The sequence below is a fragment of the Gossypium raimondii genome, chromosome 3, assembly GCF_025698545.1.
Source record: "Gossypium raimondii isolate GPD5lz chromosome 3, ASM2569854v1, whole genome shotgun sequence".
NCBI lineage: Eukaryota > Viridiplantae > Streptophyta > Magnoliopsida > Malvales > Malvaceae > Gossypium > Gossypium raimondii.
Genome location: NC_068567.1, coordinates 55,683,786 through 55,755,874, shown reverse-complemented (window position 1 = coordinate 55,755,874; position 72,089 = coordinate 55,683,786). Strand labels below are relative to the sequence as shown.

Below are 72,089 nucleotides of genomic sequence, written 5' to 3'. Positions count from 1 at the left end.
CAGTACATGAATACACCACAGGATACACATTGGTAGGCAGTGAAACGTGTGCTACGATATCTTAATAGTACTTTGGATCATGGACTATACTTCACTAAAGGTTTTTTTGAGTTAACCTGTTATTCTGATGCTGACTAGGAATCTACAATTGAAGACAGACGATCCACCACTGGTTACTGCATTTTTCCTGGTTCTAATCCAGTTGCATGGTGCTTCAAGAAACAGGCTGTTGTTTCTCATTCTTCAAGAAACTATTTTTCTGAGCTACTATGGTTAAAGTAGTTGTTGACTGAAATTGGCATCAATCTCCAGCATATACTAATAGTGTGGTGTGACAACACCTCCACAATATCGATGGAAGTTAATCCGACTCATCATGCCAATGTTAAGTACGTAGAGATTGATCATCATTTTATTCGAGAAAAGGTTTACGAAGGTATTCTCCATGTAATTTTTATGCTCTCGGCAAGTCAAGTTGTAGAAGTTCTCGCCAAGCCTATTACTCTAAAAAAATTTCCTTCTTTCAAGATGCATTACGTGTACTTCCTCTCAGTAGTGATCAACAAAACAATCAACACAAGACAGAAAACCCGGAAAATGTTAGCAGTTGAATAATTAGTTATGAAGCTAAACTGTTAAAGAAGTTAACTGTTAAAAAGCTGTTAAAGAAGTTAGGGTACGTTTGGTTCATTGTAATAGAATAGAGCTGTAATTGGATAGAGTTGTAATGGAATAAAACTATAATCAATAATTCAATTGTTTGGTTGAATGGAATGGAATAGAATTATAATAGTATTCTTGTGTTTGGTTGAATGGAATGATGTTGTAATAGCATAAGGAAAAACTAAAATGACTAGAATACCCTTAGCAAAATTTTTTAGGTAGATGATTATTGTTATTGTTATTGTTATTGTTATTAAATTTTAATAAGATTGTTATTAAAATAATATAATAAAAATAATAAATAATTTAACCATATTTTAAAATAATTATTATTAAATATAATTTAATAAAATAGTATATAATTTAATAAAATTCTTAATATAATTATTATATGAATTAAAAATCATAATAGATAATACTATAAAAATAATATATAATCTACTTTATTATTTTTAAACGCAATACATATTTAATGTGCTAAAATATCATTAGTGAAACAAATAATTTAATTATTCTACAATAAAAACAAAATATTAGAAATAATAAATAACTTGAGAATTATATTTCACATTCAAACATAATATTCATATATTAACAAAAGTTGCATGATTTCATTAGTTTATATGTCATAATCCATATGTTATAAAATTTTACAACATTAAAAAAGTAACAACATTGTAATGACATTCTATCATGTCATTATACCATCCAAATATTACAAACACAAAAAGTTACCAAAATATCATCAACACAACCATGATTTTTAATGGTCAGCAAGAAATCTTCTGACCTATTCAAATCGCACAGAAGAAGGTAAACTAAAGAAAATGAGCATTTGCGTTGGATGATTTAGAATTTTGCTCAATGCGCGATAGCGCTCATCCTTAGTTAAACCTTCTACTTCACATAATGTTGGATATAATGTTAGAGCTCTTTCTTGAATGGTCATTTCTGACTTGAATTAGCACTTCGGAGGCAATACTCCTACTGATTTCAACACCAATGGTTTGTATGTTTTCTGCCAATAAAGTGGCAGCATCATGAAATGAAGTAGAAGAAATATGATCACTTGCATCAGAAATCTTTTTCTTCTTCTTCTTTGAAAATGTGGGATCACCTTTGTTTCTAGCTGGTTGCGTTTGTGTAGCTGAAAGATCATGTCATCCAAAGAAACATCAGCTTCTCATCCATAGAAATCGTTTCTTTCTTCATGGGTATTTGTAGTAGCTACATCCTCAACATCTATTTCTTCAATAACATCAGCGGCTATTTGAGCATCTTTCCCAGTGGCTCGATCTTTTGCGTAGATGGCAGTAAGTTGGTCATAATAAGGGAAACTACGATGTTTGAATTGACCAGCTTCTTTATGACTCTATAAAAATGAGGAATTCATATTAGATATAAGTTTGGTCAAAATAAGATAATAAATACTTGAAATAATTTTTACATTTATATATGAGTTTCACACCGCATCTTCAGTAACAACAAGCTGCCTATGCTCATCCCAACCAAAACCGCTATTGTTTTTTCCACTAAACATGTCATAAACGATTGACCAATCCCTTTTCAATGTCCTAATCCTCGATTCAAGATTAGGTTTATCCTTCAACATGGCATTGGGTAAAACTTTTTCCAACATTTTTTTCAACTCATTTAAATAACCGGCTTTGAATCCCGTATCAACATTAAAGGTTCCAACATTGTGCAAGTCGACCATACTGGCAACCAACGCAGCATCTTCTTTTGGAACCCATTTCCTTTTGGTTCCTCGAGAATTTTGGGAAGAAACACTTGATTGTGAAAAACCTGACATAACTATCTTAAGAAAAAAAAATTTAAAATTAAGTTCAATATTATGAATCAAAAGGTCAACACTTTATAAAATTATAACTCATGATGAATCAAAACAAAATAAATTATAATTCAACAAATCTAGTACAATACTAGAGCTGCTCATGGGCCGTCGGGCCGGGCCGGAGCCTGAAATATGGGAGGGTTCGGGTAAAAATATAGGCTCGAAATATGGGTTTAGGCAAAAAATGAGGCCCGTTTAGAAAATGGGCCGGGCCTCGGGCACCACTTTTTTGGCCCGGGCCCGACCCCGCCTGAATATAATGAATTTATATTTTTTATTTTTAAAATATTTTTTTATTATTTTTATTTTTAAAATATTTTTAAAATACTTTTTATATTTTTTAAAAAAATTTAGTGTTTATTAAAAAATGGGCTAGGCCGAGCTCGGGCTTAAGAATTTTTTCCCGGGCCAGGCCTGGACAAAATTTCAGGCCCATATTTTGGGTCAGGCTCGGGCCTAGGACACGGGCCGAAAATTTTTTCTGGGCCCGGCCCATGAGCACCTTTATACAATACAAAAAACAATTCAAACACCATCAAATTGTCATAAACTAGATACATGAAATAACATAAACAAATTAACGTTTACTATATTTACCCTAAACCTAACTAATTTCTAGATGCTTGCCATTCATCGAACATTTGGTTGGCTAGTTCCATCCTTCAAGTAGCCCATGCATCTGATGGATGAATATTTACGATATTTGGTTCATCGTCATCTATCACATTACTAGGTAATCCTTCTCCCAACTCCGCTTCAATAGGATCAAGACTCATATAGGTTCAAATAAAATTATGGAGCAAACAACATGCAATAATGATTCTATTGTGCACCCTCACAAGATAGAATGATGCGCTCCTAAGTATTCCTTAATTAAGTTTTAATAACCCAAAGCATTTTTCAATAACATTACGTGCTGAAGCATGTTTCATATTGAAAAATTCTTCCAGAGTACTTGGCTGGTAACCCTGACGCCACTCATTCAAATTATATCTTTGTCCTCTAAAAGGTACAAGAAATCCCTCACAATTTGTGTATCCAACATCAACTAGATAATAACAACCTATAAAAAAATTGTTTTTCATGGTTAATTTCCCAAAAATTATAATCTTAAAGATTAATTCATAGTCCTCTAATTTTGCACTTTACCATGAGGAACTTTTAGTCGATGTCTCCTACTAACGGCATCTCGAAGAACCCGTCCATCAGCAACAGAACCTTCCCAACCAGGAATAACATAAACAAAATGCATATCACGTGTACAAACACTTAACATATTTGTTGCTATGTCACCTTTTCGCATTCGATATCTAGGTTTATCAACTATTGAAACCCTAATCTTGATGTGGGTTCCATCTAAAGCACCTAAGCAATTCTACATCACATGTATGAAACATTGAGTTAGGATACTATGTTTAAATCTAAATCAACTAAATTATATACAAGATATATATAGAACTCATTCCAACACCTTGAACCATTTCCACATTGGGTCTGTAGAATTAGCTGTAATTGGCTCTGTCTTTTTAAATAACACATCTTATAAGCATATGACAGTATTTAAAACATTGTGAAATGATCTACTACGGTTTCCCAAGACCTGTTAAAGTGATGCTTGATAACTCAATTTTTAAGGTGATAAGAAATGATATGTAAAAACATTGTCACTTACTCATCAACAAGCATGTTCCTTGACGACTTCAATTCCCCTAAATTTTATAACATCTCACATAGTTTAAAAAAGGTAATTTTATTCATCCTAACTTGTTTAATACATGTCTCGTCACTAGCATATACAAGTCTTTTCACATAATCTCGTTTTGCATAAAAATCTAAAATATAGGATCTAATCCTTGGTCTACAAGTATGTAGGCTATGAATGGCACCCAATGTAACTAAAAACCAACTCGCAACTGTACACATTTGCAACCATATTGTCAGTGCAAGACCAATTCTTTTATGCGTCACACTTTGTACTATTAAAGGCAGACGAGCCATTACTGCAAGATATTAAAGTGTTACATATATTCAAATTATAGTAAAAGTGACACATTTCTCCAATACTAATTTCAATAATAGTAAAATAAAATCAAAGAATTTAATTGCCAAAGAACTTACAGTGATTCAGTGAATACAAGACGTTCAACTGTGGGTGGAGGAAGCAATCAAACAAGCCAAAGAAGAAGAGGAAGCAATAACACACTATCAAAGAAAAATGAACAATACATATTAAGAATCTTTACAAAGCACAAAATAGAAATTACAACTATCTTTGCAAGTAAAAAACTTGAAATTCATTTCTTTATCAATTACCCAAAAAAAAAAAAAAAGAAAGAAAAGAAAAGAATGTGTTTTTACGGATTTGATTAATTGATGATGACGTTTAATAATTATTTTTAAGAAAAATATTCATTTAATACATCCACATCCAAATAACATAGTTTCAGTTCAACAAAAATATACATGTATTATATGAAAATTTTTAAAATATTCGATCTTTAATTTACCTTTTAAAAGTTTGTATTCATCCTCACATTGTAATTAACTAATGTTTTATTTGAATTAATAATTGTGAATAGAAAAGTATATATTATTTTTATTTAAATAAAATCTAAAACCCCATATACATTACATTCTTACCATAACATGATTTGTTTGTAGTATTTTACTTACTTTTTTTTGTTTCGTTTGTTGAGATAATTTTTGTAGTGTTAATTATAATTTTAATCAAACAATATAAGTAATATAAAATATTGTTTGAAGACCAAAATTTAATATAACATAAATTAAAGATATCGAAAATAAAAATAGTTTAAAATATATTAAAATATTAAAATAGTTTTAAATGAAACATATCAAAAATAAAAACATATCGAAAATTAAATATAACCAAAATGTTCTTGTTTAAAGTAAAAAGATCAAATTTGAATTGTAAATGTAGTTTAACATGTATATATTGTCTTTCCCATATTACTAGAAAAGAGTAATGGTATCATCATTCCAGTGGAGATATTTGTTTGTCCCTTTTCCTTGTTCATTTTTGTTGTTGTTGTTGACTCTTGGCATTTGGCAGCCTACGAGGGTGTGCTGCTCTTTACCTTGGCAGCCTCCTTATCCATTAATAAATTTCATCTTTCCAAAGTTGAACACAAAACCAACTTACAGCAAAGACATTGGGAGGGTATTGTTACCTTAGCACACCCTTGAGTGATATTTTTCCCCTTCTTGTTGCTACATTCCATTATTTCAAGAGGATACACATTTAACACGTAACGGTTCCAACTAAAAAATCCAAATAAAAATAAACTTAACAAAAAACCAAATGCAAAATGAATGGAAAACATGAAACCAATAAAACTAAAAATAACACATAATATTACATAAGGTTGAACAATTAAAGCATACTCATCTAGCATATGACTAAACTAGAATGAGAAAAAGGCTTGCATAGATTACTAGACTAAAATGAGAAACACAATGTTACAAGTTCTATCAAACAGTGAAATACCCATTTTCCCTCAATTTTATGAGCAACCAAACAAGGAAGAATGAGAAACATAATGTTACAAGTTCAAAACCACAATAATTCAATAAATCATGATAAGATACAACATGCACTACTTACAACTGAACATGGCATCAAGAAACAGTGAAAAAAAAGTTTTTAGAAGAGAAACATGAACACTATCAGCTTCTGAAGAAATCAAATAGATGAAACCTGGAAAATGAGAATAGAAATGGATAAAGAACTAATCATTCCAAGAAAATGTCCTTAGCAACCATGTAAATGCCAGATAAAATCTACAACTTTTGAATCAATCAAAATAGATGAAAACCAGTGGAAAAATGAGGGTAATGAATGATTGTCTGCAACTCAATAAAAAAATCTTAATTTAAATTGCATAAAACAGATGAAGATAGGTACAAAATATGATCATGCTTTCATTAGTTTTTAATGAGAATTACTATACAACCTTAGAAAATAGAAACTCAATTATCTATTGCCTTCAAAATGTAGGGACAGACTAATAACAAACAAAATCGGAGAAAGTAACAACAACAAACTTAAACATTAAATATTTGAGATTCATTGTGCCAATTCGATATTAAAAATTGAAACTTTAAAATTATAAATGAATGAAACATACTAGATCAAATTAGATTTAAATTAAATATAATATCATTGACTCACTGTGGTAAGCAATCACCAATGATTTGAGCACACATATATGCATAATATATATTTGAAGTCAATATGGTAAGATGGCCCATCCTCATGCAGATATAGCATTATAGCTTATTATAGAATAATCTAAATTCAACTTACAAAGGGTGGTAAGATGATCTATCTGGTTTGGAACAGAAATAAATCTATCACACCAACTAATTGTCGATCATTGTTCATATACTTTAAGTGGGTAAGCATCGATTTATCTTGTTTTAGTTCATAATTGATACTGCTTATTCTATAATAGAATTTTTTGGTGTTGATTCTTTTGTTTACCTTTTGTTTGTGGAAATGATTTATATTCCACTTTAGAGGTTGATTTGTTTCATATGAATCACCATCACTAGTTAGATTGTTTAGTTTTTAAATAGGTCAATCATTTAGATATGGAAAGTAGTGAGGATGGGAAATTTGTTGATCCAAATGTTATCAATACAAATCAGTAATGATTAAAAAACAGCCCACATTAGCTGCAATCTCAGAGTCAAATCATACAAACAGTTGACTATCAAATGATTAAGATGGACTAAGATTCTTGCTTGTGCTAAGCAAGAATTACAAAAGCACAAAGCCTGAGTAAGTTTTCAAATGCAGAGATACTAGTTAAAAGAAATTGAAATAATAAAGCAGAAAGCTATAAATGTAATGAGTAACTTACTCATCTTCACCAGAAGAATCAACAGATTCCATTGATGGTGTCTTTCTGGCCTGTATGACAAAGCAAATGAATATTCAAGTGAGTATGGTTTTCCTCTATCAACAGAAACTCTAAAAATAAATCAAGCATCTCATTGCATTTCCGCATGAAACCAAAGTACATATACATCCACCAGCAAAATAAGGTACAACATTCAAGATGCATATATGCTTTACCGAGAAGCACAATAATAGTTTGTAGAAATAGGTTTGTTCTATTATATAGTCAAAATATAATAATTTAATTAGTTGATTAACTTTGAAAGAATTTTTTTGCTTACTTAAAGTAAACAACTTCATAAGAATTCAATTTACATCAATTTAATTAATTAAGCTCGGAAAGAAACGAACTGTAAGGTTTCAAATGCAGTTTGATTTTCTTTTCAAATTTCTTAACAGGTAATTAATGACAATAAAGCTCAAAGTCTACACGTTTCATGAGATAGGTATTGACTCAGAAAGAATCAAATTATACCATATTTAGGTTAAATTTTTTATCTTTTCTAGGACTAAGAAAGAAAAATTAAATAATGTTGTTTTAAAGAAAAAGGTTGGAGGTGAGAAAGAGAGCGAGCCAGCGGCGACAAAAGAGGTACTAACTCAGTTTAATCCGCTAGGGGTCATTTGCTGCTCTGACAAGCCAAAACCGTTTTTCTTTTCAGCTTCTTAAGCCAAGGATTAGCCTACTACCGTAACGTCTTACAGTTCAACCTCCTTACAGGGTGTTTTAATTTCAGACCAGGTCTAAAATTTCACCTCCCTCTCACACGCTGAGCCAGCAAGGGCCCACTCAACCCCTTCCCAAGCCAACTGGTTGTTCAATTCTCTCTTGTCCTAAGCCACCTTAATGCCCCCAACTTGGGTTATAAGCTCTCGTTACTTAGTTCGGCACGCAACTTGGGTAAGAAAAAAAGACAGACTGGAAAATGAAAGGAACAGCAGAACGAAAAATGTTTACCTAACCTTGTATGAAGGGGAGGAATACAGGAGTCGAAAGAAGCAAGAAATGGTTGTTAGAGTGTTTTTTAGGTGAGAATTTGGTGAGGATAAAATAGGGTTCTTCAAGCAACGAATGGGTAAACGGTGAAGAGGGAAGGGAATAGAAATCAACAAATATCTCTGTTTAAGCTCGGAATTGAATACACTCGTAATATGGTATTCAATTGAACCAAACATCTGTTTATGTGGGCCTGCAAAATAGGCTTGTAATAGGCTTGTAATGGCATAGTCATTACCTTCAACCAAACATCCCCTTAATTTGTTGAACAGCTTAGCAGTTTTAATATCCTATCCATAAGTATAAACTCATGTGTAATAGGAAAGATAAGATCAAGAAATACGTTTTTCATTTTGTTACTCTGTATTATAATCAAACATTTAAAAGTAGTTTTTAGTAACTTTTACAATTTCAAATATAAAATATTTTTTTATAACATAAAAATAAAAATAAATTATAAATTAAATAAAAATAAATTCAGTGTTGGATTTGTAACAATAATTCGAATTGATTTACGATTTCTTGATTATTATTTTCAGCCTTAGAACCAACCAGGCTGCTTACAATAGAATTAGGAGTTAAATTATGATATTTTGTATCAACATGCAAAAATATTACTACTGATTATGTGGCGGATATATTTGCTATTAGGCATCCAGGGGTTAGTTCTGCTATACTATGTTGTTGACCTCCAAAATTATACAATTTGTTGTGAATTTTTCCTGATAATCATCACACGCATATCCTTGGATATGGAAAGTACTACATCTTTCTGCCTGTAACTAAAGGGCAACAATTAAGGTGACGAAAATGCTTAATAATGCCTTAATTATCTTTCATCACCAATTACTACTGCTCACATTGATAATCATGTACCCTTGAATGTTCTTTCATATTCATCAAATCAAGACATCCGCAATATGAGATTGGTACAAAAGGTTAGATTTGGATAGATAATTGAATTAAGGAAATTAACGGTGACAATTCAATTTGAATCGTTAGATCATAATCAATTAGAAGCAATAGAACTATTAGTTTTGGTCTTGATTTTCGGTCTGTTACCACTTACTCTATTTTCGTTTATATTTGTTCAACCTGATCTAGTTCTAACAATACCATAAAATTGCAATATATCTATGTAGAGCAAAGTTTAGATAAAAACTGTGAAATGGATCCTATTACAAAAAGATAGATTTCATCTTCCTAGAAGTGGTGGGAACTTAATTAGCTTCTAAAATTAGCAAATCCAAAACAAAAATTTCACAAGATAATGGTAACCATCTAAGGGTTGAATCTTTTTCCTTCCTTTTAAAAGGGAAGTGAGCAGCCACGTATGTAAGATATGACGACTTCCTTGCCAAACTCCCCACCCCACCCCACCCCACCAAAAACCATATCAATGGTCCACGCTGCTTCATCGGTCAAGTTTCACTTGTAGGCAAAAAGATATGGAACCTCTTTTGGAAAATTAAATCTATATTTTTGGTCCCATTGCCATTTAATTACTTCATTGATTTGGAATTCGTTTTACGAGGTAGCATTGAGCAACCATGGGTTATGATTTTGTTATTATTTCAACTTTTAGTGTATGTTGAATTCCATGTTTAAGATGTTTAACGAGTTTTTGGATTTGGTTTGTAGTTGATCATACATTTTCTTTCTTTTTGACATAAAGTTTTTTTATTAATTTAACCATACACCCATTACTCTCAAAACAAAAACCAGAAAGGCTAGCGCCAATTAAATTTGGTTAATTTAGTTGCTTTTATTCGGTTTTATAATTTATGTTGGTTAGAGCTTTGTAAAATTGATAACCAAAAATATGGAATCTCTTAATGGTATTTATTATTTTTTAATATTATTGAGGGGATGTTAACTTTCTTAACAAATGTATTTAAAGAGTTGTTCATTCGAAGCTAATAGAACTTCCAACAGTTCGGTATTGTTCATAGTCGAGATTTTGTCTCCCAACACCGTGGAAAGCCCAAGTGCTTAAGATGATGAGTTTAATAGAATAAGCGTCCTATTTGTTGTAAGCCATGAACTCAAACCCTACCAAGGACAAATACTCACATTTTCTTGAGAGGTGGTTCTGTGCCACACACGATCGATCTTAAAGAGGTGCTTCCAATTTGTTGAAACTCCAATCTTTTCAAGCAACCTCAAGCACTCAAACTCTCGTCAGTCGGAAAACAAGATCCTGACAAGAGACAATACCAAACATGTTGAGTAGTATGTAAACTAACGACACTTTGAAGACTTTTTTGAAAGAAGTTAAAAATTCCCTCAATATCAATGTTGACACCATTTTTTTGATGGAAAACGGGGTCGACTTGGGTTTTGAAAAAAGAAACGGGAGTCGCCACCAATCCTTTTTTTGAGGTGTGATTGGGTCACCTTGAAAAATGTTGTTTTTAATAAATAATTTGATTTTATTAAAACAACGGTTTTGGTCCACGAAATTTAAAAAACGGGTTCGGGAGTCGGTTACGCTCGAGGAAGGATTAGCACCCTCGATACGCCCAAAATTGGTACCTAGTTGATTACTTAATGTCTTAATGTCGAAAATCGAAAACTTTAAAGAAATTTAAAAATACGATCCTTGTATTAAAAAGTTGAAAATTTTGGAAAACGGGCACGTTCTCGTTAATCGAGAAAGAAAGCATCATATCCAGTAAGTTAGGACACAATGTCTCGAATTTCCGATACGCGAATGAATGCCAAAATTTATTTATTTAAAAGATATTTTATTATCTCGGGTTTAGGAAATGGATCATGCCCAGTAAGTTAGGACACAATCTTTTCTTAATTCCCGAGATCATTTAAAAACTTAAGTTTGAAAAGATTCGTATATTTAGATTTATTGTGAAAATCGAAACCCAGTGAGTTAGGGTACGATCTTCTCGAATCTAAATACGAAATGCCATTTTTTAAAACAAATTTAGTTATATCGAGTGAAATAAAAACACAAAGTCGTAGTAACATGTGAAAGCAAATTATGTTGTTATGTATGGCAAAACTACGATAAATACCAAAAATGATACGAGCAATAGCAAAATATAAAATAAATAAAAGTCAAATCTATAACATACTAAAATAACCAAGTATATAAACGAATAAAGTTAAACATTCATTCAAAATAATAATGGAAATGAAATAAATAAATAAATAATAAAAACAAACAAAGAAAATATATAAAACTATAAAAATATAAAACATATACATGAGTGTATATACATAAAATTATGAAAATATGAAAATATATGCATGTACATATTTTAAAATTATCATATAATATATATATATAGGTAAGTTAAAATTTTAAAGTATAAAAATGTATGTATGCGTACGTAGGAATATGTATGTATATAAAACTATATGAAAATGTAAAACATACAAGTATGTGTATATATTTAGAAAAAATATGTATATAGATATATAGATACAAATTATAAAATATAAAACAAATACAAAAATAAGTATATACATATATATATATGATAAAATTTGAAATTTTAAAGATATAAATAAACAAATAACAGCAATAATAATTAATGATAACAAGATAACATCAAATTTATTATTTAATAAGAAAACAAACAAAATACAAAAGGACTAAATTAAAACTTTAAACGAACTTGGGCTTAAATATGAAATAAACAAAAGGAATAATACAGACCAAAGTGAAACACGCTTAAAGCGTGAGGGACTTGTGGGAAATATTTCCCGTCCGAAACGCTGCGTTCAACCATGGGCAAGAATTGGTCTAAGGACCAAATCGAATAGAAGCAAAATCCACAGTCAAATCGAGAAAAACAAAAGACCACATTGAAGTAAATTATGAAAGCGGAGGGACCTATTGCATAAATAGCCCATTTCATGAAAACACGCGGATCCCCACAGGCGGGTCGGATCGCATGGTCATGGGGCTTAAAAGGCCGCTTTTGCAATGGTTATTAAAACCCAAATTTTTTAAAAAATCATTTACATCCTTTTTTAAAACAAAAAAAAGAACCCTTCCTTTTTTTAAAACCTTTCCCTCCTCCGCCATGGTCACCACCGTGAGCAGCAGCCACGCAAGAAAGTGGTCGGATCTAGGCAAAGATCACCTTTTAGACCCCACTTTAGATCTAGATCGAGGCCCTATTCTCTTGATCGAAAAAGCCAAGAAATGAGGGATCTTTCACTTCCTTTTCGGTCCGATTCCAACACCGAAAGTCTCCGTGACGGCCGAGACCGTAAGTGCTTCCTTTCCTTCTTTTTCCGTTTTGTTAAAAAAAGTAGAAAACAAACAACAAAATAAAATAAAATAAACAAAAATGCAAGAACAGAAAAGGTAGAAAACAAACACAAAAATAAATAAATAAATAAATAAACAAAAATGCAAGAACAGAAAAAATTTGGAGTCAACCTTTTTTGTTTTTGTTTTTATTATTTGCTTCTGTATTGATCTCGTTAAAAAAATATAAGGGGAAAATCCGGCCTTTTATAGCCGATTTCCTTCTATTTTTTATGCTATTTTTGCTGTGTTTCTTTGCTGCTTGCGTGTACGTTTCCTGTAGATGATTGACGGAGGACAGGGGCGGTGACAGATGCGCGGTGGTGGCGACAGAAGACCAAAGGTCTGCAGCAGGCGGCGCTTAGGGTTTCAGACACTGAAACCCTAAGTTGACTTTGGTTTTCGGGCTTGGGCATTGGTTTGGGCTGAAGGGTATTGGGCTGTTCGGGTTTGGGCTATTCGGGTTTTGCTAGTTGGGCTGGTAGATTAGTTTAATTATTTTGGGTTTGCCCGGGGCCTATAATGTTATTTGGGTATTGGGCTAGTGTTTAGGTGGGTAGTTGGGTTTTGGGTCTGCTGGAAATGGGCTGGGTAAAATTGGTCTGTACAATCAAAGCACCCTTTTTGCACCATGCAAAGTCCATCCCAACAAGATACTTCCACTCTGTTAAACTCATTACCTTTTTAGATAACTTCAGCCACTTGAGCTCCCCTCATAGACAAGAGACAAAAACCACATAGTGCACATGGAGCCCTTTACGTATGACTCTTAAGTTGTTATCCAATCTTGTGTTGATATAAAGAAAATAAAATAAAATAAATTTGCTAGAGATCAAATATGGAAGACTCTTGTACCAACCCTTTTCTGTTCAAGAACAAGTCAATAACACCTTTTAAGTAAAGTTTGGTGAAAGAAAACTTAATATATATATATATACATATATATATATATGTATGTATATGTAGATATAAGCTCAAAGGTTTAAGAGTCCCTAAATTGCAGGAGAAATCATAATTTTTTAGGGTTTAAGATTAAATTATATATTTTTATGAGAGTTAAAATGTAATTTTATTTTTATATGGCTTATATTTTTATGGTTTTCAAAAGGACTAAATAGATATTCTAGTATTTTGAGGAGTCAAACTATAATTTTTACTATATATTAACTTAAGATTTTATAAATTTTGAAAGAAGTAATTCAATAATTGTTATTTTAGAAAGGACAGCCCTGTTTAGGGGTGTTCAAACTTTGGTTAAAATCGGATTAACCGACCAAACCAATCTAATTCGTTTAATGGGTCGGTTAAAGATTTTTTTGAATTTCAAGTAAAGGTTAATTCGGTTTGAAATCAAGTAATTAACCGAATTAAGTGAACTTAATAAATAAAATTATATATTATATGTATTAGGCTACTGCTAATTCAGTTAAATGAACATTATCAAATATTTTATATGTTTTATACTTGTTTTAACAAAAATAAAAAATAAAACATATAAATTTCAGTTAATTTGGTTAACCGACCGAATTAATCGAAACATTTTGATTCGGTTAACTTTTTTTGAAAAAAAATTGATTCAGTTAACGATTAAAAATTAAAAATTTTAATTAATTCAATTAATACAAATTCAGTTGAATTAACCATTTGAGGAACCCTCCTTACCCCTCCCTTGGCCCGTACTAAATTGAGAACATATATTGATAATCCAAGAGTCTCTAAATTTGTATCAAAACAAAGTAAACATTCAATAATTTTTTAAGAGCGAGTCTCTGAGCAAATTTCAACATCAATTCTAAAATTCAATAAGTTTAAAAATTTAACAGAAATATTGCATGTACAGCCACGGAAACCTTTAGTTGGTTTGGGCATATGTCAACCTCAAAATAAAAGATGTGATGCATTTTAGCGGCAGAAAAAACTCTACTTTTTTGCATAGTGGTTGGAAATTAGGTCAAAAAACCATAGGGTGAGGGGTAAAGGGAAAGAGAAAATGCTGGAGACTGGTCTCATACAAAAAGGGAATGGCTTTAAATTGTAGAGAGGTATGGCGTGGGTGGGATCATTCCAAAGCAAAAAGGGGGCCAACTTTCTGTATGGATAATCGCTTTGAATTGCATGTCCCTTACCCTCTCCCACGTCTTACACAATATTCCATCCATTTTTTAATTCTCGGTTTTAATAACACAGATTTATATCTATTATGAATGCAACACTTGTTTTCCTTTCTCTATATATAAACCATGAAATGAAGATCAATTACAGCCTCCTCCTTCCTGACTTTTTTTCCATAATGTACATCATGCCATTAGATTTTATTTTTCATGAATTATTTTAATTATGATTTATAAATTTATTTCAATCCAGTATATTTACTTATTAATAAATAAATTGTCATAATTTATCATAATTTTATAGAATTTGAGACTAAAATATTATTAAAGGAACTAAACTTGTTTAAAAACAAATTTTATAACAATGACAATTGAGTAAAATATGCTTCCAGTTACATTTCTATCACCCAATTATATAAATCTTACATTCATGCCAAATGAACCAAACAAGATAATCTCACATTTCACCTGTAATTTTATATTTTCGTAATCCTATTACGAAACTTAATTTAAAATTCGTCAAACCAAATGCCCTCTTAAAATTTTTGGGCATAATAACTTATTTGGCCCTCTAACTTTAGAAAGAAAAAAAAGTCATTTTAACCCTCTATTTAAATTTTCATCGTTTTTAACCCTTAAGCTAGCATTTTTTTTATTAAATCACCTTAAAAATGAATGAAAAAGTTAGAATTTTTTTAACTTTGGATTGCCACATGGATGACATGCCAGCATTTAATTAACTTTTTTAACATTAAATATTAAAAATTAAAAAAAATTTATAAAAATACATTTTAATATTTTAAAATTTTAAAAAAAAGTTAATTAAATGTTGACATGTCATTTATGTGGCAATCCACGTATATGTTGCATCAGCAAAGTTAACAAATGTTAACTTCTCCATCCATTTTGGAGTGATTTGACAAAAAATACAAGTTCAATGGCTAAAATGATTTATTTGTAAAGTTGGAGAGCCAAAATAGTTATTATGCCAAATTTTTATTGAATTGAATTTGTTATATATAAAAAATTGTTTTTAAAACATAAAACATTAGAAGTTTTGTGAAATTGGGGTGAGTACAAATCACAATTATACAAAAAAAAAACAAGTTTTATAAAATTACTGAAATTTCTTATAAAATTTTCCAAGGTATTTTTTATAATTTTAGAAGGATAAATGTATTTAGAAAGTGTATTTTGTATAAAAATTGGATCAAATTAGTCACTTTACTAATAAATAGATCAATTTAATCAATATATTATTAACAAGAATCAAATTAAATTAAATTAGATCAAAGTTAACATTTATAATTTAATAACTAACATAATTTAGTTAAACTCTAAATAAAATATTTCGATTTATAAAATTTTCTAAACATATTCACTTAAATAGTAAATAGTATTTTTAAAACAAAAAATATTGACTGTATTAAAATTTGATATTATTTAATTTTTTAATAATATAAATATTAAAAAAACTAATTTCATCCGTGAATGAGTAGAGGGTAGGCCTACGTCTCCTCTGAGGGGAAGGGATGGGCCATAAAATTACGTGGGAGGGGGAGGCTGTCGAGGGTCCCACTCTCCTGACTGCGCGTGCAGGCCAGGCGGCCTGGGAGGCTCTCGCCTGCTGCTCGGGTCCCACGCTTAATCAACCGACCTTTTCTTCTTCTTCTTATTTCCCATCATTCTCAACTTTGTCCACCTCATTTATTTTTTAATATAACACTTAAAATACATTTTCATACATTAATACTAATATTTCCAAAATTGATTTGCCTGAATGTGTCACAGAGATCTACTTTCTTCTTTTTACGAAAGTTGACCGGGGAATTGAATTTTGGCCTTTTCTGGATTGATTTGTCATGCTCTCACTCACCTCATCTTTTTTAACTCCAAATATACAGAATAACACTTCATTCATTTTTAAACATATAAAATTAATTTAATATCTTCTCTAATCTCAAACTACATCACAATTCACCCAATTATAAATTTTTTTTTAAACTGACCACTCAAATAATCGAGATTTTTTTTTGTCCATTTCCATTAAGTACTGTTAAGAAGGGTATAATGGGACATAACAGTTAAATTTTTTTAAAAATAACCCTTAAAATCTATAAATAATCTCAATTTAATCCTAATTCCAAAAAATATAAAAGAAATACATAAATAATTTAAAAAATATAAAAATAAAAACCCCTCCTCACTCCGTCCCTTCCTGTTCTTAGTGTTGACTTCCCTTTCGTCTTTCGCTTCCATGCATTTCAATTGAAATTACTTTGTGCTTACCTCAAATCAAGCAACTCATTTAAAAGAAAGATCCAACATTAAATATTAACTAAGCTTGAGTTTATCAACTCTGGTACCTAAGAGTCAAATAACCCATAGGTACCAATTCTCAATAAATTAGATATATAATTCTAATTTTATGCCTTAATTGTTGTTTCAATACTAAAACTTTTAATATAAGTTATTTCTTAAAATATAATCATAATTATTATTGTTTTACGGATGTTCACATAATTAAAAAATGGATTCACATTTATACTATGAATATTGAAGTGGTCACATGTTTTCTTGAAAATTTGGAGATAATTAACGAACTAAATATTTTTAAATATCATAATTGTCAAAAAGAAAAAAGAAATTTAAATATCATAAAGAAAATGATAAATTTCCAATACGTTGGACACCGAGTTACCGACTCCAACATAGGCCTGCCTAGAGACAGACAAAAGGGCTGATTAGAGGTGTTCATGGGCCGGGCCGTGCCGGGTTCGGGCCGGGCCCAGAAAAAATTTTGGCCCGGGTCCTAGGCCCAGCCCGGCCCGAAATATGGGCCTAGAATTTTGCCCATGCCCGGCCCGGGAAAAAATTCATAAGCCCGGGCCCGGCCCGGCCCGGCCCGTTTTTTAAATAAATACCAAAATTTTATTTTAAAAATTAAAATAAAACTTAAAAAAGTATTTTAAAAATATTTTAAAATTAAAAAAATTAAAAAAAAGTATTTTAAAAAAAAGTATTTTAAAAAAATTTTAAAAATATTTTAAAATTAAAAAAATTTAAAAAAAGTATTTTAAAAGTATTTTAAAGTTAAAAAATAAAAAATAAAAATATTTATTATTCGGGCCGGGCCTGGGCCAAAAAAGTGGTGCCCGAGGCCCGGCCCGTTTTTTAATCGGGCCTCGTTTTTTTGCGCTCTAACAAAAATTTTAAGTTTGAGTCTGGCCCGAAAAAGGAGTCTAAAATTTTCTCTAAGCCCAGTCCACCCCGTATTAATTTTTTTATATTATTTTTAAAAATATATATAATACATCAAAAATACTAAAACCATTAAAATAAAGGTTTTCTAACAAATTAAAAATAAATTTAAAAAAACCTTATATATATTTGAATAACACTAGGATAAGTGTAAATTAACAAGCAACTGCCTCTAAAATAGTAACAAAATTAACAATAAAACAAAAGTTATATAATAACAACAAAATAGTAGCAACATAATAGTGAATAAAATAACAAGAAAATAGAAAAAAAAAGATTGCAGCTTTTTTACATAATCGGGCCGAGCCCATGTTGAAAAAGCCTTACCCAAGGCTCGGCTAGTTTTCTAAACAGGCCTTATTTTTTCCCAAGCCCATTTTTCGAGCCTATATTTTTATCCAAACCCTTCCACTTTTTGAGTAGGCCCTAGGCCAAACTGGGTAGCGCGACCCATGAGCAAGTCTGATCTGGTTGTATTTAGACTCATATTTTTTAAAATTATCTTAAATTATTTTTTTTCCTAAAAAAAGGGACATTGATGATTTAACCCCTAGCTTGAAACGATAAATTTGGTAATGCTTTTGGTGTTAATATTAGTTGAATTTAAAATCAAATTTAGGGATTGAATTAGATTAGAGATAGAAATTTGAGACTTTTTGAAAATGCAGGGTTTATTAAATTTAGGGTCTGTTTGATTGACGGAATTGATTTTCCGGAAAATCATTTCCAACTTTTCCAGCGTTTGATTGGCGGAAAACATTTTCCACTTGGAAAATGAACTCCAAAACAAGGGAAAATGGGTTACATTTTAGGGAAAATGTCTTACCCTTTCAATTTCCGTAAGACATTTTCCGTGCTCTCCTCTCTATCGCCTCCTTCATTCCTTCTTTAATTTCCGAGAAAATCGCTTCATTTATCGATTTTTCAAGAATTTGTTTTTTAATTATTCAATACTTGTTTTTTTAACACAATTACAAATAATTTATTTGATATTAGTTTTTTCAATTTATAACGATTAAGATTGTAGCTTAATAATTGAGTATTATTATAAATAAATCATTGCAATATATGTAAAAACAATTTAAAATATAAAAATTTATTAATATGTACTAATATATGTAAAAACAACTTTTTCGGAAAATATTTTCAGAAAATATTTTCTAATAAATCATTTTACAGAAAAGTAAAACATTTTCCAAAAATCATTTTACGGAAAACATTTTACTGGCAATCAAACAGACCCTTAGATTGGAAACTACTGTAAATGGGGTTTAATTGGGTAGTGGAAGTCCATTTTTCATTGTAAAGTTGAGCCCAGAAATGCAATCATTCATTTTCAGTTTTCAAGCCCAATTGTGAGAGGCTGTGTATAAATACTAACATTTAAAAAACAAATTGAAGTCATTTGTTCGAAAAAGATTTTTTAAATCATGCAAGTAAATGTTTATTTAATTTAAACCAAAACCATGTATGTTACATAAATAAGTTTTTTGAAATATGGAAATTCTTAGAAATAGTAGTACAAGAACTTAATTCAAGTTTTTCAAAAATACTATTTTACATATGCAAATTGAAATTAGAACTGAATTGACGAATTTTGTAAACATTGAAGGATAAATTTGTCGAATGTTTAATATCTAGGATCAAAATATTTGATTTTGAAAAATATGATGAATGAATGGTTGAAATTAATAGTTAAGGACCATTTTAGCAGTTTACCCATAATAATGGTGCACTGCGTTTTATTTCGGTTAATAAACGGCGTCGTATTGTCTTGTTAAAATTGGCAAATGGAATCGGCCAATTAGGGTTTTTGCAGTATATATAGTGCGCACTGGTTTTTGGCTGCCTTTTGTTCTCATCAAGTTTCTTCATTATTTTTGGGGGGGTTAACTTTCAACTGTTCTGTATTTTAATTGATCTGAGCAAATGATGAATGATATTAGTGTATGACTGATGTAATGATGCTTTTTAAAACTGATGCTCACTTATCTCTTCGCCTCTCCAAATGATGAAGAAACCTTCATTACTCCATGAATTTGATTTGCTTTAGTGTTGGTCTTTAGTCTTCAATGCCTTTCTAATTTCTGTCACTGCTCTGAGGTTTTAGCCTAAAATTGGGTCTCTTATTTTTATTATTCAGATGTTTGCTAACTGAGCCAACCAGTATAATGTCAAAAACCTACGCATTTTCCGCAACATCATTCCCATTCTTTACCCAAATTCTTCATTAAAGGATTCAATTTCTATTATTTTGTTTTCTTTTTCTTTTCTTCAAAATTAATTTTATCTTCTTTATTTTGTTGTATGTTTGTAGGACCATAATCTAAAGATAATCTCGAGCGCTTTTGGATTCAATTTTTTTTAAATTTTAAATTTTATAAGTAATAATTATTTAATTTTGAAGATAATAATTCATTTTATTTTAATACGATACCAAAGTTATTCAAATTTATCTTTAACAAACATAAATTATATATATTTAATATAAAATCATTTTCTATAAAATAATCAAAATGCTTATTGTATGTAAAATTTATTATTTTATGATATTATCTGAATTAATAAAAGTATCTTTTATTATTTATTATTATATTTGTTACAGTTGTGATCCAATTTCTTATTAAAATAAAATAAAGTGATAAGATAGGGGATTCACGATTTGAATAATATGTTTCAACCTTATTGCATTACTTCTATTAGATATTGATTAGAATAAGATTTTCTAAACCTATAAATAGATGCAATCTATATTTCTTGTAATTATTCGAATTTGGCATAGTAATTTTTTTCTCTTTTGCTCATGGTTTTTTTTCTCAAAAGAGTTTTTGCGTAAAATTTGTTTGTTCTATTTTTTTCTCTTTTCTTACCATTATCGACATTCTATTTTGATAATATTATATTGACAATTGAATAACTTTTTATCTTCCTTATTAAATTTATAAACCTAATGCTCATATTTTAAAATATTTATTTTAAAATCTAAATATATTATAATAAGCTCAAACCCAAACAATATACTTATTATTATGTAAACTTGAAATAAACTATTTATTGCCCAATTCTCAAGCCCAAAATAAAAAGAAATTAAATCTACTTTCGAATACAATTTGTAAAAGTTAAAGCCCAATTCAAAATATAATTTAAAATTAATATTTTATTAAGATGTTAAATTTTAATAATATTTTATGTATTATTAGTTATAATTATAAATATGTACTAAATTACACGTAAATATCAATTTTATATATTTTATTATAATCTATAATATAATAATGTTATTATATTAATACTTATAAAATATAGCAGTACAAAAGATATTAATTATTATCATATATTATTTTTATTATCTTGGTTGAAATATCTTCTAAGTCCCTATACTTTTCACATATTTGAAAATTAGCCCTCCTATTATACTATATAATGGTATATCATATCATATAGTATATAATATATTAATATTTTATATTATAAGCGAAGCCATAAAAATTTTTGGGGCCGAAATTAAATTGTATATTTGCAATTTCACCATTTTAATAGCCTATCTCTTTGCAATTTTTAAAGAATTAAACCAACTTTTTATCATTTTGTGGGTCAAAGTGTAATTTTATCATTACTAATTTAAAATTTTATAAATTATAAAAGGACCTAAATGGAAGATTTTCCATTTCAGGGGGTCGGGACCTTTACCAGCCCCTGGCTTCGCCATTGGTTTATATATATGGTTCAATGATTGAACTTTAAAATAATGTAACATGGTATATTTTATTATATTCTGTAATCTAATAGTAGTACATTATATATTAATTATTAACATATATTATTGTTTATTATTATACTGGTTGAAATATACTCTAAGTCTCTATACTTTTCGTACATTTGAAAGTTAACCTCCTACTATATTATATAATGTTGTATCATATCATATAGTATATAATATATTTTAATAGTTTATACACATATATGCATCAATGTTTAGACATTATAATATCATATAATACTATATATTTTATTATAATCAATAATATAATAATAGTTATATATAATGGTAGTACATTATATATTATTATTTATTATTATATTAGTTGAAATATGCTCTAAGTCCCTATATTTTTCGTACATTTGAAAGTTAACCTCCTACTATATTATATAATGCTATATCATATCGTATATAATATAATATAATAATAGTTTATATATGCATCAATAATTAAACATTATAGTATCATATAATACTATATCTTTTATTATAATCTATAAGATAATAATTATATAAAATAGTAGTACATTATATATTATATATTAATTATTATTGTTTATTATTATCTTGGTTGAAATATGCTCTAAGTCCTTATAGTTTTGTACATATGAAAGGTAGCCATCCTACTATATTATATAATGTTATATCATATCATATAGTATATAATATATTAATAGTTTATATATATGCATCAATGATTAAACATTATAATGTTATGTAATATTATATCTTTTATTATAAATTATAATAATAGTACTAGTACATCATATATTATTGTTTGTTATGGTCCAAGTCTATACTTTTCGTACACTAAAAATTAACCCTCTTACTATATTATATAATATTATATCATATCATATAATATATTAATAATTTATATATATGCATCAATGATTAAAGATTATAATATCATGTAATACTATATTTTTTATTGTAACATATATTATAATAATAGTTATATATGTATTAATACTTTTAGTAATTGCTCTATACTATATTATATTCTTTTGTGTTTTAGTAATGTATTAATTTAGTATATCGATTTAAAGTTAGATTAAGTAACCGATTTTGGTTTCGGTAGTAGTTATATAATATATTATTATATTATCATTTAAGTTTAATTTTATAGATTTTAATAATTATTAATTTTATATATTTATGATGGTTATATAATTATAGTGTTAAAATATATTAAATAAATATTTTAAAAATTATTTAATTTTGCAAAAAGTTATTATTAATTATTTTTATATCAATTATTTATGTCTATTTTGAAACGAATTTATGTTGGGCTCAAATTTTTTAAACCCAAATTAATACGAGCCAGCTTTCCATATTTTATCAGCTCTAGATATTTTGTTATAAAAGAAATCTGGTACACAAAAACAAAATAAATGGTTAGAGCATATTTTTCAATACAAGTTAGTTTTGGTGGACCGACTAGTTTTTAGGATAAAATATATCTAAATTCTTATATTTCTTTCTTTACTTTTATTTATAAGAATTTATTCTCTTAATTTCTTGAATTTAAAATTTAAAATTTAATTATTAAAATAAATAAAAATTTCTATTTAGAAAAACTCATTTTATAATTGTAAAAAAAAGATATTCTAATAAACTTAACGCTCTAATAAACTTAAATTTTTTTTAAAAAAATTAACATTTTATCGATTGGACTTAAATCTAAATACGAAGAATGGGTGGAGTTAGAGCAATTTTTTAATCCTTAATTTATGCCTACGGATTCCAGAAATGAGGCCCAGTGAATAGGCCCGTCATAAAACATATCAATTCTTTGAGCACGTGCCTGTTTTGGTATACCAACCGAGCTTTCGTCTTATTACGAGTGGGGACGATAAAAAGAAGCCACCGGACAAAGGGAAAACAAATTTAGGTCTAAGAGCAATAAAAACACGTGCTTATATTAGAATAGACTTTAAAATGAGAACAGTACTTTCTCTTTTTGTTTTTGTTTTTTTTTTTTGCAAAAGTAGAGAAGAAATGAAACAAGGTATCTTCTTCCAAGAGAAAAGTCAGTACATGTGACCTAAAAATAGAAAAAAAGAATGGCATCCAATCAGACCGTCGAGACAAGCATTAGGAAAGTGGTAGGAAATCAGTCATCCCCATCACCAAAAACGTGCGCCCTCTCAACTTCAAACTTCGAACACCCCGTCCTTCATTATTCAGCCATTCTACTCTCTATATGATTTGTATTTTACATGTCCTAAGGGATAGCTATTAAAAAACTAATATTAGATCAATTAAACTGCCCATCCACTTGGACGGCATCAAAAAACACGGTTTTTAAGGTCTAGCAAGCATATGGAGATGCACAAGTCATCCTGAAAACAAATAAAGAAAAGACACGCGTTATTATTTGACGGATTTTAATTACATAATAATAATTTCATTAATTACTGTGGTCAAATAAAGAAATTGGTTAGGAAACATTTAGTATTAGAGCAGAGTCCTGGTCTCCTCATTCACTACGTGTCTGTGTGCTTTTCCTTTTTCGACTTTCGGTGCAACATTCAAATTTCAAATTTAGAAGTAAACAAATATTTATTTTTAATCATACAGTCTAGAAGACACTATCAAAGGGAAACATTATTTGATTATTTTGCCGACACTGACTCTTTCCATTTTCCATGTGCTTAAATGGAATCAAGCAAAATAGTCTCTGTTAGGTTTGTACTGCACGATTGTTCATACGCCTCTGATTTTCTTTTATATTTTAAATATATTTAATAATTAACCATAAGTAAAATTATACTTTTAAGATCAGATATTGTTCTTGTAGCATGGAAAATAATATAGGCAATGTGGATCGTGAACTAGCGGACTTTAAAAGATTTTGAATTTTCGATAATATGCCTTTCAATTGTTTTTTTTTTTCATTTTTTAAAGTAAGATTTCGTAATTAAAAACAAAACAAAAAATACCTCTCTTTGCGCTTTTCCAGAAATCTCTGCAAAGACTTTCTCCGGGCGATTGGCAAATCTGTATAGAAATTCAAAACAATCGCTTACTTTAGCATAAATTTATTAAGATTAGAAACACTATCAGATTTTTTACACGAATTTAGCAAGTTCATTAAAATATAATATAAGCAAATTAAAAAAAGGAGGAAATTAAGCAGACTCTGACCTCCATTGAGAGTTTCAAGAAGCTGTTGTCGATCGCTAGGAGGACTTGCCACTTTTGAGTCTATTGGTTCAACATTTTTTGAGTTTCCTTCAACTTCAACCGCGAGTTTTAAGATGCTCTCCGCCTAGTCAAAATTTTATAGACAGGTTAATACCATTGAATATTTTAACAAGAAAACAAGTTTTTTTTAAAAAAAATTGGATAATTAACTTATTGTTAAACAAACCTTATCTCGAGGTACATTAAAAACGGAAACCGTTCCGTTGTAGAAAATGGTTAAGGGAGCTGTTTCAGGACCATTCTCGGATGTAGCCCTAAATAAAAGAAGATTCACAATTTTCACGTCAGTGATTTAAAATTTAAATCCGGTTTGTGAAGAACAAAAAGATAATTATATGGAAATTAAGGAACTAATTGAGTACCTGGCAGCAGGGGTAAGAAGAGGTAAAGCTGGAAACAGACTCTGAGTTTCTTTAGGACTGGAAGGGACCGAAAAAGACTTGTTGGAGTCCATCTGATACACATTATCCTGACCCTGCGGGTTCTTCAAACCAGAGGCAATCACGGATTTGATAAGCTCAGGATTCACCTTCGAAAGGGCGCCTTGAAGACCTGTTAAAATTAATCACGATTCAGCCATTGAAAAAACAAAGAACGAAAAGAAAAAGAAAAAAAGAGTAGATTTAGAGGTACCTCGAAAGCTTAGACGGCGATCGAGGGATTTCTGAAACCGAGATTTGCAGCAGTTCTGTTTCTCCATTCCAAAGAAATCAAGCTCGACGCTAGCTCTCGACATATTCTTTAACTATAAATGAGAAAGACGATTTTCCTTCTTTTTTTTTTGGCTCAGTTTCGTAAAGAAAACAGATGTGTAAGGCAAGGATGAGGAGAAAGTTAAATTTAAAGAGGCGGGGGCGGCAAGGAGAGAGAGAGGGGCATTAAAAAAACTTTAAAGCAAAAAAGAAAGAAAGAATGATACACGCCTTCCACGTGGAATCATTCACCCTTTGAAGGCACAAGTCCAAAACTAGATAGCATTGTAAATAGTGTAAGATGGTTTAATGGAAGAAAATAGTGAATTTAGATTTTGTGTTTTAAAATTTAATTTGATTATTTATTATTACTATTATTAACCACAATAAATATATTTTAAAAAAATTACATTCAAGACATTCGAGAGTTGGACTAAAGTGATAATTTTGAAACTATGATAGCTTATATTTAACATATTTTATGAAAATTTTTTTATTATTTTAACTAAATTAATATCTAATTAATTCGTAACATTAACTTAGTGATTGGATACTAAAAGTATAGGAAAAAGTAATCTATCTTTGAGATTTGATTGAAAATGTATGGATTAGAAAAACAGTCATTTATCTGGAGATAAATATATGTCATGTTTTAATACTTGGAATTGATAAATAAGCACAGCTCCTCCTCGTGGACTAACGTGATGATGTGATTGGAGGAGCGATCAAAGATATTCAATTAGTAGCATCTTTGACATGTACTTATAGGAGGTTGAACCATGTTTTTGACGTTTTCTTCTTTCTTTATTTTCATCTAGAAATAATTAGATTTTGCTCCGTCTTGCTTACAGCAATAACTACACACCTAAATCACATGTCTTTTTTCTTCACTTTAATCTTACTATTTTTTTTTATTTATAAACAAAATCTAGTAATTATATAACAAAAAAAATTTCAAGATGTTAATAATTAGACTTGTTTTTCTAAGCTTGAAAAATAGAATTTTAATTTTAATTTAAAATTTACATTTTAATCTTTTATATTCCTATTTTTTGAGGACCATTTTAACATTTTGATTTTAAATATATGTATGGATGGATAGATGAGTAACTATGAAGGAAATGAATTGTGACCATGTATATCCACAGTGGATGACAATAATGTTTTCCCGTCTCGGGATTTTAAGTATTGCTGCTACGTTTAACATTGTGTGTCACTTCTTGTGGCCGATCATCAAGTGCAGCGAGTTGGAGGTTCACATGTTACGTGTGAATTAATTAATTACATCCCATGGACGCCTGTCAGAATGTTTTAAACCACCGCCCGAAACATTCATTGCATGCGTCTTTTGATGGGAAGAAATAGGGTAGGCACATGAAAATGATGTTTGCTAGGATGATGTTTGGTTGTGGGTTTGGGACATAGGGTGTTTCTTAGCCACACTGCCAAGCTAGTGTAGACATTGCTGCCTTATGAGTATCTGCACTCCATCAAAGAAATACTTAAGAAACACGTGCCTCAAACTTTTGAAAATTCAACCACTGATCATATTAAAGACGCAGCCTTATCACGTGCTACAATTTTTCAATCCCTTCAACTTATTAAAACTATTTGCTTAGTACGTATTTTATCACCTACGATGGTTCATTTATGTTAAGACGGCACAGATAGGGAATTCAATGATAATATGTGACAGTCTTTTTGTATGAGGAGGCATAAATTAAAAAAAGAAATTAAAAGTATATGTGAATTAATAAAAATATAATTTTAAAAAAAATCAAGGATGAACTTGGACAAACGAGTGTCCAAACACATCTAAATATAGACACCCATTTATCCAAATTTGTTTATGTATTTTTTTAATAAGTTTAGATTTTTTTTAACAAAATAACATGTTATTTATATTGAGTAAATTACACATAAAAGCCCTATTTTTTTAAAATTTACCAAAATGAGCCCGGTATTTTATTATTTACCGAAATGTGTCATTTTCCTCGAAATCGCGTCCACATCAGCGCGATGTCAGGGGATGTGTCAGCAAATCGCGTCCACGTCAGCGCGATTACTTACGTGGAAGCAATAATTCATGCCATAACTTTTGGCTCGGTTGTCCAATTGAGACAATTTTTTTTATTTCGAATAACTTTTCGAGATCTACGCGCTGACAAACAGCTGAAGGCGGTTTGCCACAGTTTTCGTCAAAAAAGATCCTTTTTTGCCTCTAAATTTTGATTTTTTCGGTTTAAAATTAAATTTTGAAACATTCAAATCATTATTTTCCTTATTTATTTGAAGTAAACACCGGATTTTTTTTACAGAATTGTTGTATTATTTTTTTTGATTTGACACGTGTATAGAATAGGTCCGATAAATCATTAGAACGTAAGTAATATAATTAAGATAATAATAGTATTTTTATAATATGTTAATTAATTAGTTTAGCTTAGTTGGTTAAGATGCTTGCTCTTTTCCTTTAGTACCTTGGCTCAAATCTTGTTGGTAATAATTTTGAATCTTTTTGTACTTGTTGCATTTATTTTTTAATCAATTAACTCTTCAATATTACATTAATATATATTATTAGTACAATAGTATAGACGGATTGACAATTTGAGCTACAATATTATGAATATTAACTACAATACATAATTTAAGCTACATATTACAGTAATACATTAATATGTATTATTAGGGCAAAATACCAAAAAGGGGCAATTACATATAAAGCCCTATTTTTTAAAATTTACGAAATAGGCCGGTATTTTATTATTTACAGGAATGGGCAACTTTCCCCAAAATCGCGTCCACATCAGCGCGATGTCAGGGGACGTGTCAGCAAATCGCGTGGGCGTCAGCGCGTTTTTCTGATGTGTCAGAAAATCGCGTCCTCGTAGGCGCGATTTGTGTCCACGTAAGCAAAGCGCGCTGACGTGGACGCGATTTGCTAACACGTACCCTGACATCGCGCTGACGTGGACGCAATTTTGGAGAAAATGACCCATTCTGGTAAATAATAAAATACCGGGCCCATTTCGGTAAATTTTAAAAAAATAGGGCTTTTTTTAGTATTTTACCCATTTATATTATTATTTTAAAATTTAAAATATATTTTTTCAAAATTTAAAATATATAAATTAATAAAAAACTATAAAAGATTTACTTCAAGAATGAATCTACAGACATAGATGTCTAGATTTAAATGCATCTAGAAAGTTATAAATTTTATAAATTTATAAATTTTAGTTCTTTTATATATTTATTTAAAATTTTAATTTTTATTATTTTATATATTATATTTTTAATTTAGTTTTCAAAATATTATAGGGTTTTTATATATTTGTAATTGTATTTATTTTATATTTTTATAAATATATAATTTTATATTATATATATTTAAAATAATAATAACCTAAAATTTAATATTTTATAAAAATATATAAGTTTACTAAGAATTTATATTTCATCTAAATCGACACCGATTTATCTTGATTCATTCTTGATGTGAAAAAAATTATATTTTATTAATTTATATAATTTTAAATATTTTTTTTGTTTATATCCGCCACATGGTATATTGAGAGGTTGTCAAGTGGTACCGTTCAATGCTCGTGAGCACAAACTTAGTGTTAGTACAGAGATAGTAAATTTAAACACCAACTAAATCCAAAAAAAAATTTGTAAGTACCAAAATTTGTCTTGCCTGCCCAACATTTATACAACTCCGATTTAATAAGTTATTTGGTTAAATAAATTCAAAATTTATTTGTTAAAGAATTAATTATAGAGCTTAATTACAAGGTATGAAAATATAGAGTTTAGGTTACAATGATAATTTATGATATGGTATTATAATTTATGTTGTATAGTATGATTGATTGATTGAATTAATGTTATGAGTCAATTAAATATAAATTTGGTTAATAAAATTAATTAAAATAATTAAAAACTAAATATACAAGAATTAAACTTGAGACCAATAATATAAGTATCTTATCAATATATTTTTCCTAAAATCATTTTAATTTTAATTTTTTTTCATGACAAAATGTAATATGATTAAAAATAGTGGAATAAAGTGAAACATTTAAACAACGTGAGTGGGAGAGCGGCGAGATGTGGGCCCGAAATGATGCTGGTGTGAGCGGGTAATCTTCACCTAATCTGAAAATGCGATCGCCCGCTCATCCGGGTTTCACGCTTTACCTCACACCTCATGCAACAAACGGACAGTAGATGATTGCTTTCCTTCTCTTTTGATACCGCTCTTATCAAATATATTTTCTTTAAACATTCATTTGTTAAATTCTTAACTCTCTCTGTATTATTTTTGATCAATTTTTAAGTTCTATTTGTTTCAATGTAAAAATTTTTATGGAAAATATTTTCTATTTTTTTCGATGTTTTTTTCGTATAAAATAGGATTGTTAACGTAAAAGATTTTTTAGTCAATATAAAATTAATTTTTTATTCTCGTAAATATGTCTTACTAAAATTTTTTTCAGGAAGACATTTTTTAAACTAATAAGGTTCTGTTCATTGTAATACTCTCATACTCGACCCGAACATTGGTTCAAAGCACCGAGATGTTACATTCTCTACTACGTTCTTCACTTATCAAATATTTTCTTATAAACTTTCATAACTTTTCAATTTAATCCATTATATTATAAAAAGTTCAATATTCACTAATTAATCATACTAAATCAATTTTCTTTCTTGTTACACATTAATCACATAATTTATCCCAATATCTTGTTTAAATATCAAATTTCTATGTATTTCACTTCTAGTATTTCATCCACATATTTTTTTAAGTTTAACAATTTAGTCCTTATCATCATAAAAATTTCATATTTTTCCACAATTTCACTTTTACAATACTTTAAACATATTTCATCATCTCATAACACATCCATTAAACTTTTATCATAATTTCCTTATTCACATATTAAATTGTTTCACACTTAAACTTTTGTTTATTTTGCAATTTAATCCCTATTGCCATGTAATTTATTTTTCACTATATAAGCCCTTAAATCAAATTATTCATTATAATATCTTATTTCACATAGCACATTTTCATGCATATAACTTCTCTTGTTTCAATTATAAATTTCACAAAGTTTATAATTTAATCATTAACATCATTTATTTACTATAATTTCACCTTAACACCACTTTGTAATCAATTCACTACTTATCATAAATCGAAATATATGTTTGTTTCATTGAAAACAACTTTTATGAAATATTTTCAGAAATCATCAAACAACAAAAATATTTTACATAGATTCATCCATAAATCATTTTCCAAAGCCTCAATGAAACAAACGGAGCCTTAGTTAAAAATAATACTAAATAATACTAAAATAAAAAGATGGATAAATTAGCCTTTGTATATTACAAAAAAAGTGCAAATTGACACTTCAATTAAAAATTTCATCTATATGTATTGTCAAGTGATGATTTGTTTTTGTTTTTTTTTCAATTTTTTGTGTAAGTGGTGTGGAATTTAAGGACGAGTAGGATTAAGTAAAAGTACCATGGAGGCCACCGAAGAGTCGGATTGCATTTTGCCATTTCTACTAAAGAAGTAGTCGAGTTAGTCCCTATATGTATATGTTAGATCAAAGATTTTTGTTAAAAAAACCATCAATTTCTACTTTTAACTGACGGAGCAACTAACAACAACACATGATATGTCATGTGTACCTCATGCTTGTATGTGTGTGTGGTTGCTCCACCATCCACTATCACTTAACAATAGAAATGGATAGAATCTTTAACAAAAGGAACGCTTTGCTCTTTAATTTAACGTACAGGGACTAATTTGTCAATTTTTTGAGTAGAGGGGGCAAAATGCAATCCAACTTCTAGTATAGGGGCCTCCATGGTACTTTTACCTAATCCTACACCCCTATTTCCATTTCACTTATATAAAAAAATATAAAAAGTCAAGTCGTCACTTAACCACACATATGGATGGGTTTTTTAACGAATGGGTCAATTTGAACTTCTTTCCAGCATACAGGGGCTAATTTGCCCTTTTTTGAATAGTGAGGGCAAAATGTTATTCGTCTCTTAGTACAAGGGCCTCCATGATACTTTTACTTGTTTCTATGTGAGTTAATATTTTGATTCAATGCGAAACTAACCTTAAAAATTGATTCAATATTTTGATTGATGTTGTGAGTTAATAGAGTTAATTGTTTGTTTAACTAAAAATATTAGACTCTATTTTAGTTTTTCTGGAAAATGATAAACATTGAATAAAATGTATTTAGTTAAAAATTTTAAAGATAAAAATGAAATATGTGAATATTTGGAAATAAAGAAAATATTTTCATTGTTTTGAACTTTAAATTAATGAAATGAGCCTTAGATTAAATTTATATAAACACAAAAATATATTTTTTCAACAGTTTTATATATCAAATTTATTACCGTGATTTGAATTCATATAATTGTATGAATTATTTTATTTTATTTATCATTTTTATTATAAACCAAACATTTTTTCGTGTTTAATTTTTGAAAACAAATTATTATTATTAAGAATCAAATGTGTTATTTAATTTAAAAATAAAAAATGAAAAATATTTTTAAGAAACTAACCAAACCCTTACTGTTTGGTTGAAAAGTAGAAAATAATTTTAGAAAATGAAAAGAAAAATAAGAAAATATATTTTCATTGTTTTGATATATTAGTAAAAATTAACTGGTGAAATATAAGAGTTAATTTCATTAGATACCCACAAACTATGACCATCTTTTAGATTGATCCCTAAATGTCAAAATGTTTTAATTACATCTCAAATTATCGATGTTAAATCAATTAGATCCTTCTATCATTGAAACCGTTAATTTTTTCATTAAATGACATGTACAATCTTATATGACATAATTTAAAATGAAAATTTTAAAACGGTGCATACCTTTTAAAATTAAAACCTAAAAATAAAATAAAACGAAAAAAAAGTGAATGATAATTTCGTAAAAGCTTGAAAACCTTAAACCAAGATGTTTACATCATTTATTTTTCTTTAGAAGTTTCATTTTAAATTATGTCCTATAAGATCGATGTCTCATTTAACATTTAAATTAATGATTTTAGTAACGAAAGTACCTTATTGATACAACATCGATAGTTTGAGGATGTAATGAGTATGTTTTAAAGTTTGAGGACCAATTTAGAACGGAAGTCATAGTTTGAAGACATTTGATGCGATTAACATGAAATATAATTACATTTTTAGATAATAGTAAATAAAAATTATTTATTTTATAATTTTCATACTATTAATATATTAGTTTATATTGTTTTGGATAAAACTTGATATTTCATTTTTGACAAAAATAAAATGATAATTTATTTAAAATATAAGTTTTAAAAAATTAAAATCAACTTAACATTGGTTTTCAGAACTGGATTGGTGATTGTATTGATTTGGTCACCAATTTATCAGTTTGACTGGTTTGATTAAATAAATTTTTAAAAATTCATAAAATAAAAAATATTAAAAAACTGATTCAACCGATTTTTTAGTCCGTACTGATTCGCGAGTGAATCGACCTAATATCTCTCTTTGGACCGACATTCCGACCGATTCTCAGTCCAACCAATCTGATCGGCTAATCCGGTCTAATTCAAACAACCATACTTAATATGAAAAGTAAATGATAAATAAACTCATGGCATACGACTCTGCTTTAATATTCTTTCCTTGGTGGCATAGTACTTCAATTGGATGATAAACAAGTCTTCCATGATCTCGTGCTTCTTGAATTCCTTTTTCTTTTGGATGTCCATATTTGCTGCAGTAGGTTTTCTTGAAACCAGTACATGTGTACCGGTTGTGAGTGACAATGGTTGTTTCCATTGGTTGATATCAAGCACACTCATCCCCTGCTTTGAGATGCTTCATAAGGTTTCGACATCAACAAATTTCCTCATCGGACTTTGAGCATCTCAATATTGTAGAACTCAATTGCAATGTCGAAATGTAAAATCATCCTTATGTTGCTAGCATTTTGCTTTTACTTGGACAATGTCACCAATAACTTCATTTGATCAGTGATAATTTTCTGTATATCTTGTTATATGATCAAGGATGAGCTTGTGATAATTACCAAGAAAGTGACTACAACATCTTCAAGGGAAACTGAAAAGTGGAGAAGATGAATGAACTTGTTATTTGATCTTTTCAATGGATCTGAGTTGATTCAATAGTTTCAAGATCCTCTAGGCCCAACATTTATGTAAAATCAAAAACACTAATCCCCACCCCAAATCAATATCTTCTCATGGTTTTAGTTGTTCTAAATGCTTTTTAGAATGATATTTGATGAGGTTGGCGATGGTATATAATTGATAATTTATGTGATAAATAAAATCTTCTATTTAATTGTGTTTTTGGTGTTCTTTTAGCTGATTGGAAAATGTAAAATTGAGGCTAACAACCTTCTAAAAATATTTATATTTTATGTATAATTATTCAAAATTATTTTAAATATCCATGATATGGTATACAGAACTGGTTTCTAGGTTCTCTTCTCTGCCAGCCTTTATAGGTTATACTCGTAAGCTTTTCACGACCAAAAGAAATCCATCCACCAAAGCATTACCATAATTATATAAAAGAGTTTCGAAGTAGAACCCATTCCACCGGTTGACAATAATCGTAACCTAAAATTATCAATCCAGACAGATAATGGTTAAAAGACGCAGTCCTCCAATAAGCAGCAGCAGCAAAGAGTAGCCAAACTGCAAATACGAACTCCGATTATAAGATTTCATGGTTATCTAGCATAACAGATGAGACCACATGAAGACATAAACATCTCAATGGAAATTGCATTGCTTCATTCATCTAAAAAAGCAGAGATAGAGATTCCATAGTCCATACCACCCCGTCAGGAAGGAAGTGCAACCATTGTGAGTGTATTCATTCCTAGGAGGCACGCGTGGAGGAAGCAGTCCAGGTGATGATGAAGGGTAGCCCTCATAACAGTAACCTTGATAGCCTGGTTGTGGTGGTGAGGGCGAACGATGAGTACGGTTATAACCAACTGGAGTTGGCGGAGGAGGGAAGTCTGGCCCTGGTGGAGGATAGGGCCCTGTTTTGCACTATAACCGTCAGTTGAATATTCTCATTAACAATCACTATAAATATTTAGAGAGGTATATATTGATATAAGCTTTGTTCCAGTAGTAAAACAAGGAGCAATTAGGCGTCCTGTATCACTAAAACATTCGATTGAACCAACAAAATAACCAAAACATATAATATTAAGAAAAGAAAGAAGAATGGAAGCAACTGGGGAGAGCAGCAACCTGAGGGGGCTAGGGGCTGATGAGAAACATGGTGATGGTTATAACTCATTGTTTCAAATTTGAGACTCCACTGCGCTCAGGATATAACAAGTAGTGAAAGAAGTGGAAATTTAGTAGGAAGGTTCCCTTAGTTAAAGAATACAACTCCTCCTCCAAACTTGTTCGCCAAGATTACAAACAAAGAAAAAACAAAGGGAGCCGCGAGTGATGTATGCCACCCTGATTTTTTATTTTTCTAAATACTTAAGAATATATCTCATCTTTTAAATTCCTTTACATCTATCTCATATTTATATGTGAATCTATCTTTCAAACTTTTTATTTTATTAATTTGGTTATTACTGTTAAAAAAATAATACTAAATTAGTCACTCCACTGATAAATCTAACGGAATGTTCTAATTTCTTTTTTATTTCTTTAATTTTTCTTTCTTTCTCTTTCTTTCTTTCTTATATTTTTTTATCTTTTCCCTCTTAACCCAAAAACCTAGCCGCCGCCTCTCTTAAAGATGTTATCACTTCCTTCGTCAAACCACTATTGGTGAGTGTTATCCTGTGAATGAACGGCGTCGAAAGATGCTTTATCTTTTTCCCTATTTTCTTTGTTTTCCTCCTTTTTTCTCCTTACCCATAGTCACCACTCCTCACCGTCGCTACTATGATCATCCAATGTCTTCTTCGGCATTAGACTATCAATCCAAAATCACCAAAGTAAAGCTCAAAGTCTCCTCTTCACTACTGTAGGATTAGATTTCTCAAAAACACCTTAAAAAATTATGAGGTTACTCCCAAATCTTTAAAATTTTTGTGCTTTGATCTCTTAATCCCACCGTCAATATAGCTTGATCTGATATGTTTTTCTACTTTTGAGCTTGCCGTGAACCCAATTGGGCTTTCCTTGGAGTACAGGAGACAAACCCCCGTTCAGGGGTCTGAGACCAACTCCCCTCAACAATAAGAATCATTAAATTTCAATTTACTCTATATACTTTAATTTTTGACACAACTCAGCACTGAGTGAGGTTGTTTTTTTTTTTTTTCAAAATATAAAACCAGAAAATTTAACAAAATAATTTTAACAATGTTAACAAATAAATCTAAATTTTAAATCTGAAAAGTAAATGGATTAAATTCCTAAATATAAAAGTATGAAGATTAAATTCGAATATACAAATACAAATACTTTATTTTACTCCATAATTTAGAAAGATAAATAATTAACTACGTAAATCAATAGAAATAGAAGTAGAAGTAGAGTATTTTGTTTCAATAACTAAAGAAGATGGCATTCGCATGGAAAACAGACAAAATGAACATTGATGATTTTATTTATAGTAGTAGATGTCCTTTTTGTTGACACAAACGAAAAGGTTGGTAATTGATATGTTTTACTTACAGTATTATATGATATATCTAATACGTATATGACGTCTGATCATTCCAACTTACGGTATGTGTGGCATCGATTCCTGCTCCCACGTGTTGATCTAGTTAGAGGTATAAATAAATAGTGTTAGATCAATTCATGAATCGTGTTGTCTACTTAAGTTTAAAGATAGTATGAAATATATGAGGGTTTGGATAAAAATAAGAGGGTAAAGAAATGAATTTAAACAAAAAAAAAAAAGTCCATTTTAAAATGTAGGTTGAGTTTAGGCTTTAATTTTCAAGGATCAAACTCGGCTCGGCCCAACACATTTAAGAGTACTTGCTTCACATAATACAAACAACATACAAAAAGACATTTACAAAATATAATATTATTGTTATGGTATTTCTTGCTACTGACCTAAAATCCGGACATAACCCCGAACTACCTATCCATGCAAAGGAACATGGGCCCCACAAGGCAAAGGCATTAAGGGCTCACAGGGAGAGCTCGCGAGCTAGGTTCGCATGGTACGATAAACATGTGTTAAGTCTAGAGTAGTATACGTGTTGGCGTGCATGGAGCCTACCTGGGACGTCATTTCGATGAACAGTAATGGTATCTTATAAATACCCGATTCCCCTCGTCGAGAGGACACACAACAAAAACATTCAACAATTATATTATCTCATTATCAATTAAAATAAATTTTCATTTCTCTCTGGTATCATTATTATTTGAATATGATCCGATATTATTTTTTCAAAGAACCATTGCTTCTTTTTTTTTATATATAATTCTAGTTTGTTAATATTAACCCATTTCTTTTTATTGATATTTTTCTTAGATATTACTTGATTGATAATTAAAATGCTTAAAATTTTATTCAGGTGATAACTTTATTTCCATCAATACAATTAACACAATTTTTTATGTCAATTTTTTAACTAATAACCATAATTTAAATCATACTCATAATTATCACAATTTTTTATATTTTATACTCAAAATTCTATTTTAAAATTAGCCACAACTTTTTTTTTTTATATCAAAATTTTTAACTAATAGATAAACATAAATTTGGGTATGTAGATGATTGTGTCCTAGTATGTACAGAGAAAGATGTCACTCTCTCTCCCACACGTACATAACAAGTGGCTAAATTTAATCCTCACACGCCTTAGGGTGGACATCATTCCCCTTCGATAGAAAGACAACCGACGAAACTAGAAACTTCCTAATAACAACCGGTCAAGAAACCAAAGCTGAATTTCTAAATCTACAACTTCACTTTTCTAGAGAATACTTACTTGGATGCAAAGGAAATAAAGCACACTTAAATACCTAAATTTCTTGAATTCTCCTCTCAACCCCCTAACCAAATCATCCATTTCATAAATATTAATCCACCAAAATAATTATCCATTCAGTTCAAAGACACCATGACATCTACACCTACTCAAGAAAACACTAAAGTAGAAGGATCCCACGAACCCCCATCGGAAGAAGATATTAAGAAATGGGGCACGCACGTCATGGGAACCCCAGCAGCTCCTAGTGCCCATCCAGACAACCAGAAGGCGGCTTTATGGAATGCTAGTGATCACCAACAAATCTATGAGCTGCCCTATGTCGTTTATTCCCCTGCAGAAAGACCAAGCCATAATCCTTTTGAACCTGTGATTAACATGTTCAATACCTGGAGTAGGAAGACCGAGTCTATAGCACGCAACATCTGGCACAACCGTAAGTTCATTCAATTATAGCTAGCTTCTTCATATCATAGTCCTAATATGTGTGGACTGGATTTATGAAATTACAGTTAAAACTGGACCGTCTGTATCGGAAGCAGCATGGGGTAAATTAAACCTGACAGCCAAAGCTATAACAGAGGGTGGATTTGAGTCTCTGTTCAAGCAGATTTTTGCAACTGATACGGATGAAAGGTTAAAGAAGACATTCGCCTGTTATCTCTCCACAACAACAGGCCCTGTTGCGGGTACGCTCTATTTATCAACGGCTCGGGTAGCCTTTTGCAGTGATCGGCCCTTATCTTTCACTGCTCCTTCTGGTCAGGAGACTTGGAGCTACTACAAGGTAATAATATAAAGTATTGAACGATAGTAATGATATGATGAATTGCAAATTGAACAGATTCATTAATTTAGTTAAATTTTGCATTCATTAATAAGGACAGGTGATGATACCTTTGGCGAATGTGGGCAGTGTGAATCCGGTGGTGATGAAAGAGAATCCGGTGGAGAGCTATATTCAGGTAGTTACGGTGGATGGGCACGACTTCTGGTTCATGGGATTTGTTAATTTTGAGAAAGCATCGTTTCATCTTTTGAACAGTGTGCAAGATGGCAAGCCGCTACCCTGAATCCAGCCTAGCCTAGGGGCAGACTATATGTTTGGATGTTATTTTTTTAAAATTCAGATGTTATGAACACGTAGATAGTGGGGGGTTTGACGAGTTGATTTGATTTTTTTTGTCTAATAGATATGAACATTGATGTTTCCAGAATTTTAATTTCCACACTTTTTACTTTTTATAACAAAATTATGGGGTTCCATTTTCTTAAAGCTATAATTATAAAAAAAAAAATATCCGGATTACTTGACAAACAAAGAGCACTATCCCAATTAGTAGAATGTCCCTACAAACCAGTACAACTATCCATGAGCAATGCTCTTTATGCCATCAATGTAAAAACACATGCAAAACGTAGCCTTCAAAAAAAAAATGAAATTTTAATTCAATATAAAATTTTAGTAAGTTAAATTAAAATCTAATAATATAAACAAATTTCATAGCTCTCCAAAATGTAGGGGAAAATATAAAAAAAATTGTAATTTACTGCTATAAAGATAAATCATGAAAACTAAGATTATACTTTTGTAATTACTTTAAATTTGTGTCTAAAATATTTTTCAACAAAAATAAGAAAAAGAACACACACATGTAAGATATTAAATATAACTACTATAAAAGTAAATGATAATTAAGAAATAGTAAATAATATAAGATTTTAAAATAAATAAATTACGAGTTGAGAAAAATGAAACAGATGACCTCTCTTGCTGTTCCACCCCGGCCCCCACCAAATAAAAGCATAATGTTATTTGAGTCCCCAATAATAAAAGCAACTAATGTTATGTCATTAAATTGAAATTATATTTAACATCTTCAAATTTCCACATAATAAAAACATATATAAATTCAATTTCTAATAAAAATGTAATCAAACATTAATATAATTAATTTGGGCATTAATGAAAATAGTTAGTTGGTTATAAAAGCAAATTGTAAAGCACAACCAATTAGGCCTGTCTCGGTGCATGTATGAAATAACACTTCTGGTATCCTACACAGACAGATCTATAATCAGATATATAGGCACCGATTTCTAATCTTTCTTCCTTCTCTTTCTGCACCTCCTTCCATCACCACCACCGAAAACCCTAGATCTTGTCCATCTACACTGCTTCAAGACATGCAGTCACCTCAGCTGCGAACGTTGTAGGTATGTTATCATGCAAGCTAGTTTTTGAACCCAGTACTACCTCCTTTGAATCTCTAATTACTACACATGCACATGATTTTTTCCTATGTTTGTTGAACACAACATCAAAGTTGATTTTGATGAGCGGGCTTTTCGGCGACTTCCATCATACCGGTTTCCCTTTCTGGACATGTAACTTCTAATTTAGAACCTCCAATTCGCCTAGATGAACTTGCTATGGAAGAAGATGATTTTTGCACTCCTTTACGGACTAATTTGTTTCTCCATATCCAAGTCGCCTATATGTACATGAAAACAATCTACATTGCCTTATAGAATTGTGCTCAAATATGAATATCGCCCATTCTCTGTAGTTTGATTCTAACGCAGATATTGGCCAACAGAAATTTAATTGCTCCCATATCGCCTCTGTGCTCGGACAGTCTCGGAAAACATGCTCCAAAATTTCTACCTCACCAGAGCATCTAGGGCATAATCTAGACTCAACTAACCTTCTGTAAAGTAGATTAGACGAAGTAGGAAGAAAATTTTGAGAAATTCTCTAGTTTAGTATTTTAATCTTAGAGGGTAGATCAAATAGCCATAATTTTTTTCTAAAAAGAAGCTGTAATAACCCGTTTTTAGTGGTGTTAAAAACAAAGATTTTAAGACATAATTTTAATGAGTGAGCCGTAAATATTATTTAATAATATTTATGAAAATTTATGAGTTTATTTTAGTGTTTTATTGATTTTCAATATGATAATTTTAGTTAATTGTTCAGTTAGTTAAAGTACAAGTGACATGTTTGAAAGTAACCGATTTTGAAAAATGAGGTATCAAAATCTCGTTTTCATAAATTGGCCTTGAGAATGTTTTTATTAAATATTTATAGAGTGATTATATAGGTGAATTAAATTTTGAATAAGTAATTTTACAGAATTAGTGACTAAGTAAGGTACAAGAATTAAATTATAAAGGGTAAAAATTAATCACTATGAAATTGTAATTAATTGAAGGATGGATTCAGCAATTTGGCCTTTTACTATATAGTGGACGGTGGTGATAGACCACTATCATCCATCAAAATAGTTAATTAAGGTTAAGGTTAATGTTAATAAATTATGATTAATGAAGTTAAAATTTAAGAGTCATCATCCATTTTTCTTTTTCTTCTTCTTCACAGTGGAAAGAATGAAACCTTGAGAAGCCATTGATAAAGTTTCAAACATTCAGCGAACTTTAGTTTTATGCATGGTAGAACATTTATTACAAAGTATACTGCTTCTTTTTAAACCCATCATTCTTTTTAATTCCAATTACTAGATTAATTGGATTTTTAGTAACTTTCAATTTATAATGTAAAGTGATTTTTTTCTTTAAATTCTTCATTTTCCGGACACAAATTTGCATGAAAACAAAGAAAAAAAAAAAGGTAAAGAAAGATAGTGTAAAACAACAAATAAGAAACGAGTAAGATCAGAGTAACTGTGTATTTAATGTTTCTTTTAAAGGTTTAAGATTGTGATTTTTATAAGATTGGATGCGAAAAAATTAGTTGCAAATTTTAGTTTTCCTTGTTGCAAATGGTTTTATTTATTTATTTTAAATATATTTTTATAATTATTTTTAACTCGGGGACCAAATTAGCTATCAACCCTTGGAATCACGGTGCAATATTAACAATTTGATAATATTAGTGATTATTATGTAAGTTTTAAAAAATTAGATAAGTGAAATATAATTTTAAACTTTACCGGTATAAATATTGGGTTGAATAGTGTGGTTTGGAATTTCGCGTTTCTTTCCAAACTGAAATTGGCGCACCTTCCGGGTAGCTTCATTTCGGTAACAAAACGCGAAAATCTAAGAATTAATTTTTATAAAAAAATCTATGAATTAATCCAACAGCGGTCGCAGCCTCTAGACGTTTCGTTTTGAGTCATTATAAAATACCCCTCGCTGACTCAGATATAAGTCTACATTCATAGCTTGCATTAGTTGACGGAGCAACATATTCTCGGAGAGATAAGAAATATGTCGAAGACGGAGCAGCCGGTGCTGGGAGTCCCATACTATGCAGGGCCGCGGATGGATGGATACCAACAGGGGAGGATACCAGCCAACGCCATATACGGCGATCCAAAGGGAATTCCGATTCAGCAAACCATGTATCGGGATACTCCCGCTCCTTTCAATTGCCCTTACTGTGGTAATTCCGGTCTCACCCTCGTCAGGTATTTCCTCTTTCTTTTTCATTCCCTTATCATATGAGATCGGTTTTCTCTAGTTCCCGATCATCTATTTGAGGAGGTTGTGCGGGATTGTAATGACCAGAGTCGACTCTAGGTCCTGCCTGACTTGTGAAATTTTATAACGTCAAATTCAGTAAGAGCATTATATAGATAGATAGATAGAATGAATCAATTGTAGTTTATTTTATAAGAAAACATGTAGATGCTCTGTAGTTCCTAATTTTAGTTTATTTGTGGCAGTGGATACAATTAAAAGTGGCTTGTTTAAATAAACATGACCAAACAATGAAAATGGCTTGTTTTCTGTTACCCCCTGGCCTGGCCATATACAATATGATAATATTACTCTATAAAATTTAATGTGAAATTCAGATCTAAGCCTAGTTTGGCAGCAGTGGTTGGATGCATGATGCCCTTTATGCTTGGAATCTGCTTCCTTTGCCCTTCCATGGACTGTCTTTGGCATAAATATCATTATTGCCCAAACTGCAATGAGAAGGCGAGTCTTGTTTTTCTTTGATATCCACTCTTAATTGTTTTTTTTCAGTAATTTCACCCCATTCCATTGTTTTTGATTCAGATTGCTGATTTTGAGAAATCAGATCCTTGTCTGGTGGTGGATTTGCCCCAATGGATGCAGAAGAGTTTTGCTTTGCCTGCATGATAACCAAGTCTACTAAAACCCATTTGCTTCTGATTTGCTACAAACTATTGTCTATACTAGCAACTGTGTTTTGAATAAAAGCTTTCCACTCGACTCTGTTGCCAGTCGCAACAGCCTGATACATATAATCTATCCATAGCTGAATTTAATGTTATAAGTCAATTTGATCTTATCTCCATTAGAAAAAGCTTCATGACATTATTAACGAATAGCCCCTTCGGTTTGAACTATACAATAATAAACATATGTAATATTCTTCCAAGTTCTTGAAGGTGATTCTTAGATTAGTAGATATGTTTATAAATTTCCATAACAAAATGTATTCCATGCACATAAATGTGTAATTTGTTTACGAAATAGAGGAGTAGGATTTTCGAGATCCTTGTTATTACGATCATAAATTTTACTTCAAAATACATAAATTATGATTTATTTACTATTACTTTCAAGCCTCACATTATAATTTTTTTTAAAATTTATATTTTAACATGGTTAATTATTTTATTAACTACCATTGTCGAAAGTATCGTATTGTGTTATATTAATAATTTCCATTTTGAACTAATAACAGAATCAATTAAAATATGTAATCACCACAATGTGCATTTTAACATTTCTTACTTTTCTAAGCCTATTAAATTATCCTTTTTAAGGGCATTATTCGATTCCTTTTAAATCTTTTATATTTATGCACCATAAACTACATAATTTTTGAAAACTGAAAAAAATTCCATTAATTTTATACCCTGTAAGCAAATTTTAATAATATTATATTTAAATTTAGTTTATTGTTGCTTAGCTTTATATATTAGATTGAGCCTAAAGATGATTCCTAGCCTTCGCCCTTGTTATGAGACAAGGGTATTCTTATAGGCTTTGTGCTACTTTTTGTAAATGAAGTAGCATCTATTTAAAAGAGTTATGAAGCAATTGCTTTACGCATGTAATGATGAAAGTGGCTAGTATATATAAATGCGGAAACTTCATTTACCTCTACCACCATTTCGTTTTGGTAGCTTATATCCAGTTCAGTCCTAAGAGTCTCCATTTCCAGGTGAGGAAGAAGAGAAAGTCCAGCATGAGATGACAAGAGCCTGTTTCGTTAGCCAAGGAGACTGCCTGTGTGCCACTAAAGACTTACTTTTACCTTTCATCATAATCCCGATGGGAAGCGATGGAGCCGTCGCATTCCATTTCAGTTTTCAAACTGCTGCTTGCCCTTGCCAGGCCACAGGCAAGTCATCCTTGGCTACAATACAGGGGCTAGCTCCAGTCCTCATGTGGGACCTCTCTTCCTCGTGAAATTGTGAAATAAATCTCCTCGATTTCTCCAATGGGATGCTAATAGGCAATGCTGGGGGGGACTATTTATAACCAATGGCTGAGGAGGAGGCACTGGACATTTGATTCGGATCATCATAATCATCGCGTCTTGGAATATATTCCGCTTTTTGCATGGCTCAGACTATGCCACCCATCTCTTCAGTCATAGCTGCTCACTTTTTGTTGATGATCGAATTTTCAAACTCCAAGAGATACGCGTACTATTACTAGACTGAACATACAGACACTTAAATCACCGCCCACATTTCCTTACTGTTTATTATTGCATGTTCACCACTCTGACTCTTGGCCGTTCCCAAAGGTCTATTGGAAATGAGGATTACGCCATTCTGTGTCCTTTCCGCTCTTTTTGCTTTAAAATGTTTATCTCCAATCAAGGATACTGTGCTAGCTTCTCCGGTTCTCTCACTAGCGCAGTGTTAGTGGATCATAATTGTTTTGACTTTTGGGTTAGAAGGGCGACAACGTGGAGCCAAATCTTAAAAGCAATATCTGATTATCCGGTCCATGGAAAGCATAATGAACGTTGGAATGCCTCTTCTATCCTTTTCCTCCTTTCCCTTTTCATCATATTGATATTCGGATTCCAGCATCAACCCAAGGCCATAAGTCAATTCTTAAATCTTGACCACAGCCCGCAGTAGAATTTCAGTACTTTTTATCATTCTTCCTTTGACTTTGTTTGATTTGGAGGAACTCAGAGGATTTCAAATCATAAAAGAGTGAACGTCAAAGCTCTTATATCGAAGCTTCTTCAACAAAGATGGAATCAGAACAAATAATTGACTTGCATTGCATGTCCTCCTTGGAATTAGAAGAGAAGAGGTGGATGTGTCAAGCATACGTTTTCGATAGCATCTCCAGGCCCACTTGCTCAACTCTCGTTTACGGATTTACGCATTTGGAATAATTGGTTTAGGGTTTCATTTTGTCTATGTTGCCTAGACTTCCATTTCATGTTTTGTTGAGTGCTAGAATTGGAATACAAATGCCTACCTTCCATCGCTTAACTAAGGGGCATTAGGTAGACTCTTCATGGTGAGATGAAATTTTCTGCCAATTCACAAAAGCTTGCTATATTCATGCACTGTACCTCCGTGGAATTTTTGTTTCCAAATTTTGCACATACACATATATTCGAATTTTGTATAACTTTTGGGTCCATGGGTTCTTTTGTATTTATTTTAAATTTCTTCATCTCTTTCGAGTTTTAGAGTTGTATTATTTTGTTCATATTTTTAATGCGTGTTGGAGGGTTTTACAATATATATATTTTGAATATTTAATTATCTTAGTTCCCCCTCCCATCATCATTGGGAACTCCAATGCGGAGTTCATGCCCTCACTTTGCTTCGGTTTTGGAGTTTCTGTTGTGTAAAAAATTGGAAACATTACTTATATTTTCTTGATGCATGTGAAACGATCAAGAAATGTTATTTCTATTGTTTTCACTCGCAAAATCCAAAATATATTTGTTTGAAAAACTGATTTTATAAGTCCATTAACAATGGATGAACTCATTGTTGATACTTTATTTTATAATGTGTTTACTTATGCTTTTTCATTTAAAATATCTACATTTTATTTTTAAATATTTGATGATATCACATCATCAAGTCAGCATTTCATGTTATCACAAAATTTATCCCCCGATACATAGTCAATGAGCATTTTTGGGCAACCAAATGTATCGCGGACCTCAACCTTGAGGTATCAGAACATGGCCTTAGACCCCAATACATAAGGGTCTAAAGAATATGTTTTAAAGTAGGATAATGTTGGAATCAATGGTTGTAAGGGTTCTTAATTCCCTCCAACTACTCAAAATAGTTAGAAATAAATGAGAGAGTATAAATAGAGTTCAAGGACACCAATGTGAAGATAAAAAAAAAGAAAAAAAGTTTACAAAGCTAGTTGTACAAAAATTAAATTCTTTCTTTGTTATTCTTATTTTACACTCGTATACACTTGGGGTATTATTTTCTTTTATTTTTTCAAGTGTTGTAATTTGTTTGAGTGAGCTTGAATCATTGTAAATCAACCTTTGAGAAGTATTCCATTTCTAAACTTGTGAGAATAAACATAAGGTTTTGGGGAATTGACTCTATCTTGCCTATTTTAAAACATAGTGTTGTAAATGTTCAACATTATCCTTAAAACGTTTCAAATTAGTGAATTTGGAAAATCATTAGTTGTGAAGCTAACCGAGCTTGACCAGCATTGACCAACGTCAATCGGTCAATTTTTGTTTTTTAATGTTTAAAATATTTTTTAATTTTTTTAAATTTACAATTTCTTGTACTTTTCTAAAAATTTAACCAAACTTATTTATGTTTTATTTTTTAAACATACTTTTTTGATTTTTTAACTAAATTTGTTATTTTTATTTTCAATTTATATATTCTTTTTTATTTTCAATTTATATATTTTTTGAAGTTTTATAATTTATGTATTACTTATATATATATTTTAATAAATTTTAAATTTTTTAAAAAATTAAGGTTTTTAAATTTTTTGTAAGAATGGTTAAAATGAATTCACATGTCGTTCCTTATGATCTCTACATGTCAGCCCCATGTTTGTCTACATCAACAAATTCTTAAAAGAAAAAAATTTGTTAGTGTAAAACTAATTATATAATAGAGGTGAACCTTAAGGACCAAAATGATAAAAAAAAATTAGGGGGTAACATGAGAAAATTTGTGAAGTGCAAATCTATATATTGATGGTTTAAGAAGTCTTATATGTTTGCCTTTTCTTGATGCTTTAAAATCAAATGATTTTGAATTGTTGAAACTAAATTTAGGGCATTATGCTTTAAGATGTTTGTGTTCTAAACTCATGACATGTGATCTTAAGCATTCCATGCAGACATGATTGTAATGTTATTTTGGCATGAAGGTAGAGCCAAATGTCTTGCTTAGTCCATGTACTTTAGGAGTAATGCATTAATGCCTTCACCATGTTTATGTACATATGAGACTGTAAAATTATATTGTGTATTTATGGTCATATATGTGAGGGTATTTATAAATGATGTGTTGTGGTTTGATAATGTTGTAATGTTAATTTCCAATTTGTTGAATTATAGCATGTTGACGTGCATATTTATTAAATATTTTAATTACCTTTTAAAAATAACACAACATTTGGGCGTTAAGAAAATTGAAAAGATAATTATCAAAATTATTGGAATATGATCTTGTTTATTGTTATTAATGATTTCCGAGTGAAATTTTTATTTGTAATTATTTAGAATTTTTAAAATGAAATTTAAATTTACTCGATTAATAAAACTTGGGTTCATATTTTAAATTTTATGGAAATATAATTAAATATTGAAATTCAAATTTAAAAGCAACATTGTTTAAAACTTACTAATTTCGTGCTACAACCTTCATCCCACTCACAAACCTAAACTTGTTTTATTTTGATTTAAAAATTAAAATTTCTTTTAAAATATTGTAACAATTTGGTTTTTAATGGTGTTGGAAATTACGGGTTCGGATCCTATTTTCGTAAATCGAGTATGTAAATATTAAATAAAGGTAATTATGGACTTATTAGATAGGTGAATTGAATTTTGGATCGAATTCATGATTAATTAAGGTTTAGGGGCTAAATTGTATAATCCAATAACTACAGATTTATAATTAGAAATTTTTCTTAAAGAATTAAATTGCAAATAATTAAAGGTTTAAAATAGAAATTAGACCATACACTACACCAAAACAGGCTTTTAGCGGCACTATTAGTGGCGTTTGGATAACAGACGCCGGTAAAAATCGAGTATTAGCGGCCAATCAAAGAAAACGCCTCTAAAAATAGAGCATTAGCGGCGATTCTAAGTAAACGCCGCTAATAATATGAATTTAGCGGCGATTCTGGAGAAAACGCCACAAAAAACCAAACCCAACGGCGTCGTTTGGTGACCTTTCGGGGGCTTTAGTGGCGTTTTCGATAAAGCGCCGCATAAAAATCCAAACGCATCGTTTTGATTTGAGATGTAGTAGCATTAGCGGCGATTCCGTAAAAACGCCACAAAAAAATAACCCAAACACTTCGATTTGATTTGATGTTGTGGCATTAGCGGCGATTCCACAAAAGCGTCGCAAAAAATAATCAAAACACATCGTTTTGATTTGGGATGTAGTTGCATTAGCGGCGCTTCCATAAAAGCGCGGCAAGGAATAACCAAAACACTTCGTTTTGATTTGAGATGTAGTGGCATTAGCGGCGCTTCTGTATAATCGCCACAAAAAACAAACCAAAACGCATCGTTTTGATATGAGCTGTAGTGGCATTAGCGGCGCTTCTGTAAAAGCGCCACAAAAAAACCAAAACGCATCGTTTTGGTTTCAGATGTACTGGCATTAGCGGCACTTCTGTAAAAACACCGCAATAAGTTGATCATTTTTCGGCGCAATTCTTAAAACACCATAAAATGTTGGCCGGAACGACGTCGTTCATCTGAATTTAGTGGTGTTTTTTCTTAAAAACGCCGTAAAATTGTATTTTATTTTAGGGTTTAGGATTTTGAATTTAAGATTTAATGTCTATTGTTTAGAGTTTTAGGGTTTATGGTATTGTATAATTTTTTATTTTGGATTAAGCGTTAATGTGTTAGAGTTTGGGTTTGGGGTTTAATTAGGGTTTGAGGATACTAATTTAAAGTTGAAGAACATTTGGATTTTAGTGGGACATGCCATTTTGTACTACACCCATATTATTTAATATAAGAATATAAAATATATATTTTGTACTACACACTAACATTATAAGAATATAAGGATTAATTATGGTTAATTTAGGGTTACAATTTAGAGTTTAGGGTTTGGGATGTAGGGTTTGAGATGTAGGGTTTAAGGTTTATGGTATATTGGGGGTTAGATTTTGAGGTTTGCTGGTTGGTGTTTATGGTTTACGGGTTTAATGTTTACAGTTTAGGGTTTACAATTTACAATTTATAGTTTAAGGTTTAGGGTTAGTGTTTAGGATTTGGGATTTATGGTTTAAGGTTTATGGTATATTGGGGGTTGGATTTTGAGGTTTGGTGGTTGGTGGTTGGTGTTTGCAGTTTATGAGTTTACTGTTTACAGTTTAGGGTTTACGATTTACGGGTTATAGTTTATAATTTAGGGTTTAAGGATTAGGGTTTAATTTAAGTTTTTTTTATATTTTCGAATCTAAATAAGATATATATATAAATTATCAATTTAAAAAATATAAATATATATCAAAATGGGTTAAATCCGAAAAGCGTACATGAATAATGATTTAATGTTCAATTGTATACATGAAGTTTAATTTGATCCAGAGCTTGTAAAATGTTAACACATGTTATTGATATAATTAACATCAATTTTTTATTAAATACGACATATATACATAAATATTTATATTTATTAAAAATAAAAATATAAAAATATATTGATATAATTAACTTAATTTTTTCAAAATTTCCATGTTCTTAGTGGCGTTTTACGTCAAAACGCCGCAAAATTGTCATAATTATCAAGAAAACGACTGCGTTTCATTTTCATTTCATGGCAAACGACGTCATTTCTGCGGTTACTTAGTGGCGAAAGATTATAAACGCCGCAAATAGGTTCATTTAGTCATGAATACGTCGTCGTTTTTTCATGTTCTTAGTGGCGTTTTGTGCCAAAACGCCAGAAAGTTGTCCAAATTTTTTGGGAAACGACTTCGTTTGCACGGTTAACTTAGTGGCGCTTATGTGTAAACGCCGCAAAGTTCTTCGTTTAGTCATGGTTAATTTAGTGGCGCTTACGCCAAAACGCCACAAGTTTGACTAACTAGCTGGGAAACGACAGCGTTTCTACTTTTATTTTGTGGCGCTTGTGAGTAAATGTCGCAAACGGGTTCTTTTGTCATAACTGTTTGGGAAACGTCATCGTTTCTAGAAACGCCGGGTTATTTAGTGGCGCTTGTCTAGAAACGCCGCAAATTTGTTAATTTAGTCATGGAAAATGTCGTCGTTTTTCTATGTTATGAGTGGCGTTTTATGCCAAAACGCCAGAAATAAGACTATCTGTTCCTGAAATGACTTCATTTCTGTGGACATTTTGTGGCGCTTGTTTATAAATACCGCTCTCAGTGGGTTCATTTATTTGTTGAAACAGCGTCATTTTCTTTCCAGCCCTTTTAGCCAGGCAAAAACCCGATTCTTCTTCACTTTCCCCCAATCCTAAAGCCGAAATCCCTAGCTTCCTCAGCTCCTAATCTCCCCAAACCCGACCACCTTCGGCATCACTGTGACCGTCACCGTCGCTTGCTTCATCACCATCGCCGTCTCATCTACTGTATCACCATCACAATCACCGTCGCTCTCTGCTCCCGGAACCACCGGTAAGTTATATTTTTAGTGTGGGAAAAAATTATAAAAATTTGTTTGACTTTATGCCTGGTCTGCTTGCTTGTAAACTTACATTGATATTGTCTTCTTTTGTGACTGTCCCCAAACAATGCATGAAGTAATTGGGTGTTGTTAGTTTGCAGCAACACTAACTCTTCAAACCGGTACATTGCTCTTTTATGTTTTGCTATTCTTTCTATTTTCTTTATTTAGTAAATGATTTGTAAACAAATTTAAGAAATAGGATATTTATGCCTTACATGATGATAATAATACTATATAACACAAAAGCATAAAGATAATAAAATTTTTATATGTTCAGTAGTCATGGAAATATTTGCAAGTAAAATAAACTTAATTACCATAGTGTAGTTTAACTGCAGATAGGGAAAAATAATTTTTTGGATTTGCTTCATAAGATTATTTATCTTAATAAAAATGGAAAAACTTAACTATGCCCTTATCTTCATCACTTCTCTCTCAAAATTTTTTGTTCTTTAATTGTTTATTTTAGTGATCTTTTACAAGATATTATATCACTTGGATAATAATACGTACTAAAATTTTAATTTTAATTGAAATAGTTAACTGTCTTGTTTGAATTAACTAATGACAACATATAAATAAAGAGATTATTTTAAGATAAAAGACTAAATCTCGAATTTGAGAATAGTAGAGGAACTCAAAATCAAAATTAGACCCTTTTCCAAATTAGCTAATTTCATGGATAGTGAAGTTTCTAAGAGGTTCACATGGTCGGGTTATTTATATTTTTTGAATCGTCCACTATAGTTTAATTCGGCTCGATTTGGTTCACAGTTTTTTATATTAATTTTTTGTTTTAATTTTTAAGGTTTATTTTAATAAAATGAGTTTTGCTTTATAGCTTTTAAATATTATTTGATAAATTTCAAATTCATTTTCATAAATATTTCTAAAATGCAATAATTTTTCAAAAACTTTTAAATTACTTTCACTATTTTAAATATAAAATATGTATTTTACACCTTTTAAAATTTATAAAATTATAATTTAACCCCAAAAAATAAAATTTTGATTTATTCCTTAAAACTATAAAAATATGAACTAATGGTGTAGCTTAAATATTGTGAATTAGGCCCATCAAAAATTCATCCAACACTTGGACTAGATTAGTTATCATGGGCTTATATAGAAACTTATAGATAAACTTAATTATATAAGAAAGAATTATGTAAGTGTGGGAAAAAGTTTATAAATGACTATATAATTAAGTAAGTAAATTAAACTTAATTATATAAGTAAGTAAAATAAATGACTATATAATTAAGTAAGTAAAATAAACTTAATTATATAGAAACTTATATATAAACTTAATTATATAAGTAAGTAAAATAAATGACTATATAATGAAGTAAGTAAAATAAACTTAATTATATAGAAACTTATATATAATTAAACTTGCATAACTTACATAATAACATAATAACTTACATAATATATAGCCTACATAAATTTCATAACTCACATAATACACAACTTACATAACTTAAATAACTTACATAATACATAACTTACATTAATATTATACATAACTTACATAATTAATTAATATTATACATAACTTACATAACTTAATTACATTATACACAACTTACATAATATATTACTTACATAACTTACATAATTTACGTAATTTACGTAATACATAAATATATATCATATCATAACTTACATAACTCATATATACTTATAACTGAACAACTTACCCTTGTAATTTCTGGTGAAAATCAGACTTCAAGAATTAAGAAATGGATCGATCTTGGATAAATTTGTCAAGGGTAAGCAACGGTTATCGAAATGGAGTACAGACGTTTCTAAATTTTGCATTTCAATATGCAAGCCAAGAGAACATGATTCTTTGCCCCTGTAAGAATTGTGTCAACATTAACTGGCATTATCGTAAGGTTGTATACGAGCATCTAATTGTTGATGGGTTTGTTCGGGGTTATAAACAATGGTTATTTCATGGAGAATGCCCGCCTAGTACTTCCTCTTCAAGGATGGATGTATCTTATCCTGATACATCTTACCATCAGTCTGATAGAGGGGATGACATGGAAGGTATGTTGCGGGATGCATTTAATATGCACAATCATGGTGTCCAGTCGTTCCCAGCGGACTTTGTGGCATCTGATGATTGTAATATTGGTGAAAATGCTTTTACCGAATCGGGAAGTAGTGTACGTCATGAAGAGCTGAATGAAGAAGCAGCGAAGTTCTACGCGCTATTTAATGACATGAACGAAGAACTGTATGAGGGATCAAAATTTTCAAAAATATCCTTCTGTGTTCGTCTTTTTCAATTAAAATGTTTGGGAGGGTAGACCGGAAACTCGTTGACAATGCTGTTAGAGTTTTTGAGAGAAATGTTTCCGTTTGCAAAAATCCCTCAGTCATGCAAAGATATGAAGAAAATGATAGAAGATTTAGGCCTTGGGTACAACAAAATCCATAGTTGCCCAAATGACTGCATGTTGTATTGGGGCGATCGGAGAAACCAACAGTGCTGTCATGTATGAAGCCACTCCTGTTGGATAAGTAAAAACACAGAAGATGGGAACGACGATGAAAATGATGCACAGTCAAGAAAGAAGCCAGTTAAGATTTTACGGTATTTTCCGCTGATACCAAGGCTTTAAAGGCTTTTCATGTCGTCAAAGACAGCGGAGTTTATGACGTGGCACCATGATGGACGAACCGATGATGGATTATTAAGGCATCTGACAGATTCTTTAGCTTGGAAATCATTTGACAATAAATTTCCAAGCTTTGCAAGCGATCCTAGGAGTGTGAGGCTTGGGCTAGCATCTGATGGATTTAATCCTTTCAAGATTATGAGCACTGCGTCTGATGCTTGGCGATGAGTGCTTGTTCCTTACAATCTGCCTCCGTGGATTTGCATGAAGTAATCTTCCTTATCTTATCTATGATTATCCACGGAGAGAAAGGGCCCGGAATGATATCGACATTTATTTTGACCACTCATTGAAGAGTTAAAACAATTATGGGCTGGTGTCGAGACATACGATGTGCTGAGAAAGGAGAACTTTAATTTACGTGCAGCTTTGATGTGGACCATTAATGACTTCCCCGCTTATGCCAATTTATCCGGTTGGAGTACCAAGGGTCGTTATGCGTGTCCTTGTTGTGCTACACAAACATGTTCGCAATGGTTGTACAATGGGAAAAAGTTCTCTTACATGGGGCATCGTCGGTGGTTACCGAAAAATCATAGATTTAGATTTTAGAGTTCTGTATTTGACGGTACTGAAGAGTTCAGAGAAGCTCCTTCGCAGATCAGTGGCTCTGAAATCTTGTTTATGTTGGAATATATGAATTTCATTTATGGGAAGATGAACCAACCGCCAAACACGCAAAGAAATAGAAGATCAAATGATGAGGCTGATGATGACTCTGATGAAGAGGACGATCCTAATGAGGCGGACTTGTGGAAAAAAAGAAATATTTTTTTTTGAATTGCCTTATTGGGAGCATCACCTTTTACGACACAATCTTGATGTTATGCGCATTGAGAAAAATGTCTGCGAGAACATTGTGGGTACAATTTTGAATGTCGACGGAAAATCAAAAGACAATTTTCAGAGTCGACTTGATTGAGTCCAAATGGGAATTCGGCCTGATCTTCATCCCAATCCACTCCCGAATGGGAAATATCGGTTGTCGCCTTCTATTTTTTCAATGTCGAAGACAGAAAAAGAAGTGTTCTACACGGTGTTGAAGGATATAAAGGTTCCAGATGCGTATGCATCAAATATATCTCGATATGTTAGTGTTAAAGATCGGAGATTATATTCGCTAAAATCACATGACTATCACATCTTGATGCAAGATTTACTGCCAGTTGCTCTACGATGTCCAAGAAGGTGACGTCTTGTATAATTGAACTATCCAATATAATGAAAGCCATTTGTGGTAAAGTTTTGGATGTTCAAGAACTTCAGAAGGTACAGGACCGAGCCGCTTTGACTTTATGCAACATGGAGAAAATCTTCCCACCTTCTTTTTTCACCATTATGGTTCACTTGATAATCCATCTCCCGTATGAATCAATTCTTGGCGGACCCGTTTTCTATCGATGGATGTATCCCATAGAAAGGTGTTAATTAAAATTTTTAAATTTTTCCTTCATTCACCTCTATACCTTTAGTTACAACTTTTGATAGTGTTGTATATCGTGTTTAGGTTCCTATCCAAATTAAAGTCCTACTGCCGCAGCAAGTGATATCCAGAAGGATCGATTGCTGAAGGCTACTTGGCAGAGGAATGTATGACCTTCTGCTCAAGATATTTGGAAAATGTTGAAACAAGGTTAAACAGACCAAATAGGAATGCTGGACTCACGGACCATAACATCGCCGATACTTATTTGTTCCAAAGTTTTGGAGAACCAATCGGCAAAGTTGAAATTGCAGAATTAGATTATTTATCGTGGGTATAAGCACATCTATATGTTCTGTTTCACCACGAATCAATGGAACCTTTACGGAAGTAAGTTCTACAAATTTGATAAATATTTATCAAATTAAAAATTGATTATATTCTAACAAATATGTATTTTTAGTTTTTTAATATTGTCAAATACGTATAACTTTCCATTAAATAATATTTTTACTACTATATTGTAGGAACGACCGTCCGGTCAAAAAGTTAGACGCCTTCAACTTTTTGAAATTACACATAGGAAGAAAGATGGATCTGCTATGACTCTTGAAGCTGGTGAAATTATGGTATGTTTACTTAATACGATTTGACTTGTTTTAGTTATTTATAGTGTTTATTTTCTAATGGTTTAATTCATTGCTTGTAATGCGACTATTGTTATGTTGCATTTGTTTTTTTAATATATATTGCGTTTCTAACTATGTGATTTATTTATTAGGAAAAACTAAAGGATAAAAAGGCAGAGTACGAAGCGATTGCTTCTAGTGATAGTTCTGTTCATCCTGAATACATTGATAACCGGATTATTACTGAAGTTTTGGGTCCTGAAAGGTATGGTCGGGTTCGATTCCAAGGATCGTTTGTTAGCCCAACCCAATATTTTGGATCCAGCTCGCAGCTATACATGGCTTCGGGGAGTTAGGCTCAAGCTGAAGTTCAGAGGTTAAAAGACCAGATGGCTCAGATGCAAGCGACCACAGATGAGGTTCAAAGGAAATATGAAGAACTCCAGCTACAACTTAAAGCAGAGGCGGCAGCGAGGGAAGCTGAGGCTACAGCGAGAGAAGCAGAGGTTCAAAAGAAGTATGAAGAACTTCAGCTACAATTTAAAGCAGATGCGGCATCGAGAGAAGCAGAACAGAGCAGAAAGTACGACGAACTCCAAGATCAACTTCAGAGTATGATGAAGATGTTTCAGCAGCCACAACTTCTGCGGTCATAGTGTATTGCATAATTATTTTTATCATTTTAACTTTTAACTATTTTTATTAATATTAATATTATTTTATTCATTTAATTTGAAATATTATATAAATTTATTTATTTTGGCTGGTTTAGATCTGGTTGCTTTTGATTTGTTGCTACAGGAGGGCTGAAAAAATGAAAAATTTTATTTTACAAAAATCCTAACATTAGTGGCATTTTTTATAAAAGTGCCACTATAAGTCATGTTCTATAGCGGCGTTTGTGAAGAAAGCGCCGCTGAAGAACATGATCTTCGGCGTTTTTATATGCGCTAAAGAACATGATCTTTAGCGGCGTTTTTTCTAAGCCGCTAAAGAACATGATCTTTAGCGATGTTTTTCTAAGCCGCTAAAGAACATGATCTTCAATGGCGTTTTTTATATGCACCGCTAAAGAACATGATCTTTAGCGGCTTTTTTTAAGCGCTAAAGAACATTATCTTTAGCGGCGTTTTTCTAAGCGTCGCTAAAGAACATGATCTTGATGGCGTTTTTTACTGGCGCGCTAAAGAACATGATCTTTAGCGGCGTTTTTTATAGCCGCTAAAGAACATGATCTTTAGCGGCGTTTTTTCTAAGCGCTGCTAAAGAACATGACCTTTAGCGGCGTTTATTTTTGTAAACACTGCAAACGTTAGCGGCATTTTTTACGGCGCTGGTGGAAGCGCCGCAAACACCTTCAGTGGCACTAAAAAGCGCCCCTAAAGGCCTTAAAAAACGCCGCTAAAGGCCTGTTCTGGTGTAGTGATATCAAGGTGGGTGTTAGTGACTGTAATGTTAATAGTGGATTAACTAAATAAACTAAAGTTAATTAAATTGTAACGACCTGAGGGTTAGTAGTATCAAAAATTACGGTTTCGAAATCTCATTTCTAATGATTGAATACGTAAATATTATTATTTAATATTTACGAGGTTAGTATAAAGGTTAATTAAAGTTTGGTCCTTTAATTTTATTGTTTGGATAGTTAATTGAGGTATAAAGATTAAATCAAAAAGTCATAAAATTTCGATCGTTATAGATTTTATTTAGTTAAGGGATCAAATAAGCAATTAGACCAACTATGATTGATATTTTGTGGATTATGATGTCAACCTCCACTACTTTTAGTTAAATATGATTATATATATTAAATTAAGGTTTAATTAAAGTAATTAAGGATTATTAATTATTAATTAAGGTATAAAATCCATTTGAAAAGTTGTCATCTTTTATTATTCTTCTCCTCTCCACCGAATATGCATGAAGAAAGCCATAGAAATCATTTTGAAGTTTCAATACAATTGGCCTTTGGATGGTGAGGAATTAAAAGTTTGTTTTTCATAAATTTTACGTTTTTAAGATGATGGAAGCTCAATTTAGCTAATCCAAGTATCATTTTTCAAATTTGCTCAAGTTTTTAGAAATTTACATTGATGAATGCTTGAAGCTTTTAGTGCTAATTTGTTAGATTGTAAGCTTAAAGGTGAAAAATGATTAGTTTGTAAAGTTTGATTGCTAGTTTTTGAACATAGGGACTAAACTGTATAAATTTAAAAATTAATTTTAAATTTATATAATTACAGATAATAGAGAGTTATAGAAGGATGTAATTGAGATCAGTTTCGAAATCGAAGCTCAAATTTGAGAGTTACGACAAATTCGATTTTAGGGACTAAATTAAATAAAATGCAAAATTTTAGGGGCATTAAAATAATGAAATTGAACTGCTACATGCACATAATAGGATGATATAAGATGTTTTAATTGATAAATTGAATGAAATAATTGTATAGATAAAAAATTGGACCAAATCGAAATAATCGAGGAAAATACAAAATTGTTGAATAGTCCTTAAAGTTTCAACTTGTTTATTGATTTAACCAAGTCAGTTCATATGGTATGATTATATGTATTTGTAATATATTCTTGAATTATGAAATTATTTTGTGTGATTGTAATTTGAATTGTTTACAATTTGGTACAAAAAGGTGTGATATGGACTAAATCGTAAAGAAATGATAAATTGATTGATAAATTAAATATGATGAATTAAAATTTTATATATTTAAGTAATTGGTATTTTATTATGACTAATCGAATAGTATTGGTATGAATTTGATTGATTATCGAAATAGATGATTAAATTGAATAATTTGCAAAATATGTATGACCTTGTAATTGAATGTGATTTGAAAAGAATTTGATATTATACCATTACCGAATTATTATTTGTAGTTAAAAATGACATAAGATTGTCGAAAGGAAAAGGAAAGGCGAGAGTTGACGACAGGTGACACGAGCTTTCGGTTTGTATTTCTATGATTCGAAACTAATTTTAGTTAAAGCATATTCATGATATATTGAATTATATAACATTAAGGTAAGTTATTAATAAATATTGAGTTGAAAATTCTAAGGGTGGAAGTGAATATCGAGATAGGGAATAAATTGAATAGTATAGAAAGTTGTATGAATTAATTAATACATGAAATTGAATATGAATAGTGATAGTATAACAACCTATTTTTAGTGTTGTCAAAAACATTGGTTTCGGGACCACAATTTTGATAAGTGAGTCAATAAATATTATTTATTTAATATTTACGAGGTCATTAAAGTGTCATATTAAATTTTGGTCCAAAAATTTTAATGTTTGAATAGTTAATTATGGTACAAGGACTAAATTATAAAAATCGTAAAACTTAACCGCTATTAATTATAAGGTGCTAAATGAGTATAAAAGCATTATTGAATGGTTTTAAAAGGCAATTATGCCATAGTTATTTACTGGACGGTTATGTATATGCATTTTAGTTATAATATATGTTTAATTAAAAGGTAATTTAGTAAATATTAAACATAAAAAAAAAAAAAACAAGCCACCGTCTTCCTCATTTTTCTTCCTTGAATTGAAAACACCATTGTTGGGGTAGGAGAGAATCGACCAAGCTTCATTCTTTTTTCATGGTATGTAAACTAAGCTTGTTTTTTAGTAAATTTTATGTTTTTGATATCATTGTAGCCCAAGTACTAAATTGTAAAACTGTTAAAGATTTTAAAAGATGCCATTGTTGTTTTTGAAGCTTTTTGGATGTTAAATGGTAGAGTTTAAAACTTTGTTATGGAATTTGACTATTTTGTAAAGTGGTTTTTAATACTTTTAAGTTTAGGGACTAAAATGAAATAAGGCCAAAATTAATATAAAATTCTATAATTTTTATTCTAGAGATTTATTGAAGGATGAAATTAATAATGGAATGAAAAGCGGAGCTCAATAATAAAAGATATGTAAGTTTCAGTTTTAGGGACTAAATTGAATAAAACGTAAAAGTTTAGAGAAATATTGTAAAATGTTATTAAAGGATCATATGCATATGTTTAGACATTATAAGGTATTTGGAATTTGTTAATTGAGTTAAATTATTATATAGATCAAGAAACGGATCGATCGATCGATAAACGCGAAAAAAAGAAAATTGTTGGAATGAATTGAGATATTGTAATGAACTGAGATATGATATGGAATGTCAATTGGTACATGTTGTTATATGAGATTATTCTATAATGATGGAAAGAACACGGGAATTGAATGAAGGCCCATGTGGACTTAGTGAATGTTTAGATACAAATGACATGTCATTAGAGTTTAATGTATCAGGCACTATGTGCCGGTGTTTATATTTATCAGGTACTATGTATTGGTGACTATATTATCAGGGAGTTTATATTGGTGTTCATGTTATATCAAGCAATATGTGCCAGTGTTTATATTTATGAGGTACTATGTACCGGTGGTGGAAACCATATCGATGGCTAAGATCTAGCATTTGTTGCGGATTCTCCACAGCTCGTGTGAGCAGCATCGAGTAAATGTTAATGTCCCTATTTACAGCTCGTGTGAGCAAAGTTATCCCGAGTACCTGAAGTTAATTTAATATAGTTCCCTGGACAAAACTAAGCATGAAATTGAATTGAAACAAAAGATGTATTTGAATGGTAATGTTAGCTATGAATTGAATGTGGTTGTAATACATATTATGTTATGTATATGTGTGGAATGATGTACTAACCAAATTGGCTATGTTATGAAATGTGTAAGGTGACAATGGAATATTATGTTTATATGATATTTTCATTAGTTAAAATTATTAATTGTCGAGTACACTGTGTTAATTTCCTAGGAACTTACTAAGCTTTAAGTAAGCTTACCTTTGTTTCACTTTTCTTCCTTGTAGATTGTCGGAAACTATGTTGTCGATTGGGTTGTCTCCGAAGTTCACACTATCCACCAACTCTTTTAGTAGACTTTTGTTCATTTTGGCTGGGTTATAAGTGGCATGTAAATAGGTGATAATGACAATGTATATATAAGTGGTTGAATTATGTTTTGTGCCATTTTGTTGTAAACCTTAATGATTGTTTTGGTTGGTTGTGGCATGTGATGGTATAAGTATGCTTTGATACTTATCGTGCATTTTTCTTGTTGAATTTGGCATTTGAGAATGATGATTTGGTGATGAAAGTATGATATGGATCTTAGGAAATGCTTGGTGTGAATGGTTGATGGTGAATTGTTGAATTGAGGTGCCAAATGTGGCAAATTGGTTAGGCACATAGGGAGATGTTTTAAGTTATATTCATGGTATGTTTTTGATGCATTTGAATATGTCTAATGATTGGTATAATGCATGTTTGTGGCATAATTGAATATAGGGTTTTATAGCTTGCTTTGAAATATACTTATGGTATACATGGCCTGGCTACACAGTGATGTGTCACACATGGGCATGTGGCACAGCCGTGTGGTCTTTATGAATTAGGAAGTGATTGGTGTACATGGCCCAAATGAGTTATACGGTCTGAATACACGATTGTGTGACTCTAGTAAACACAGTCTCAGTCTTTCGCATGACCTGGCTATACGACCGTATGAATATTTGCAAGATTGTACATTTAGGTCCACACGGCCTCAGTTTGTTACACGACCGTGTGATCCTTTTATACACAGTTTTAGTTTGTGACATGATTTGATTAGATGACCATGTTATCTAACTCTACATGGCCTGACCACACGGCAATGCGACACTATTTTATAATTTTTCCCTAGTTATTTAAAAGTTTGTAATTTAGTCTTTATTTGTACTCGGTCAACTTAAGAGCTTTCTTAAGCTCGATTAATACTCAGATTTGGTTGTAATTCATAATAATTAAGAATCATGACTTGTATTTGTGATTTGTTGAACGTTATTGATGTTAAATGTATATGAATGAACATGTTAACTGTTGTAGCATCTTGTAGCTCGGGTTTGACGACCGGACTGGGTATAGGGTGTAATAGATAGTATATAGTAGAGCATGTACTTGGTGGAGTCCCTTGTGTTTTGCTAAGTTTGGGATGTTTGAGTTAGAAGCTAATAATGCTGATAATTATGTTTTGCAAAATTGATAAATGGAACTTGGTATAATTTGATTATATGTTTTAATATTGGTAGATGATATGCTAGAACTATATTAGTTTGAAATTGAAATGTGGCATAAATGATTAGTGTCTTGTTGGTATAGGTATGTTTTGACCATGTTGGAATGCTTAGATAGGTGAATTGGTAATATGATAAGTGAATTGGTATGAGACCACTTAGTAGTTGGTTAAAGTATTACATGTATTCTTGACAAAGAATTGTAGGATAGAATGTTAAAGTTGATAGGTAGAGTGCATATAGTTATTGGTGTATGATTTAGACATGTTTTATGTGATAGAATGAAATGAATTAATTAACTTAAATAAGTATGCATAGGTAAGGTAAGTGATTGTGGTATGAATTGATGGTAGGTTGAATGAATAATTGAGTAAATAAATTGAAATGGTATGGTTAATGCTAATTTGTGCCTTATTGAATTGATTATTTTGGAGCGATTATACAAATATGAATAGTACTTATATTTGCATGTTTAAGTTTGATATGATATGGAAATAGATGATATGAAATGGTTTAAAAGTGAGTTAATATAAATTGAGATGAGTGATATAAAAATGGATGATTTTGTATATGTAATGGTTGATTGATTGAGTATTGTTGAATTGAATGGTTTAGGCATGATTTTAAGATGGTTTTATGTAGGTTAAAGAGTACCTAGTGGCACCAATTGAGTTAATTTTTGTTTAGGCATGAAAAGAGACTAAAATGAGAGTTTTTGATCTATTAGGCCCTAAGGTAGCGATACCCTGGTATAGGTATTAGTGCTTGCCATTTTTCAAACCATATTGCTGTTGGAAAACTAGGTTTGGAAAACATAGCGGAAAATAAATTTAAGGAAAAACTAGAGTTTTAAATTTTTTTTTCCAAAATTATAACTTTGTTGTGATATCTAAAGTAATAAATACTTAATCAAAATTATACATTTTTATTTGTCTAGGATGAATGTTTTGACCACTATCCTCAAGCTCACGTTTGCCGAGTGTGGGCTCGCTTCAAATCAAAAAAAAATTCAAAGGTAATTTTGTAATTTCTATAAAATTTTGGGCCAAGTTATAAATAAGAAAAATATCTCTAGAAATTTTCAGAAATAATTTCTTCAGAGAATTTTCTCTCTACAACTTTCTCTTGAATTCAAGTGTGTCAAATAATGACCTAATGCTGTCTTTATATAGGTAAGGGTTAGAAAGTTCAACTATAATTAATCTTAATCACCTTAATATTAAATTAATTTAATACTTATCAAGATAAATATTAGATTAAATTTCATATTAAATCTTTTTAAATTAATAAAATATTTATCTACAAGATAAATAGTAAATTAAATTTAATATTAAGATAATCACTTTAATATTAAATTAATAAAATATTATTAATATAAGTATTAAATTTAATTTAATATTAAATCTATTAAAATATTATTATTTTTGAAATAATTAATCTAAAATCAAATTATTTGGTAGAGTTTCAGTAGGAGTGTTCCACTGCTCAACCACCGAAGACCCACCGCCACCAACCATTTGCCGGCCACTAGAATGTTGTCGTCGTAACCTCTGGCACCTCAAGCTGGTTCAATTTCTGTCAATTCAGTCCGAGCTAGTGACGACCCGACCAATCCGATCTAGCCACCGGTTGGGTTGTCGGTCCGATTTAACATACCAAACCTGATTCGACTATTTTTTGGGTCTTGGTCTTGGTTTTGGGCTCCCGAACCCAATTTACGATCTTAGGTCTAATTTTCAAGTTCAATTATCTATTGGGCCAATTGTCTGGCTTGAAAATTAAATTTTAAAAATATCATATTAATTTTAATTAATTTGATTAATTTAATTTTACTTGATCAAAATTAATTTTTCCAAAAATCACCTAGATTTTCAAAATTAATTTTTTAAGAAAAAAAATTAATCAAATTCTCTAGTTGAACAATTCTTACAACCGCCCAATTTAATTCCACATCGAATAAATCAACTTAATTAAATTATTTCCAAAGTCATAGAATTTTCTTTTGATTCAAATGCAGTCCGATCGAGCTTTTGTTAAGCTAGCGGAGGGACCAATCAGACATATACAATTAAGCTGTAGTATTTGCAATTATGTCCAGAAGCATCGCTCTAATAATTCGCAATTACTTAATCATGGAGTCAGTCCACAAAAAGTACCATGATTGAAAACTCCTTATTGTATACTCTTTACGAAAGCAATTCATCAAACTACTTTGTCCAATGACCTCGTCATGTGTGTGCTACCCTTATAAGGTATCCTTGATTCCTTTAAGTTAAATCTGTTCACTCAGTACAATCCTATTTTATCTCATTGTCACCATTGTGTCTTCTTAATGATTAAAATGATCGCCGTCAACAAATGACTGTGATAAATTGATTGTTCGAGAATAAGCGACCCATGGTCATGTTCCATATTTATCAATCCACACAATGCCAATGAGAGGATATCATTAACTCTTTAATTGAACTATGAATTACACTGCTACTAGTACAGCCATATCATACACAAGTCATGTACCCAACATACCAGCTATGGGCTCGATCATCTTTAGAGCATAAGCCTCCACTTATATTAAAGCATGTGAGTTACATATGCATGGTTAGTGACTAACTCAGGATTTAGGTAAATCACATTATGAACATCACAAGTGAATTAATTCACAAACGGATTCAAAATTAATTCATCTTGGGTCTAGTCCAATGTATCATTCTTTCAATGAATACATCTATGTCTCTACCCGTGGAGTCAACTGCTTCGATAGCCAAGACTAGCCATCTCCTCAATAGGAATTGTAGACGACATAATAATCATTCTAAGCATTTGAATCAAATGCTCACTTTGATTCTTTTATGGGATTACAGACTCGTTTAGATTATCTACTGAAGTAAGTTGTCTTTCTTGTAATGTAAAAATTCTTACAATGCCACTTATCATCAGTTTGAACTTATACAACCAATGAGCTAATACTTACTTGTTACAATTTCGCTATGCATGCAAAATATGAAAGACAAAAATACAAAAGACATAATAGTGAAATGTGAAATTAACTTTATTTATTTATTCATTGTTCAAATAAATAAAAAACAATTGCATATTTACTATAATATGGGCACGTTTTCCAAAAATTACAACAAACAAAATGTCAAAATTGTATCAATACCCGATCAAAGTGTCCATACTCTGCTCAGGGTATTGATACTTTACAAAGGTATCGATACATTATTATTTGTTTAGTTTTGCAAAAAGGAGTAGAATCGCAAAATGGTATTGGTATTGAAAAAGTATCAGTACTCTATATTAGGGGTGTGCAAAATTTGGGTAAAACCGAAAAAATTCGGTTAACTGACCGAATTCGGTTAATCGGTCGGTTAAACAAATTTTTTCGATCGGGGGTCGGTTAATTATTTTTTGATTTTTTGGTTATTGGTTAATTCGATTTGAAACCGATCGGTTAATCGAATTTTTTCGGTTTAACCGAAAAAATTAATAAATAAAATTATAGTATATAAATGGGTCCACTATTCACCTAAACACAATCCAAACCCAAGTATCCAACCCAACCCAATTATCCAACCCAACCCAATCATAAAAATTACAAATAATTTAATAAATAAAAATAATTTAATTTCAAGACTTATGTAATGTTTTTAATTATGTCGTGATTCAATTCTGTTAATTCGGGTAATTCGGTTAATTTTTAACCAAAAATAAAAAAAAACATATAATTTTCGATTAATTCGGTTAACCGACCGAATTAACCGAAAAAAATTCGGTTCGATTAATTTTTTTGAAAAAATTTCAGTTTGGTTAACGGTTAAAAATTTTAAAAGGTCAGTTAATTCGGTTAATGTTATTTCGGGTCGGTTAACCGACTGAACACCCCTACTCTATATGAGAAGTATCAATACCATAATTTAGGTATCGATACCTATCATGCATGATTTATTTTTCTAAATATCGAAGCTAAAAATGGTATCAGTACCTTTTTAGAGGTATCGATACCTATATTGGATTTAGCAATTGAGCTTTTGTAAGCTTGTGTAAGTCTCGAAAAAGTTTAATTGATGTAAAATGATTGCATTTAATTGATGTATGATTATTTAAATGATTGATTTTCACATCCAGAGGCCAATTCCTGACTTAGCAACGTTTGTGTTTTCGTTTCGATTTAAACATGACATGTACCTAGGCTGTGTCGTTTTGGTATAACCTTGTAGTTACACTCCTTGGCTTAAATATGTTGGTATTTAAATATGGCTAAAGAGACATGAATTGTAAATGGTTTCAAACTTGAAATGTTTAAAACGTGATTATTATGAGTATAATGAATTGTTTCTATGGATTGTATTGAAGTGAGATGAATGGGTGCTAGTTTTGTATACATAACATGTTTCTATTGAGAATGTAAAGCTTGGTAACTTCAAGTTATAAGTATATGGTAGATATGTGCATATAGATATACATGTTTAATTAGGGTAGAATTGTTAATGCTAATATTAACTACTTAAATTATAAAAATACCACTGAGTACTTTATTCAGCATACGATTTGTTTTCTCCGTGCGCAGGTTAGATTTAATTCAAGATTTTTGAGCATCAACCTCAATACCCAATCTACAATCCTGGTCTTAGCAATGTTTGTTTGTTTCCAACATTACTTATATTTGGCATGTATTTAATCGGTTAGGTTTTGTGATAGTTGAATGATGTTATAATTAAATGTTATATCTTATATTCTAGTACTAATATATTTATGGTTGATATGTATACATATAAAGTATATGGAAATTATAGTTCTCATAGTTTGATAAATGTGTGAGATGTGATGGTGCCTTAATTGAAATGTTTATATGACCTTAATAGATGGTGGATTTGTTGTATGTTCTTAAGTGCATATATAAATAAAATATAGATTTACTCTAGTATGATTAAGGAATCTGTATTTGATTGATAATTATCATATAAATTGTATTATTTAATTGTGAATTAATCGTAGTTGTTCCGGTAACAAATGTGACATACTGTAGCTCAGACCCGACAATCAAGTCGAGTTTAAAGTGTTACAAAGGTAATTTCATAGGTTATTGATCGCACGTAGTAAAAAAAAATCGATGGTGACTCTTGTTTTTTCAATATAAACTTCATGCTTTAGAAACATAGATTTTCATGTTTTCTCAATTTCGTCAAGCAAATTTTTGTTTAAAATTGGCTGTAACAACCCTTATTAACAAATAATCCTAAAATGAAGCACCTAAGATTTAATTTATTAATAACATTAAAATTTACAAGGTTCATTTAGACTAGCTTACATATCCATACAAGCGAAGTTCTTTCAAATCGATTACATATCCATACAACATAAATTGCATATGTAGCTTATACCAAATCATGCTATTTATCACAAGTATTATATTAATTAAGCAATTACGAGTTTAAAATTTTAATTGAGAAGGCAAATATTGTAAGCTATCAAATACGAGTTCTATATTCAATAAACCTAAATATTTATAATTAAAATAGGACATATGATACCAAAGAATAAAATAATAATAATAAATTAGATTTCACAAACTTGAAGAATCAAAATTTTCTAATTTTTTTACAAGAAAAGAGTTAGCAAACTCACATAAAGGCAAAAAATCACAAAGTAAAACAATATTATATGTGGCTAGAATTAATTTTGATCCTAAGAATGTATTTATAGGTCAAAATTCGTATAAGGGTGAGAAAGATAAAATTGTTCTTAATGAATTAAAATAATTTTATGTTTTATGGTAATTTTCTATCGCTAACTTTTGGGGTTATTTTTGACATCTTCTCTATGTTTTTAGGCTTTAAATTTTGAAATCACCTTATTAAATCTTTTGATTCTCTTTTAATTATATATTATGGGCCTAAAATGAAATTATATACTCGAAATGTTGTGAATATAAAGTGAAATAGGATCAAGCTGAAATCTTTAAATAAGTTGAAATCCCAAAATCTTGCCAATATTCATATTTAAACTCATTTACTCATATTTCACTATATATATTTTTCACAACTCTGTCGAAGTCATTTTTTTATGAAAAAGACGAGGATCGACTTTAAAAATGAAAATGGGAGTCGCCACCGATATTTTATTGTGGTGTGATTGGATCACCTTGAAAATAATTTTAGGTCTGCGAATTTTGAGAAAACAGGTTCGGGAGTCGGTTACGCACGAGGAAGGGTTAGCACCCACGTACGCCCAAAATTGGTATCGAATTGATTGTTTGATGTCTTAGTGTGGAAACTTGAAAAGATTTTTAAATATGATCCCTTGAAATTTAAATTTGAATAAACCAAATTGAATAGCAAGATGTACTCATTTTGAAAAAATCATGCATTTTGAGAAGGTTGTTCAGTCATTTAAGTCAAACGAGAAATCAGAATCTAGTAAGTTAGGTTTTGATTTCTCGAAGTTCTTAAACATTAAACATTGCCTTTATTTTAAAATCGAGATAACAAAATATCGTATCCAGTAAGTTAGGATCCAACATTTTGAAATCTTAAGAACTCTATTTTAACAATTGTATGGTTTTAATAAAATGAACACTTGATTATCTAAATTCATCGAGAAGAATTGAAGCCCAGTAAGTTAGGGCACAATTTTCTCGAAAATCATGAATATCAAGTATTTTGACAATTTGCAAAATAAGACGATTTTAACAATTTCATGAAATCAAATATTTTAAAAAATAACGAGATGAGATATTAATGTACAACATGAAATAATAATTAATAAACTAAAGTTTAGATTAATGGTTATCAATAATTTATGAATACAAATAAACAACATCATACATGTACGAATAATAATCACACATCTCAAACCATGCAAACCTAATTATCAACATTAAAAGAGAACCATAACATTAATAATTAACCTTTAAGTACCTAAAAAGGAAATGATAATCAATAAATTGTAAACACCAAATTTTAAAAGAAATATATATGAATTTGTATTAGATTCAAAATAAATTTAATAAAACAAACACTACATAAATAATATTATTTAGATGAATTTTGAAGCAAATATTATGCAAAAAGAAAATTAAGGTTATAAAAATATAAAATAATAATTTTATAAAAATAATTTTATAAAAAATAATAGCATATTATGTATGTACATGTGTATAAATAAAATAATTTAATAAAATTGTATATATATATATATATAATGGAATTATGAAAATATTGTTGTATAAATATTTTAAAGCACAAAAATATGTTTAAGTGAATCTAAAATATATATATACATTATTAAAATATATATTATGTTGAATTAATATATAAAATAAAATTAAATAGTATATTGTAAAATTAAATGATAATATATAATAGTAATATAAAAGGAAATAGTAATACAAAATAAAATAAAATCCCGTATATAAAAAGCTAAATATCGATATAAAATATAATAGTAATAGCAATGGTAAAAATGATAATAATAATAATAGTAGTACAAAGACAACAGAATGACTAATTTGAAATCAAGGCTGAAATTTAAGAGCCAATTCGAACTAAATATAAGGGCGCGAACCATATTGACCACGTGAGAAACCAAGAGGGGTCAAAAGGAAATTAACCTCAACCCTTTAAAACGCTGCGTTCCAATAAGGATCGAAGTGAGATCAGCAGAAAATTATACGGCCAGAATTAAAATAGCAACGAAAACTAGATTGAACTACGGAACAAAAGAAAAGGGACTTAGCGCGCAAATAACCCTCCCCCTCCAAAACGTGCGGATCTAGCCGCATTTGGGTCGGGTCATCGGGTATGGTCGCTAAACGACGTCGTATCATGACCATTGCTCAGGCTCTGAACGACGTCGTTTCTTTAGTCAAAATAAAGGCTAAATTAAGCCTAAAATCAGCAGACATTTGAAACTCACAAATCAACCCTAAAAAAAACTAATCCCTTCCCCTCCGTACGCCGTTTCAGACTCAACCGCTCGAAGGCTCTCCGATCCCACACCCGATCTCCGATTACGACAAAGAGGGCGAGGATTCGGCTTCGCAACAAAGGTAAAATCCTTCACTTTCCTTCCGTTTCCCTTTCTCAAACAATAAATAAAAAGAAAAGAAAAAGGATCGAAAAATGATAAAAGAACCAGAGAAAAGAAACTTGAAATCACCTTTAAGAAATTGTTTTTTTCTATTGCTTTTCTTTCAAAAAAATTTTGATACAATATTCGTGGTCTCCTTTACAAAAGTTTTGGCCTTTTGTTTTATAAGCCGAGAAAAAAATGAAAAAAACACAAAATCCCTTCTTTTTTCGTTGTCTCTGCTGCTTGTTTGTTTGTGTCTACTGCAGGTGTACGGGGCTTTGGAGGTGGCGCGTACGGAGGCAGAGGCGCACGCGTACGGAGGCTCGTCACATGCGGAGGGCTCGGCTACGGTGCTGGGAGCCATGGCTGCTAGGATTTGCTGCTGTGTATTTTTGTTTTGGGCTTGGGATTTGTAATTGGGTTCAGTGATTGGGCTTCAACCCGAATTTGGCCCATTGTAATTGGATTTTTAATAATTTTTATTTATTTGGGTTTTTTACTGGTTTATGGGCCGGGCAAAAATGGGTATTACAAACTCTTTTTTCACTTGTTCTCTCTTTTTTCTTTAAGCCAAAGGTGCCTCAAAGGTGTTTGATGAAATTCCTAATAGAGTAGAAACAAAGCTTCTTCTTAGTTTTTAGAGCTAGGGAAACGTTAAGAGAATCCTCTCGGTGCACATTAGTTGGCTTTTGGCATGCGTGAGTTCTCTTGGTTCCTTGTTGTTTCTTCTTGATTTTAGGGGGGGTTGGCTTGATTTTATTCATTTTCTTGTTGATTTTGTGTTATTTGTTGCTTTTCGGTTTGATTTTGTGATATGTCCTTTTCACAAGCTCTAGATTGGATGAAGCTTTTTTATTCGTCTTTTGAGCAAAGTTTGGAATTTTTTCCATCGAAAGTCTATGGTGGTTCTATTGCTGTCAAACCTCCAGCTGAGGTGTTTAATGAAGGATTTAGAGGTGGCAGCACTTGCTGGTGGCTCAATTTCTTGGGTAGCCTCCCAATTTTAGTTATCTACAGAAGTTGGTCGATATGCTTTGGAGTAAATAAAGGGGTTGTTTAAGTAAAAATGGTAGGTGAAAATCTGTTTATTTTTCAATTTTCTTCTTTTGTTGCTCGAGATTGGGTTCTAGATCATGGCCCTTGACACATCCAGAACAAGCCAATGGTGCTGAGGAAGTGGGAGCCTAATCTCCAGAGATTGGATTTTTCCCTTGACAATATGCTGATTTGGGTTCAGTTAAGTCGAGTCTCTTTAGAGCTTTTTACTCAAAAGAGGTTTAGCTACATTGAAAGTGCATTTGCTACTCCTCTTTATACGGATAATATCACAGCTTCGCAACATCTTACTTATACAAAGATGTGTCTTGAGATTTCTGTTCATTTTGAACACCCTCGTTTTATTAATGTTGAATTACGTGATTGTTCTTTTGTTTCTATTGGATTTGAAGTACCATGGCTACCGATGCGTTGTTTATAGTGTCGATCTTTCAGTCATTCTGGTAAACACTGTTCTAAGAAGAATGCGGTGAAAGTTTGGAGGGTTAAGCAAGATGGTGTAGGCACTGCTCAAATTTCTGTTCCTGAAAAATCTGCTGCGATTCGAAATGAGAGTGCTCCTGATGGTGGTACAGTTTTGACTTCAACTTTTGAAGTCTCCTTTAAGGATAAAGCTGTGATTGTGGATCTTTCCCCTACTCTTAACCTGAAGCATGTTTGTCTTGCGGGATATAGTAATAGATTTGAGGTTTCGAATGTTGAGCTTAAGGATTCTAATAATGTTGAGCTTAATGGAACTGAACAGCTTGAGTTTTCTCCTCAGAGCCTAGGTTGGCCTCGCTGGTAGTAGCTCCTTTTGTGAGATCTCTGATGGCTAAGATCTCTGATGGTTACAATGTAAGAGAACCTTGACAAAGGTAAGAAGAAGATGAATAATTCTCCTGTTAAAGGGTAAGGAAAATGAGGTGGTAAGGGAGGTACACAGCCTTATTGTGTTCCATGATTATTCTCTTTTGGAATATTAGGGGGATTAATAATCCTCTAACGTAAAAACTTATAATTGATAGGTTAGTTAGATTGAAAATTAATGATAGGTTAGTTATATTTAAGATTGATGTTTGTTGTTTGTTGAAAACTAGAGTTAAGTGTAATAATACTTAGTTATATTGGCGAAGTATTTTTAGGGGTGAAACTTTGTTTGCAATTATGATCATGCTGTTAATGGTAGAATTTGGCTTATTTGGAAGAGTGCTTGTATTGCAGATGTGTTGTATGTCTTTGGTCAATGTATTACATGTAGTGTGCAGGTGCAACATCAAAAAGTCTTATTTTCAGCTGTTTATGCTTGTAATGATGGTGTTTCTCGTCGAGAGTTATGGTTTCACTTGTGTTCTATGAGTGGTCAGGTTGGTGATGCTCCATGGTTATTGGGTGGTGACTTTAATGTCACGCTTTCGCCTAAGGAGAGTTCTTCTTTCGATATTTCTCAGTCTTTTA

The 72,089-nt window shown here is 30.7% G+C and overlaps 4 protein-coding genes across 4 annotated transcripts; 2 read left to right on the top strand and 2 right to left on the bottom strand.

The window, feature by feature from the left end:
- Positions 1–23,747: 23,747 nt before the first annotated feature.
- Positions 23,748–25,898, bottom strand: LOC105794807 (protein TIFY 9). Its single transcript, XM_012624135.2, has 6 exons — positions 25,694–25,898; positions 25,423–25,612; positions 25,227–25,314; positions 25,001–25,124; positions 24,796–24,853; positions 23,748–24,195 (listed from the first exon to the last, which is right to left on the bottom strand). Exons 1-6 carry the CDS (start codon positions 25,794–25,796, stop codon positions 24,165–24,167), a joined length of 594 nt encoding a protein of 197 aa, XP_012479589.1. The 5' UTR covers positions 25,797–25,898; the 3' UTR covers positions 23,748–24,164.
- Positions 25,899–34,214: 8,316 nt separating this feature from the next.
- On the bottom strand, positions 34,215–35,255 carry LOC105794808 (protein CYSTEINE-RICH TRANSMEMBRANE MODULE 13). The gene is made up of 3 exons (XM_012624136.2): positions 35,087–35,255; positions 34,659–34,869; positions 34,215–34,516 (listed from the first exon to the last, which is right to left on the bottom strand). The coding sequence occupies exons 1-3, from the start codon at positions 35,133–35,135 to the stop codon at positions 34,468–34,470; spliced, it is 309 nt and encodes a 102-aa protein (XP_012479590.1). The 5' UTR covers positions 35,136–35,255; the 3' UTR covers positions 34,215–34,467.
- A 2,470-nt stretch (positions 35,256–37,725) lies between these two features.
- Positions 37,726–39,040, top strand: LOC105794805 (GEM-like protein 5). The gene is made up of 3 exons (XM_012624133.2): positions 37,726–38,200; positions 38,277–38,551; positions 38,652–39,040. Exons 1-3 carry the CDS (start codon positions 37,897–37,899, stop codon positions 38,835–38,837), a joined length of 765 nt encoding a protein of 254 aa, XP_012479587.1. The 5' UTR covers positions 37,726–37,896; the 3' UTR covers positions 38,838–39,040.
- Positions 39,041–41,830: 2,790 nt separating this feature from the next.
- On the top strand, positions 41,831–43,141 carry LOC105794804 (GSH-induced LITAF domain protein). Its single transcript, XM_012624132.2, has 3 exons — positions 41,831–42,197; positions 42,588–42,714; positions 42,796–43,141. Exons 1-3 carry the CDS (start codon positions 41,998–42,000, stop codon positions 42,877–42,879), a joined length of 411 nt encoding a protein of 136 aa, XP_012479586.1. The 5' UTR covers positions 41,831–41,997; the 3' UTR covers positions 42,880–43,141.
- The last annotated feature ends 28,948 nt before the right edge of the window (positions 43,142–72,089 follow it).

Bases quoted from the DNA above. Each gene is read 5' to 3' on its own strand.
- LOC105794805 (XM_012624133.2), top strand. From the start codon at position 37,897: ATGACATCTACACCTACTCAAGAAAACACTAAAGTAGAAGGATCCCAC. The intron at 38,201-38,276 runs GTAAGTTCATTC...ATGAAATTACAG, and splicing joins ACGCAACATCTGGCACAACC to TTAAAACTGGACCGTCTGTA. The intron at 38,552-38,651 runs GTAATAATATAA...TAATAAGGACAG, and splicing joins AGACTTGGAGCTACTACAAG to GTGATGATACCTTTGGCGAA.
- LOC105794807 (XM_012624135.2), bottom strand. From the start codon at position 25,796: ATGTCGAGAGCTAGCGTCGAGCTTGATTTCTTTGGAATGGAGAAACAG. The intron at 25,613-25,693 runs GTACCTCTAAAT...TAATTTTAACAG, and splicing joins TCGCCGTCTAAGCTTTCGAG to GTCTTCAAGGCGCCCTTTCG. The intron at 24,854-25,000 runs GTCAGAGTCTGC...ATTTCTATACAG, and splicing joins TCTTGAAACTCTCAATGGAG to ATTTGCCAATCGCCCGGAGA.
- LOC105794804 (XM_012624132.2), top strand. From the start codon at position 41,998: ATGTCGAAGACGGAGCAGCCGGTGCTGGGAGTCCCATACTATGCAGGG. The intron at 42,198-42,587 runs GTATTTCCTCTT...TGTGAAATTCAG, and splicing joins TCCGGTCTCACCCTCGTCAG to ATCTAAGCCTAGTTTGGCAG. The intron at 42,715-42,795 runs GCGAGTCTTGTT...TTTTTGATTCAG, and splicing joins GCCCAAACTGCAATGAGAAG to ATTGCTGATTTTGAGAAATC.
- LOC105794808 (XM_012624136.2), bottom strand. From the start codon at position 35,135: ATGAGTTATAACCATCACCATGTTTCTCATCAGCCCCTAGCCCCCTCA. The intron at 34,870-35,086 runs GTTGCTGCTCTC...AGTGCAAAACAG, and splicing joins TCAGCCCCTAGCCCCCTCAG to GGCCCTATCCTCCACCAGGG. The intron at 34,517-34,658 runs GTATGGACTATG...TCGTATTTGCAG, and splicing joins ACTTCCTTCCTGACGGGGTG to TTTGGCTACTCTTTGCTGCT.